The sequence below is a fragment of the Hippocampus bargibanti genome, linkage group LG06, assembly GCF_051943395.1.
Source record: "Hippocampus bargibanti isolate YZ-2025 linkage group LG06, ASM5194339v1, whole genome shotgun sequence".
In the NCBI taxonomy this organism is placed as follows: Eukaryota; Metazoa; Chordata; class Actinopteri; order Syngnathiformes; family Syngnathidae; genus Hippocampus; species Hippocampus bargibanti.
In genome coordinates, this window is record NC_142739.1 from 25887628 (window position 1) to 25959716 (window position 72089).

A 72089-nucleotide genomic window follows, 5' to 3' on the forward strand; every position below is an offset into this window, starting at 1 on the left:
TTTTTGCCATTACCTGAGTTCACTGATAACTGTCAGACTAGACAATCACACGTTGAAAATGTCAGCGTGAAAAAAACGCCCTCCTCCCATTCTGTGTGAAAGTGATACTTTCTTTCTTCTTACTTGATCCAGCTCTCACACTCATTTTAGTAACCTTAAAGGACAACCGACATCTCCGGACAAGTTGTGTCCATAATTTATAAAATGGCTTCAAATTACTTCTACTGAGCGTATTTTACAAGGATTCCCCCACATATAGCTATATTTTACGTTTTAAGACTCGCGCAGAATATTCCGTAAGTCTTGTTTTTGAGTTGGTGACGAGTCCGTACATGACGTCACTGAAGGAACGCCCCTGACCGAAAAAAAGACACATTGTAGCAATCCTTCCATCATCAATGTATTTTGCTGTACTTGTTTGGTCTGAAAACCTCGTGAGAGGACGACCAAGTTCCATGGAAGGAATTTATCAGCCTGTGGAAACCGGCTGATTAATTCCTCACAGAAGCTTGGTGGCCATTTTCAGCCTCTTTTTTGGTGATCCAATTTCCCCCAATGTTGCCTCAAAATGGCGCAAATAAATTCTTTAATCAATTGCAAACATGTATGCTTTCCTCTTCAGAACTATTTGAATCATATTCATAACTGGATGTGTGACAAGAAAGCATATTCTCCGAATCTGAAGCCATTGTTTTGATTCTCCAGCAATGCAAGACGTATTGGCGTGACGTCACGAACTGGGGGCGGGACGTTCTGAAAATGCCCAATTCGCAGCTCAATTTTTTTGCAGATTTTGGACACTAAGTCATTTTTATTGGTGTTTTGCATTTGAATAAAAATATCATACTGCGTGTTTTGGGTATTTTAGATGCTATAAAAGTTTTTCTGATGTCAGTTAGGAAACAAAAAAGTGACGTCGGTTGTCCTTTAATTTGTATTGCATCAGTTCATGACAACAATAATAATAATACATTTTATTTTTAAGCGCCTTTCAAAACTCTCAAGGTCACTATCCAGTCACAGGATATTTTTTCTGTGGCTGAGGAGCGCCAGCCACACACACGACAGCGTTCACTCAACCCGGAATAACTCAAATAGAAAGTTAGATAGCTAATAGCTAAATAGCTATCTTGATAGATAGTTGTGTATATATTTTTCCCGCAAAAGCTTTTCTGGTAAGTAACATTGAAAATGTCCCCATTGTGGGACTATTAAGTGCGTTCAATGTCACATCACCTCGTCATGCGATTGACCATGAGTACTTTGGAGATCGACTGGTCGATCTTGATCGACGTATTGAGCACCCCTGACCAAAACCAAATGCGTGGACAAATCTTTGTGTTAAGACCCTCCTGCTCCAAAATATGATGGCTCCCTCTAGCGGTATGGAGAAAAATCACAGTTGCAATATACACGATACGTTTGTCATGTAAAGTTCTTTTTTATGCAACGGTTAACAAATCGTCAAATGCATTCACAACTACTTTTATCGTCGATGAGTTGTTTTTACAGACCTCACTGAACCTAAAAGTGATCCAAATTCCTTGGATTTCATCATGAGTTTTGGCTGCGTTTTATTTGCGTCCCAATTTCATGGTTGAAAGGTTTTGTGGTTGCACCCCAATCGGTTAATCGGGCCTGATTGGCACTTTGAATGCAGCTCACGTGATGCGTGTGGCAGCTTGTGTGCCTGCAAACGTTTTGTTTAGCAATTGAGAAATCCGAGAACCTTATGTAATATTGAAGGGAGGGCGACAAATTCAAATCCTGACGTTCCTCTCCATGACCTCCTCGCACATGACAAAGAAAGCGAAAAAACAACTCACGCGTGCAACTAGCAAGACTGTGGAATTAATTCCACTTTTCCTTTCATGTCGCGGAATTATTTGGAAGTTTCTGGACATTTCTTCGCATGATTAAGTTGCCGAGAGCTCTCAAAAAAGGTAGATTTCGCACATTCCATCACTTTTTATTCTCCCACGTCACGTCACTGAAAGCATGAAAACAAAAAATTTAAAAGACAACCGACGTCTCTGGACAAGTTGTGTACATAATTTGTAAAATGTCTTGTACTGAGCGTATTTACAAAGATTCCACCGCATATAGCTATATTGTACGTTTTAAGACTCGCGCTGAATATTCCGGAAGTCTTGTTTTTGAGGTTGTGACGAGTCCGTCCGTTACGTCACTGAAGGAACGCCCCTGACCGAAAAAAGGACACATTGTAGCAGTCGTTCCATCACGTCAATGAATCTTGCTGTACTTTGGTCTGAAAATGTCGTGTAGGACCAAAAGGAGGCAGAAGAGGGCGACAAAGCTCCATGTAAGGAATTAATCAGCCTGTGGAAACGGGCTGATTAATTCCTTACACGGCTTTGTTGCCATTTTCTGCCTTTTTTGGGTGCGACATTTCCCACCCCTGATGCCTCAAAATGACACGGAATAAATTCTTTAATCCAATCCAAACATGTATGCTTTCTTCTTCAGAACTATTTGAATCATATTCATAACTGGATGAGTAACAAGAAAGCTTATTCTCCGAATCTGAAGCCATTGTTTTGATTCTCGAGCAAGGCAAGATGTCTTGCCGTGACACCACGAACATGGGGGCGGGACCTTCTGAAACTGGCCGCTTCCGGTTTCAAATTGAAGTACTTTTTCGACACTTTAAGTCATTTTTATTGGTGTTTTGCATTTGACTAAAAATATCAGCCTGTGTGTTTTGGGTATTTTAGATGCTATAAAACGTTTTTCTCATGTCAGGAAACCAAAAAGTGACGTCGGTTGTCCTTTAACAGTTGACTATGAGGCAAACATGCTAACCGCGACTTGTGTTCCCATTTGTGTTGATGTCGTTACACAATTTTTCCGGAGAACATAACCTTTTTTTTTTTTATAAATGTAAGGATTTATTACAGTCAATTGTTGAATTGCATATGTGATTTTATTTCTATGATGAAATAACCAAACTGGATGACGTTGACAATAGGTACTTGTCAAAAATCTTCTTTATAATAATAATAATAATAATACATTTAATTTATAAGCGCCTTTCAAAACTCTCAAGGATATTTTTTCAGCGGGTGAGCAGAGCTATCCATACCTGTCTGACCTTCTTCAAATTTCTATTCCCTCTCGTTCCCTCAGATCCCCTTCCTCCCTCCACCTCTGTGTGCCCCCTCAGCACGACGGGGACAGAGCTTTCAGCTGCTCTGCCCCCAAATTCTGGAACTCACTTCCTCCCAACATTCGTAACATTGATTCTCTTCCCACCTTCAAATCCCATGTCAAAACCCACGTATTTAAAATTGCATTTTCGGTGTCGCTCTTTCTCTTGTTTCTATTTATAACTGTATTTTATTTATTGTATTCTATTTTGTGATTGTATTTGATTTATTATAGTAAATATGCTTGTTTGTGACTGTAAAGTGTCCTTGAGAGATTTGAAAGACGCTTAAAATATAATTTATTATTATTATTATTATTATTATTATTATTAGTAGTAGTAGTAGTAGTAGTAGTAGTAGTAGTAGTAGTAGTAGTAGTAGTAGTGGTAGTAGTAGTAGTAGTAGTATTGTCACCAACATGCCACCAGTGGGCGCCAAAGTCCCTATGGTTGGGGAGACCGGGTTTTGGCCTGAGAACGAAAACAGCTTTTATGTGTTTTTCAGCCAATAAATAAATAAATAAATAAATACATAAATAAATAAATGAAATGTTCCAGAAAAATAATCTAGAAATTCGTAAATATTGGGCTCCACATTGTTTTCCGGGCTTCACTGTGACTTTTAATGTAAAATTGATCACATTCGAATGTGAAATTAAATCGTGTTTTAATACGACGTGCATCACTTTATGGTAATATAAATCGCATTTTTTTCTCGTGTTGTGGTATTTGGGAAATTAAATACATTTCCTGGCGAGTCGAACCATTGTCGCTCTAGTTTTGCCACTACTTCCGGGTGTATTGTACCTTTAAGTAGCTAGCTTGACATCTCTCATTTCGCTTTGGACTGCTTCTCTAAGAAGGCGTCAACAAACAACTAGACGTGCAGCGAGTCACTCTGTCCGCTGTATTCGTGTACGGATGGAGAAGTAGCAGCTGATAACGGGAGCGCCTTGCTTATTTTAGTGGCGTTTTTAAGCTTCCTCGGCGATGAGAAGCGGGTCAGACGTGGAGGTGCGTGGCATCCATTGCCGGTGGCAAAAACAACGCCGGGGGATGACCGCAGCACTTTCGTCATTTTGCAGACACGATTTCTTCATTTTCTTCGCTTTTTTTGGTCTCACTAGTTAACATGGAGCCAGGACACTTGTAGTGACAATTTTTCCCAACGCTTTTTTTTGCCTGCTGTTTAAATTTTGGGGGGAATAATTTTGGAGGGGGTGTTTTGGAAGAGTTATGGAACCATGTTGACTGGATCGAAAAGCACGTTTAAAGTCCGACAAATGGTACCGGATATCAAAGTAAGTGTAAGATCATCAAATGAACAATGATTCATAAATATTGTTTAAAAACAGCTTTAAATTCGTAAAATCGTCTGCCCTTAATATCATTGGAGTTGCTTAAATAGACCTTCAACTATTTTCACTTTGTTTCAATTCGTGTTCGTAAATGGAGTAAATCTTTAAAGGATAACCGACACCAGTTTTTTTTTTGTTTCCTAACAGACATCAGAAAAACGTTTTATAGCATAGAAAATACCCAAAACATGCAGGCTGATATTTTTAGTCAAATGTAAAACACCAATAAAAATGAGTTTAAGTGTCCCAAAACTACTTCAAAATGACCTCGGATATGCCGAGTTTCAGAAGGTCTCGCCCCCTTGTTCGTGACGTCATGCCAGGACGTCTTGCCTTACTCGAGAAGCGAAACAATTGCTTCAGATTCGGAGAAGATGCTTTCTTGTAACTCATCCAGTTATGAATATGATTCAAATATTTCTGAAGAAGAAAGCATAAATGTTTGCAATCGATTAAATAAGTCCTTCCTGTATCATTTTGAGGCGTCTGGACTCCAATGTAGCTCCCCGAAAATGCATAAAATGGTGCCCAAGCTCCGTTGGAAATGGGCTGACTTGTCTGCTGGGAATTTGTGTCAACTAGTATTAAATAGTCGTCGTCTTAGTGCAACATACAACGATTCACCATCGCGTCATTTATGTGTTTTCATTCTAATTTCGCTATCAACACGAAGTTTTCAGACCAAACAAAGTATCCAAAATGCATTGTGTGTCGCTTTCTCGGTCTGGGCCGTTCCTTCAGTGACGTAGGTTGAGGACTCGTCATCAACTCGAAAACAAGACTTCCTGAATATTCAGCGCGAGTCTTAAAACGTAAAATATAGCTATATGCCGTGGAATCTTTGTAAAATACGTTCAGTAGAAGTCAAGTCATTTTACAAATTATGGACACAACTTGTCCGGTGGCATCGGTTGTCCTTTAACTCGCTTCAATAATCAATTTTTCGGTGGTTCTGGTGATCAACACTCTTGATTTTAAAATCAATATTTTTATTCACAGTCTAACTTTTGTTCGCAAGTTAAAGAGATCGGAGTCCACCATTAAATGAAATACGAGGCTGTAAACAGAAAATAATAGTCACACATCAAACTGCAGCTCATCACAGGTGTCATCTTCCAAAGACAATAATAATAATAATAATAATAATAATAATAATAATAATAATAATAAGACATTTAATTTAAAAGTGCCTTTCAAAACCCTCAAGGACACTTTACAGTCACATGATAAGTTTTTCGAGTGAGCAGATGAAGCTATTTTGTGTGTGTCCATGTGTGTACTTTTTTGTTATTGTTATGAACCAATGATTGGGAAGTGCATGAGTTGCCTCCGGGAGCCTTTTTATAGCTTCAATCTGCACATTTCAGTTCTGTATTTGTGTTTATTTAAGAGCCAAAGCAGTAGGATGAGTCAGAGCCAAAAAGAAGGCAAGCCGTCCAAGTTCCTTCTTTTCGTCTTCCTCCCTGGTTATTTTCAGTAGCCGCAGGGGAAACGCTTGCAGATGCTTGTGGACGCAAAGCTTTCGGCGTCGCTTTTGTGCATGTGTGTGCTTGATGAAGGAAGAGGGGGACGGGCACATCTGTCTATCGTTGCCATGGAGACCGCAGTTGAGGAATTTTAGGCGGATATTGATTAACTCAAAAAATGGTGAATGGCACAGCAGTGCTGTTTGCTAGATTGTAGCATTCTTTAATTATATGGTGGAAAATTCGACCTCAACTGTATTTTGAATATTGTAATAATAATAATAATAATAATTATAATTATTATTATTATTATTATTATTGTAATAATAATAATAATAATAATAATAATAATAATAACAATACATTTCATTTTAAGCGCCTTTCAAAGCTCTCAAGGACACTTTACAGTCACAGACAAGCATAGGTACTATAATAAATAAAATACTATCACAAATAGAATACAATAAATAAAATAAAATTATAAATAGAAACAAGAGAAAGAGCTACACCGAAATTTTAAGGTTGATTCTATATTGTCGTGTGATAGCATCCCAAAAGAAGAATTCAAAAGTTTGTTTCTGCATTTCATTATGGGGTGCATATTATTATTATTATTATTATTATTATTATTATTATTATTATTATTATTATTTTTATTATTATTATTATAAATGTCCTAAAATGGAGGCCTTAGCTTCAGCTTTCATTTGCATTTGCTTTGAACCTCCCAGTCTGCAGAGGATCGTCATTATCATATGAGCTTTCCCTGATAAGACAGTCATCTCCACCCGCAAGACCCCTCCACCCCATGATACCCCCTCCCCCTTACCCCAGCATCATGCTCGGCAGTGCAACATTGAAAGCTTAGATTAATAATAATAATAATAATAATAATACATTTGATTTCTAAGCGCCTTTCAAAACTCTCAAGGTCACTTTCCAGTAACTCATTCACTGCCAGACGTTGTGCAAAAATGTGTCCACTCCAGTGCCAGGGTTGTTGTCATTGTCACTCAAATTCCTTGACCCACATAATATTGAGTTTTAGGACGACATAAACATTCATTTCAGCTTCGAAAAATTTTGACTCTGTTTTTTTTTCATCAGAAAAAAAGGTTAATTCCTAAGTTATATCGGTCTGGAGTTATATGAGCTTGAAATTGGGGCAGCTGTACAAAAACGAAGGCGGCTCACGAGTTGTACATGTCTCATTATGTTGTCCTATATACGGTAAATATTCCACCCTTGTTGGATTTTTAATGCCTATTCGCCAGAGGCGGTTTAAAAATAGCATCAAGCTAAAACAAAGAAAAGAAAACATCAGACGCACTTGCTTCCTCGTTTATTGTTCCTCGGCGAGCTCACGCGGCTATCCGAATTTTGTCATTCATGTGAGAGGGGTGTGTTTGGACTATGTTGCATTGTGTTTTTTTAGGGGGTGGTCAGCCTTGGTGGTGCTAATATTAGCTTGTAATATTTTAACCTAACAATTTTTAATTGCCTAAAAAAACTACATTTACAATAAAGTTTTGCAAAGCCTAAATGGATTTCTAGCCATCTCGTCGCTCTCTGTGAACGAGGAAGTATAAAAAAAAATAGTGCTTAGTCGTCAACATAAATACATGTTTGTTTTTTGTTGTGTCATTTCTGTCAAGGGTTGCCATCTTGGAGGTTTTAACTTCTCACAGTCGAAGCTGAAGTAATCTTAAAGGACAACCGACGTCTTCTGACAAGTTGTGTCCATAATTTGTAAAATGACTTCAAATGACTTCTACTGAGCGTATTTTACAAAGATTCCACCGCATATAGCTATATTTTGCGTTTTAAGACTCGCGCTGAATATTCCGGAAGTCTTGTTTTTGAGTTGGTGACGAGTCCGTACGTGACGTCACTGAAGGAACTTCCGCCCCTGACCGAAAAAAGGACACATCCTTCCATCACGTCAATGCATTTTGATGTACTTGTTTGGTCTGAAAACCTCGTGTTGCACCAAAAAGAGGCGGAAGAGGGCGACCAAGCTCCATGTCAGGAATTTATCAGCCTGTGGAACCGGGCTGATTAATTCCTCACAGGAGCTTGGTCGCCATTTTCTGCCTCTTTTTTGGTGATACATTTCCCCCCAATGGCACGGAATAAATTCTTTAATCGATTGCAAACATGTATGCTTTCATCTTCAGAACTATTTGAATCATATTCATAACTGGATGAGTAGCAAGAAAGCATCTTCTCCGAATCTGAAGCCATTGTTTTGATTCTCCAGCAATGCAAGACGACTTGGCGTGGCGTCACGAACTGGGGGCGGGACTTTCTGAAAATGCCCAATTCGCAGCTCAATATTTTGCAGATTTTGGACACTTTAAGTCATTTTCATTGGTGTTTTGCATTTGTACAAAAATATCATACCGCGTGTTTTGGGTATTTTATATGCTATAAAACGTTTTTCTGATGTCAGTTAAGAAACAAAAAAGTGATGTCGGTTGTCCTTTAAAACAACCTGAGTGTCGTTGTAAATTGCGTTTTAACGATTGCTACAAACTTCTCATTAGCGTAAGTCGTTAGTGTAGCATTAGCGACTGAATGGCCTCTTGTTAGCTTTCCTTTTTTTGCCCACGATAAACGCGGTGCCAAAAACGGTGCTTTTGTATTTTTAACCTTTCACCGTTGGACGAAAAGTGCTGGTGGGCTGCTTTCAGAAGCTTTCAAACCGATACAAGCTTAACTTTTCTCCGCCGGGTTTTCGTCTGACCACCTGAATAATCAAACCCATGGCGTGATGGGCCTTGCCGTCCGTAAGTGGGGCGTTCTCTCGCCCATAAATGTGAAAGTGCGTCCCAGAGGGGGTTTCTAGTAAACTTAACTGGGTCCATATGTTCCAGCGAGGAGGTTGGCGGCCAGGGAGCCTATAGCTTTGTACCTTTTATGTTTTACCATGAGAAGCAAAGTGAGAGAATATATCAGGATCGTTAGCAATTGGGCTAATTTTATTCTCCGTTCGTTCCGGCTACTACTACTACCACTACCACCATTACTACGACTAATATTAATACTACGACCACTATTAATACTACTACTACCACCACTACTACTACTACTACTATTACTACTACCACTACTTCCACTATTACTACTACGACCACTACACCACTACTACTACTAATAGTAGTAGTGCCGCTACTACTACTACTACCACTACTACTACTACTACTACGACTACTACTACTACTACGACTACTACTACTACTAATAATAATAATTAGAATTATAATGATAATTATAATTATAAAAATTGTTGGCGGTGGCTTGTTGGGATACAATTTTCAACGATCGACAAATAATAATTTTAGAGTCTCTTAATTAACTGATTAACTGCTTAGGAAGTCAATTTTTGCTTGTTCTGCGGTTGTTTAGTGATGAAATATCAGTTAATCCATACCACACGAGTGGGAATATTATTTTTAGTACAGATTCAAATTGCCATTCTACGGGCTCATTTTTTCCTCTTTTTTTATGTCTTCATTTATTTGTTTATTTATTTGTATATTTGCTGAACTGATTCAGTTCCTGGTTTTGTTTGTAACATGTCACAAAATGAACAATAAAGCTGTTTGTTACTACTAATTTACTTGAAAATAAAAGAGGTATTTTGTCAATGCTGAGTTTTGACGGAACTCAAGAGATTAATCTCCGCTCATGTTGGATGACAGAAGATTTACAGTCGAGAAAGTAAAATAGAGCACTATAGCTGAAATATATTAATTGATCTATTGTTGACTAATTGATCCATTTTTATCACCTCCTACCAAGATTGTCATCGATCGTTTTTGTCTCCGTAGGAGAGGATGCTGAATCAGGGTGGTATGACTGCGCGGGGTCGAGATGTCTTTGAACTACGTTGTCTTCCAGGTAATTAAAAAAACATTTTTTGTTTCGAAATAGATGAGCTAAGCGCCATTTCACTTTTTTTTGTTTTTGAAGGCAATAGCCGGTGTTATTTTTGATCTTCATTTTTACACATTGGCACGACCTTCGGTCAAATGCCTTTTCCAACCTTATCTCATGACAACACGCTTATCTTCTTTCATTCCTGCGCACTGATAAAGCGCCCAATTTGTCACCATGTCAATGCCAGAGTTTGTGACACTTTCCCAGGAGTTATCGAAACGGTAGCTGCCATCAACGGGATACTGGCTGGACACTTGCTGACTGAAACCAATTTTGAAACCACCATTTTGCAGGACAGACTCGGTTATGCAAATATTCTGCAAAAAAACAAGATTTGAGCTGCAGCATTTTTAGCCATGTTTGGTTGTTTAGCGTTAAGCTGGCAGACTTAACTCAGATATGGTTTGACTGAATATTTTCTAAAATACAACCCTTTGTTATCGCTGAAAAGGTTTCTTCATCCGCCATCTGTACTTCTTTGAAGGTGTCGGACGTTTCACTTCTTATCCAAGAGGCTTCGTCAGCGAACTAAAATTTTGCTGGTAGCTCTGGCCCTATATATATATATATGTGTGTGTGTGTGTGTGTGTGTGTGTGTGTGTGTATATATATATATATATCTCCCTGCTGTCCATGGGTGGCAGTGCCAGACCTCTGCTATGATAGGTCCCTGCACTAAGGTGGGGGGGGGAGCAGAAGACTATTCCCTGAGGCGACACTGATTACTTCTATTGTCCTGACTGATTATTGTCTACGACTGGCCTGATTGCCCCATTCACTCTGGTATCACCTCATCAGCACGACTAAGCCTATGTGGTAATGATGTAAGAAGTCTGTTGTTAGCACGATCCAAATTAAACCTGTGAAGGCTTTTACTGTTTTATAAAAATGGCTTCTTTTTCTCCCCTTTCAAACCATCTGTTTTCTTTCGCTAAGATTTTAACCTTACTGTCGTCAAATAAGTGGTTGCTAGCTTTTAGGTGCGTATGTACTGCAAATTGAGGCCCTTTTTTTCGGTCTTCATTTCCCGTACTGTCCCCACAGTGTGTTTGTTTGCACAGCAGATATATAACCGGCATAAAAGACATCTTTTCCACTTCCTCCTTTTCCCCCCGCAGCACAAACAAAAGTTCCGTAAGTGGTAAAAATGACTGTTTTCCTGTTTTGGGCTTTGGAATTCCCTGAAGTCTTCGTTGAGTGAGGTCCACTCGACTTGGCCGTTCTGGCATCTGTTGCGGTTTTAATTCTTGTTCCATATACGTTTACCGGAGAAGAATTTGATTCTCCCTCCAGCTCTACTTTTTTGCCAAACATTTTTCTTTCCGAAAGTTGCTGCCACGCAACGCCACATTTTTTCCTCCCTCGCTTCTTGGCAGCGCTCTTGTATAATTTTGCATCCTATTGCTCTCTAGCAGCAGGAGTAATAATCATATTATTTATCAGCTGCCCAATCAGTAGCACTTGGGCGCCCACACCTACTTTTTTTTATTTTTATTAACCCCCCCCCTCAGCCCTTCCTGTTATGCATCATAACCAGAAGTGCTCCAACTCTGACATAGTAGGCTTGCATTTAATTTGACGCTGATAAATGAGGGATGTTTTTCCAACACGTCCCTTAAAAAAAAGAAAATTCTAAACTGGACATCTGTTGTGCACATTAAAGCTGTTAGCAGCCATGTATGGATCACCTGGAAAATATTCCAAACAAATAATCAGCCACTTTATTATTTTATTTGTTATTTTTAGGACATGAATCGTGACTGTCGGTTAAAAAAAAAAAATTGTAATTGAGCTTGCTCATATCTTTAGGCTACGGCATTCCCCTTGCTGATTCAAGCCAAAATGGCCGATTTCCTGAACGATATCAGACATTTTCTTGAATTTTTTTTTTAACATGTTCCTTTGAGACGTAATTTTGTGTGTGTGGCGCAAACTGGTGTCAGTGCCAGTGATTTATTTATTTATTTAGTTGCTTACTTGCTTATTTGTTTGTTAATCAAACAGTTAACTAATTGTGTATTTATGTATTTTTTATGTATTTATTTTCATGTATTTATTCATATTTGTTTTATTTGTTTATTTATATATCTATTTATCTTATGTATTTATCTTATTTATGTATGTATTTATTTTTTTTGCTCTTTTTATATTTGTTTATGCCCCCTTGAGAAATCATTTTGTGTCAGTGCTAATTTGTTGTCAAAGCCAGTGATTTATTTATCTACAGTACTTTATGTACAGTAAAGTCTCGTTATATCGATATTCTCGGGAGTCGGAAAAAATATCGATATAACCGGACTATCGATATATCCGATCCTGTGGGCATGTAAATTTTCTCCTTGCGTTCATAGAAATAGTATCGTAATAAGCAGTACTATCGATATAACCGATATTGATATAACGAGACTTTACTGTATTTATATATTTAGTTGCTTACATACGTATTTATTTATGTATGCATTCGTTTATTTATTTAATCAGACAATTAACGAAGTGTGTATTTAGGCCTTTTATAATTAATTTATGTATTCACTAGTTTTTCTTTATTTTCATTTATTTATTTATGCATTTTATGTGTATTTATTTATCTATCTATTTGTTTTTTTGTTTCTCTTTACATTCTGATTCCCTTTCCCTGGAAGCATAATTTTACGTCGGTTGTACAAACTGGTGTCAGTGGCAATTTTTTTCAAGGCAGTCTATTTATTTGGTTTCTTGCTTACGCACTTATTTACAGATTTATTCATTTATGCATTTGTATATTTAGTTATTTAATCAAACAGTTAACTAATTGTGTATGATGGATTTTTTTAATTGATTTATTCACTCACTTTTATTAATCAAACTGTTAACTAATTGTTTGTGTATTTATGTATTTTTTAAATTTATTTATTTACTTTTTGCTTTTTTTTAATGTTGCTGTGCCGATGACCATTTTGTGTTTGGGAGCCTTTTTTTGCTCTCTATGCCGCAAAACCTACAGAGTAACCTTTGACCCTCACGTCCCATTTGCCTCCGCAGGCGAGTGCGTGCTGCAGAGGGCTGTCATGGTGAGGAAGAAGCTCACGGCACGGGAAGGCAGAGGCTGGCTGTCAGGAACACTCTTCTGCACGCACTTCCGAGTCGCCTTCGTCCCTCAGGATGCTCCCAAACCTGACGTCAGCACACCTCTTACACCGCACCAAAATATGAGTCCATTTACTTTTTGCGGGGGGAAAAAAAGAAATCACTTTTTTTTTTTTGTAGGACAATGCTGACCCGGTTCTTTTGGGGGATCACGACGTGGCTTTGGCATCTATCGAGAAGGTCGTAGTTGGTAAGTCAAGCTTCTTAAATAAGTAATAATAATAATACATTTCATTTATAAGCGCCTTTCAAAACTGTCAAGGTCACTTTACAGTTTTTCTGTGGTTGAGCAGCGGCAGCCACATGCGCCAGCGTTCACTCAACCCGGAAGTAACTCAAATATGTATTGTATATGTAAAAATGTATTATTATTATTATTATTATTATTATTATTATTATTATTATATATGGTCCTAACACAATATTTAATAAAAAATTTTTAAATAAATAGGCTGAAAAAAATCTGCATGTTTGTCTCTCATGTAATTTTACTACAATATAATTTATCAGAATTACAGTCTACCCTGCTGCCTCACCTATTTTGTTCCTTACCGTGTAGCCTGCGAATTGCGGAAAAACTCACCTACAGTGATACCTTGGTTCACGAACTTAATTGGTTCCCAGACAGTGTGGGTAAGGCGAAAAGTGTGTATCCCCAAAATTAATTTTCCAAAGGAAACCATTAAAATGAGAATAATCCGTTCCCAGGTGCCCATAAAACATAATTTTCTACTTTCTACTTTTCTGAGCCTTAAAACTACACAAAATATACCTTATTTTACGTATAATAACTGTGCTATGGTATTATAAGTAACGAAATAAACTACTGTATAATAAAGTGGTTTTATTTACCTTTGTGATGGTCGTTGATGGCTTGATGGAATGGAGTGGCCGCTTTCATTCATTAAACACTTTATGAGGAACGTAACCTTCTTCTTTCACTATCTTGAGGAATGATCCCTTATAGATGCTTTCTCTGCGATCATTTTACCTTGTTCCTCATCAATTGTGCTCTGTTTAGCTGGTTTGATAGCTTTTTGCATCAAGTGTACAGATGGCTTGTGCGGATTATTTATGGAACCTGATTGATGGGATATTTTAACCTTGCAGTCTACACTCTGCCTTTGAACTATCAAAGTTGAAACTCTCTCACTGTCCTCTGCCTGTCTCTTTAATAATGTTTAACCCCCCGCTCACCGCTGCGTTCTTGACCAATCACATGGCTTCAACTGAAGACTGGGGGCGGGGAATAGAGGACAAAACCAAGTTGGCTGCCATTTTATTATTCGGAGAACGAGCTTGTTCGCGAACGAACGACACATCACTCATTGTGGCAGTTCCGTGTGTATCCCGAAAAATAGTTCGTATGCCAAGGTAAAATTTTCATAAATTTAACCTTCGTAAACCGAAAAGTTCGTAAGCCAAGGGGCTCGTAAACCGAGGTATCACTGTATTTGCATTTTTAGGAGAAGCACCAGTTGTTCACTTTTTGCATTCACGCTGTCTTGTTTGGTCAGTGATAATCCGCCTTCCTCGCTTGATGTTTGCAGTGGGACCCAATCGGACCAAGCTGGTCACCCCAAACTCTTCGCTGAAATTCACCCCCGAGGAGTTGGTGCTTTACTGCCGCGACCTGCGAGTCATCTGCTTCCTGTTTGACCGCCTCACCCCCGATGCTCAAGTCATCGAGGTTTTTACGTCTTTCACACCCACGTGGACCGTGCGCGATTGCGTGTTTGCTTGTTTTCTTTCTTTTCAAGGCTAGCCGTCTTCTTTTTCAGCTAACGCACACCATCGCCAAAACCTACCAACCCCTCAAACCGGGCTCTGTGTTGTCCTTCCAGAACACCGCCCTTGGTAGCGTTGGTATGTTCCCTTCTTCTATTCATGCTTGACGGTCACGAGCAACACAAGGGCACACCCAAATTTCACAGCAATCTGTCATAAATGACATGGCTACCCACAGTACAAATGGGTCAAGACTCTTACAACCTCATTTTGACGTAAAGAGGCAGACATTTTAAAATAGCAGTCAAAGCTCCCCAAGCTAACACATTAGCGCTAGCCTTCGTCAGTTACAATTTGTCCCTCTGATTGGTTAAATTGACTCGTATGTGATGTTTTTCTTAAAAAAAACACACACAAAATATGTTTCAGCTATTTATAAATATGTTTTTGATTAACTCATTCACTGCCAGACGATGTGAAAGAATGTGTCCACTCCAGTGTCAGGGTTTATGTCATTTTCACTCAAACTCAAGGAGCCACAGAATATTGAGTTTAAGGACTACATAAACATTCACTACAGCGTTAGAAACATTAAATTATCTTCTTTTGTCTGAAAAATGGAGTTAATTCATATGTTATAGGGGTTATCTGAGCGTGAAATGGGGGCGGCTGTAGAAAATCCAATACATACATATTGATTTATATAGCGCTTTAACAGCAACTGAAACTGCAGCAAAGTGCTAACATGGACAAAAGGCAAATGCTGCCCCCTCGTGGAAGTGAAAAAACATTGCCAGAGGACTGACCAGTGCTTTATTGGCACTCCCTCAAGAAAACCCAAAACCGGACAAAATTCGGGAATGACGTTCCCCGTCACACTTTTCAATTCCCGGATAAATTCGGGAATGGCACCGAATGAGTTATAAAAACACACACAAAATATTCTTATCAGCTATATTGATATGTTTTTAATTAAATTAATTTGGAGGGGACTGCTATTGTGTCGCACCGTACTCCGCCACAACATGCCTGGCAACACTGAGGTCTCCGCAAATACAAATAAATATAATTAAGGGCAAAAAGAAGAGGCAGGTACGGCTAATAGATAATAGCTAACTTTCCCATGTCGCAGACAGAATTAATATTCGGCATTCTAAATATGCTTGATTTTGTGTGTTAATGCTTCATGTCTGTGTGTTAAAGTAGCTCGTGTTTGATGGTTAAAATTAGCATAATTTTGCTACTTAAATCTGACAGTCTGTCTTTTGTTTAATAGATGATCTTAGCATTAAGCTAGCAGACGTTTGTTGATGTTAGCATTAAGCTAGCAGACGTTGGTTGATGTGAGCATTAAAGGACAACCGACGTCTCCGGACAAGTTGTGTCCATAATTTCTAAAATAGCTTCAAATGACTTCTACTGAGTGTATTTTACAAAGATTCCACCGCATATAGCTATATTTTACGTTTTAAGACTCGCGCTGAATATTCAGGAAGTCTTGTTTTTGAGTTGGTGACGAGTCCGTACGTGACGTCACTAAAGGAATGTGCCCTGACCGAAAAAAAAGTAGCAGTCCTTTCATCACGTCAATGTATTTTGCTATATTGTTTGGTCTGAAAAGCTTGTGTTGCACCCAAAAGCCGCCAGAAGAGGGTGTCCAATCTCCATATAAGGAATTTATCAGCCTGTGGAAACGGAGGTAGCCACATGAGGTCGCCATTTTGTGCCTCTTTTCTGGTGATCATTTCTCCCCAATGTTACCTCAAAATGGCACAGAATAAATTCTTTAATCGATTGCAAACATGTATGCTTTCCTCTTCAGAACTATTTGAATCATATTCATAACTGGAGGTGTAACAAGAAAGCATATTCTCCGAATCTGAAGCCATTGTTTTGATTCTCCAGCAATGCAAGACGTCTTGGCGTGACGTCAAGAACTGGGGGCGGGACTTTCTGAAAATGCCCAATTTGCAGCTCAATTGTTTTTGCAGATTTTGGACATTTTAAGTCATTTTTATTGGTGTTTTCCATTTCAATAAAAATATCATACTGTGTGTTTTGGGTATTTTAGATGCTATAAAACGTTTTTCTGATGTCAGTTAAGAAACAAAAAAGTGACGTCGGTTGTCTTTTAAGCCGGCAAGCGTTTCATACATTGTTGAGTTTTGCGTTGTAAATGATTCAGTTTCTCAAATATTCTTTGTTTCTACAGTTTTGGTTTAACCATCGATGATAAGGTTTCTTCAGCCGTCATCTGTACTTCTTTGAAGGTGTCCGACGTTTCGCTTCTTATCCAAGAAACTTCGCCAGCAAACTAAAGTCTTACTGGTAGTTTAGGCCCTATACGTATCCCTACTGTCCAGACGTGGCGGTGCTGGACTCTGCTTTTGGTTTAACAATTAACGTCAACTGGGAGTGACAACAGCTTGAAACTAGCACACTAGCCTCTTATTTGGAGAAGTATACAAAAAATAGTCTCCCTTTTCTTGAGAGGGAGAATAAGTGACCAAGCATAAGGAAATGTTGGAAAATATCTTTTCATAAATCAGGGTTAAAAAAAGTTGTAAAAATGCCTTTTTATTTGGTTTCTCCGGATGGCATTTATTTTTTCACCTAATGCGGTTACATGACTAACGTGTCCCTTGAAACAACCGAGAGTCCATCGTACAATGTTTTCTCCCTTTTTCATCCGTGTAAGTGAGTGACTAATCCATATTTTCTCGACATAGAAATGAAACAGTTCCTAAGCAACCGGCGACGGGACACACACATGAACTGGCACGAGTCGGCCGCCGACTGGGAGCGAGAGGTGGAGCGCTGCCGCGCCACCGGCTGGAGAGTCAGCTCGGTCAATGACCGTTTCGAGATGTCCACCAGGTATGACGGCTTACAAAAGAATTTGCTCAACTTTGAACTTTTCAGGGCGTTCTGTTGTAGTTTTTTTTAACTCATTCACTGCCGGACGATGGGCAAAAATGTGTCCATTCCAGTGCCAGGATTTTTGTCATTTTCACTCAAATTGCAGGACCCACAGAATATTGAGTTTTAAGACTACATAAACATTCAATTCAGCGCAAGAAACCTTAGACCAGTGGTGGCAAAGCCATTTTTTGCCACGGGCCAAATTGAAGTTAGGGTTTCCTCTCGAGGGTCGTTATAAATTTGGGGAAACCATTAGAATGTTTCATTTCCTCCACACATTACAAACAGCTTGCACAACAAATGAACGAATAGCTAATTTTCAAATTTGAAGTAAAAAATAATGACTGTTAGTGACTGTAAAGTGACCTTGAGAGTTTGGAAAGGCGCTTAGAAATGAAATGTATGATGATGATGATGATTGTGGTTTAGATACGACAATTTGAAATTTTGGTTCAGACTAACAAGCATCTTGGCACTTGACATGCTTAATTAGATTTCGTGGGCCGAATAAAATGATGTGGCGGGCCATATTTGGCCCCCGGGCCTTGACTTTGACACGTATGCCTTAGATTCTCTTCTTTGATCAGAAAAAAAAGTTGATGTCGATTTATATTGAGTTTTAGGACTACATAAACATTCAATACAGCGTAAAAAAACAGACTCTCTTCTTTCATCAGAAAAAAAGAGTGAAATCATAAGTTATATGGGGCAGCCGTATAAAATACAAGACATACATCTTGATTTATAAAGCGCTTGTAACAACAGCTGAAGCTGTAACAAAGCGCTAACATGGACAAAAGGCAAATGCTACCCCCTCGTGGAAGGAAAAAACATTGCCAGAGGTATGACCGGCGCTTTATCGGCAGCCCCCGCAAGAAAAAACAAAACCGGACCAAGTTTGGTAATGGCGCTCTACGTCATGCTTTTCAATTCCAGAATAAAATATATATTATTTTGCTTGTAAATTCCATTCAATATCAGTTATTTAGCGAGCTACCGAGCTATCCATTTGCGATCTATTAGCTATCTATTAGCTATCTAGCTGGCTGGATGGCTATCTGGCTATCTATCTGGATAGCTATCTATTAGCTGAATGAGTTAATCTCCCTTTTTTGGATTGCTTGAATAATTTTGTGGGGTTCCACTTCTCTTGCATATACATTAGAATAACATTCATGGCCTTTTTATTTGTATTCATTTATTTTTTTTTAGTCTTCCAAGGTTCATCGTTGTTCCACAGAAGGTTCTTGACACCGAGCTGAAGAAAAGTTTCGCCCACTTCAATGACGGACGCATCCCCGTGAGTCTTTCGTTTCATTTTCACTTCATTGCTTCCTGGTTTTACGAGTGGAACAAATTCCAAGGTTATCCACTTATGACCTATTCATTTTTTTTATAATGTTGCTTTACCCAATCTTAAAATTGGGTAAAGCAACATTACGAAAAAAAACCTTAAAATTAGCATTTTTTTTTTTTTTTTTTAATTGTGCAATGAAGGTACAGTGATACCTCGGTTTACAAACCCCTTGGCTTTACGAACGTTACATTTATGAAAATTTTACCTTGGCATTCAAACTATTTTTCGGGATACAAACGGAGTTGCCACAATGAGTGATGTGTCGTTCGCGAACGAGCCCGTTCTCCCAACAAGAAAATGGCAACCAACTGTTTTTGTCCTCTATTCCCCGCCCCCAGTCTTCGGTTAAAGCCACGTCATTGGTCAAGAACGCAGCAGTGAGGGGGGGGGGGGTGTTAAGCATTAAATAGACAGGCAGATGACAGAGAGAGTGTGATAAAATGGATTGAAAACAGTGAAATTTGGACTCGTTTCAACTTTGATAGTTCAAAAGCAGAGTGTAGACTGCAAGGTTAAAATATCCCATCAATCAGGCTCCACAAATAACCCGCACAAGCCATCTGTACACTTGATGCAAAAAGCTATCAACCCAGCTAAACAGAACACAATTGATGAGGAACAAGGTAAAATTATTGCAGAGAAAGCACCTCCAAGGAATCATTCCTCAAGATGGTGAAAGAAGAAGGCTACGTTCCTCATCAAGTGTTTAATGCTGATGAAAGCGGCCACTCCATTCCATCAAGCCATCAACGACCATCACAAAGGTAAATAAAACGACTTTATTATACTGTAGTTTATTTATTTAATTATAATACCATAGCACATTTATTATACATAAAATAAGGTATATTTTGTGTAGTTTTAAGGCTTAGAAAATTTTAAAATAGAAAATTATGTTTTATGGGGACTTTGGGAATGGATTATTCTCATTTTAATGGTTTCCCATGGGTAATTATTTTTTGGTATACACACTTTTCGCCTTACACACTCTGTCTGGGAACCAATTAAGTTCGTAAGCCAAGGTATCACTGTACTGTCCATCAAATACAAAAGAACAACGCTAGCAAGGAAGGACTCCTAAACTGCTATGTCAGACTTGAAGCTCTCTGAATGGATATCAATTCATCTTTGAATTTATTTAATTTGTTTTTTCCAGCGTTGGTGCTGGCGACATCCACACGGCAGCGACCTCCTGCGCATGGCCAGCTTCCAGAATAACATCTACCACGAGAAGGACGACATCAGGTGTCGTGTTTGTCACGCCAGCCGTCTCAGAATTCCGAGCTCATTCGCATAATATCTTTGCATTTTTTTTGTATGTGTGTTGCTTAGGAACCTGGAGCTCATTCTGTTCGGCTGCCATTCGTCAGCGTGCGTGGTGGTGGAACTGGGCGAGGAGCTTCCCTCCCACGGCGAGATCCAGCTGGCACACGGACGCCTGCGAGCGCTCTGTCTTGGAGGTAAACAGCCGTATCTTGAATTGGTTCTTTCTCCAAAATAAGGAGACGAGTGAGCTTCGGATACGCTGAAGCTCAAGTCCAAAGTAAATAAAGAAGACCATCCATCCATCCATTTTTATGGATGGGTCGCAGGGTCGGTAGCTTTAGCACAAAAGCCCACACTTCCCTCTTCCGAGCCACTTCTTCCGCCTCTTCCTCTTTGGTCATAGAGGTGCAAAATAAGGACAACCAGATGATCTTTGTGTGTATGATAAAGAAAGTCATGAATGGCCCCGTGTGGTTTTTTCAGACATCTCCACATCTGTGACTGTGCCGGATGAAAAGTGGCTGTCCACGCTGGAAGGAACACACTGGCTGGACTACACCAGGTAACATCATCATCATTATCATTATCATCAGTCACATAAAAAAAAAAACTATGAATAAATAAATAACGTGATAAATAATTAAATAAAATAACAATTACTCAAAATAATTAAATAAACTAAATAAATACACTAATAAATACAACAATAAATAGATGTATAGATAAAATGACAATTACAAATAAATACATACACAAAATAAACAAATAAATACACCACACAAAATAAAATAAATATACAATATAAATAAGCAGATAAATAAATACACAAAATAAAAAAATGAATGCATAAAATAAAGAAATAAATACACAAAATACATACACTAAATCAATAAATACCTACACCAAATACATCCACAAAATAAATAAATAGATTAATTAATGCATACACTAGATAAATAAATATATTCATACACAAAATAAATATGTATGCAAAATAAATACACAAATAAATATGTGTGCAAAATTACATAAATACATACTCAAAATAAATACACAAAATAAATAGATTAATTAATGCATACACTAAATAAAAAAATATATTCATACACAAAATAATTATATGTGCAAAATAAATACACCTAAATAAATACGTATGCAAAATAAATACACAAATACGTGTGCAAAATAAATACATAAATACATACACAAAATAAATACACAAAATAAATAAATAGATTAATTAATTCATACACTAAATAAATAAATAATTATATTCATACACTAAATAAATACATGCGCAAAATAAATACACAAAATAAATACGTATGCAAAATAAATACACAAATAAATATGTGTGCAAAATAAATACATAAATACATACTCAAAATAAATAAATAGATTAATTAATGCATGCACTAAATAACTAAATAAGTATATTCATACACAAAGTTAATAAATGCGCAAAATAAATAAACAAAATAAATATATATGCAAAATAAATACACAAATAAATACATACTCAAAATAAATACACAAAATAAATGAATAGATTAATTAATGCATAGACTAAAGAATACATAATTATATTCATACACAAAATAAATACATGCGCAAAATAAACAAAATAAATACATACTCAATATAAATACATATGCAAAATAAATTAACACAATGAACCCCCCGATCCATACTTTACCTAGACGCACACAAGTACTCACAAATACTCACAAGCAAAATAAATTATTCTACTTAATGTTGGTTTGTTGTTCTGCAGTTTTGTGCCGTCCTTGAATGGTATTTTTTTTTTTTAGTCACTGAAGAATGTTTGGTCAAAATGCACATGGTGTTTGGCTCCTTACTAGCACTGATCAAAATTCGTGAGCCCCTCCGGCTTGTGATTTATTAGCTACATAAGGGGGAGTAACAAATAAATAAATAAAAAGATGTTGATGCATGTGCATTGTCTCCCATGTGTAGGTGTTGCCTAAAGAAAGCGTCAGAGGTGGCGTGCCTTTTGCGTGGAGGTCACATGACCGTAGCGCTTCAAGGTAAGTCACGTGAGCTATTCATTATTCAAAGCTCGATCACGCCTACATGGACATGCAATTGCTTTGTTTGGTCTCCCCCATCATTTCATATTTCTCTATATTTGTTTCTCTCTCCAGAGGCGGAAGACCGAGACATGAGCTGTGTGGTGTCCAGCCTGGTCCAGGTCATGTGCGACCCCCATTGTCGCACACGTCTTGGTTTCCAGAGTCTGGTGCAGAAGGAGTGGGTGACGGCGGGCCACCGCTTCTACAGCCGCGCCAACTATCACCGGGACAATGACAAAGAGGAGGTGACAGCATTTTGCCCCCCCTTTTTAAATTTCATTGAGAGGAGCCAGGTGAAGTGGCTCGGGCATCTGATTAGATCCACCCTGGATGCCTTCTCTTGGTGTTGTCTTCCGCACATGTCCCCGGGGTCCACTTTGGAAACACTGGAGCGACTGCGTCCTCCAGCTGGCATCGGAATCCCTTGGGATTCCCCGGGAAAAGCTGGAAGAAGTGGCTGGGGAGAAAGAAGTCTGGCTTCTCTGCTAAAACTGCTGCTGCTTATTACTACCTGAAAAAGAAAGATACCAAAGGTGGTTATGGTCGTGTGGTTATATTATGGTTATGTTATGGTCCACATCTCCCGCGTTGTGAGGAACCAGATGAAGTGGCTCGGGCTTCTGATTAAGATCATTGGATATGGCTTCTCTTGGTGAGGTGTTCCGGGCATGTCATCGGGGTCGACCAGGGAGACTGTGTCACCCAGCCGGCCTCGGAACAACTTGGAATTCCCTAGGAAGAGGTGGGAGAAGTGGCTGGGGGGAGAGAAGTCTGGGCTTCCCTACTAAAACTGCAGCTTGTTGACTACCCAAAGATGAAAGATACCAAAGGAACCAATGAACAAAGTGAAATAGAAGCTGCTATGGTCCACATCTCCTGCGTTGAGACGAGCCAGATGAGGTGGCTCAGGCATCTGATTAAGATCCATCCTTGATGATTCCTCTTGGTAAAGGGTTCTGGGCATATCCACGGGGATGACCTGGGAGACTGCGTCACCCGGCTGGCCTCGGAACACCTTGGGATTCCCCGGGAAGAGGTGGAAAGAAGTGGCTGGGGAGAGAGAAGTCTGGGCTTCCCTACTAAAACTGCAGCTTGTTGACTACCCGAAGACGAAAGGTACCAATGAACAAAGCGGCACAGAAGCTGCTATGGTCCATATCTCCCTCGTTGAAAGGACCCGGATGAGGTGGCTCGGGCATCTGATTAGGATCCATCCTTGATGCCTCCTCTTGATGCGGTGTTTCGGGCATGTCCCCGGGAACGACCTAGGGGACTGTGTCACCCAGCTAACGTGTTGTGATTCGCCGGGAAGAGGTGGAAGAAGTGGCTGGGGAAAGAGAAGTCTGGGCGTCACTGCTCAAACTGCTGTGCCAATGACTCACCTTATTTACTTTTTTAATTAATCCAATATGTGGAAAAGTAGAGGCACAGTCCCAATGCCTGTTCCAGCTACTTTTTGACTACCCGAAGAAGAAAAATACCAAATGAACGAAGTGGCACGGGATGCTACGGGCCAAATCTCCCACGTAGACGCTAACACGTGCTTGTGATCTGGTGTCTTCAGGCTCCCGTCTTCCTACTCTTCCTGGACTGCGTTTGGCAGCTGTGGTCGCAGTACCCGTCTCGCTTCCAGCTGACGGATGACTTCCTGCTGGCGCTTCACGACAGCACCCACCTGCCGCTTTTTTCCAGCTTCCTAGCCAATTCTCAACGGGAAAGATGCCGACGCACACAAGTACTCACGCATGACCGGAAAGTCAAGATCTGTATATCTTTGTCAAAATGGAACTCTTCGGTTTGCCACCAGAATCTGGGCCAGTGCTACACGCCCGTCAACGGCTGGCGAGACCCGTTGCACACGGATATTGGGCCGGACCCGCCTGACCCCCCACTGCCGCCCGTGTGGGACTGGTCGCTTCTGTACAGCGAGCGGCGACAGACTGCTTTCACTCAGCCTGTCCCTCAAACACCTCGACCGACTTCCATGGTGAATGGCAACCTCAACACCCACCTGGAGGCCCGCCGGGTAAATATTGCGCAATGCTTCCATCTGGTGGTCGTGCAGGAGTGTCGAGGATTTTGATGCAATACAATACAGTGATACTTCAGCTCACAAACTTATTTGGTTCCCAGAAACTGTGTGTAAGGCGAAAAGTTAGTCTGCCAAACATTTATTTCCCATAAGAAACCATTCAATATAATAATAATCCGTTCCCAGGTCCCCATAAAACATAATTTTCTACTAAATACAGAAAATTTCATCCCGTGACTGTAAAGTGACCTTGAGAGTTTTGAAAGGCACTTATAAATTAAATGTATTTTTATTATTATTATTAAAACTACACAAAATATACCTTATTTTATGTAAAATAAATGTGCTATTGTATTGTAATTAAAGATATAAACTGTACTGTATCATAAAGTCGTTTTATTTAACTTTGTGATGGTCGTTGATGTAGTTGCCTCTTGATGCTTTCTCGGTGATAATACCTTCACTCACACTGTCCCCTGCTAGCTGCTTTTCGTTAATCCAAATCAACAGAAGTCTTTCAACCTCTGCTTTTGCCCGAGACTGTTGTTTTTTGATGATCTCCTTCTTCGTTAGCTAAAGCGTTCGTAAGCTGAGGTATCACTATAATAATAATAATAATAATAATAATAATAACATATTTATCTGAACACCCAAGGACAATGTATATAGCGCTTTCACAGCAGCTGTAACAAAGTGCTTCACAGAATAGTCAACACAAAGCAAAATAATAAACAACAGGAACATAAAAATATGGACAGTTGTGCAAGGAAATTAATTTTTTTATGTACACTAAAGTCTCGTTATATCGATATTCAAGGGAGTCCGAAAAAATATCGATATAACCGGGACTATCGATATATCCGACCCTGTTTGCATGTAATTTTCTCCGTGCGTGCATAGAAATAGTATCGATATAACCGGGACTATCGATATATCCGATATCGATATCACGAGACTTTACTGTAATTCGAATTAAAATATTTAAAATCATCAACAAAAAATAGTAATTTGGATTTGACTGATTTTTTTTCTCTTCCACATCCAAAATGAAGCCCCGCCCCTCTGTAATTTTTATTACCCTCTCATCATGTCACCTTCCACCCCCTCACAGCCCAACGACGGGACCCCCGGCTCCGTCTTCCTCCTCTCCCGGGGCGTCTTCTCGTGTCCCGCCAACCTGCTCCCGTGGCGCGGAGGCGGCAGCATTTCGGGCGTCTACCGCAAGAGCCACAGGAGGGCGCCGTCCTCCGAGAACGTCCCCGGATTGGAGAGACTTCTGAAGGCCTTCTCTCTCATCGAGACCCCCTCCAAGCCCAAGGCGGACCCCTACGAACCGTTGCTGCCCCTCCTCATGGGGCCCTGCGTGGGACTGTGGAGGGAGTGTTACCACAGGGGGGCGCTGCATGCTCAGGTATGAAGTCAAGGGGAAATTGTGAGAGAAAGTAAAGCTTCGAACACGCTAGTTGGAATCCAAAATGGAAGGAATTACACAAAATGACAAATGAAATGCATAAAAGAGCAAAAATTAGAACCCACCATCACACAATATTTTTTTAATAAGAATAAACGACACGTGCAACGTTTATCAACAGCCATTTTAAGGGTCGTGTTGTTTTAAATAATAATAATAATGATAATATAATAATCATCATAACCATAATCATAATAATATTAATAATAATCAGAATCAGAAAACCTTTATTCGTCCCACAATGGGGACATTTGCAATAATAATAATTCATAAATAAAATTCATTTGACTCAAAGTGGCCCAAAAATGTTTGAAAATGAGGAAGCCCCCCCCCCCGTCCCCCCCGAGAAACAAATTTCCCGTGGCATGATGTGTTGGAATAGAATAACAGAAGCATCCACAGAACGCTGGCGCGTGTGGCTGCCGCTGCTCACCCGTGGAAAAAATATCCTGTGACTGTAAAGTGTCCTTGAGAGTTTTGAAAGGCGCTTAGAAATGAAATGTATTATTTATTATTATTAATTAATATTATTATTATTATTATGTAATTATTATTGGTATTATCATTATTATCATTATTATTATTATTATTATTATTATTATTATTATTATTCGTATTAATATTATTTATTATTATTATTATTATTATCGCTGTTTTTTTTTTTTTTTCAGCTGTCAATCATTGATCCATTTTTGGCCCGTGTCCCCGCCTCTGTGATGTTTTCGGACTGTTTGTCCTCCGCTGTCGCCATGGCAACGTGAGCCGCAAGTGGGCGCCTTTCTTTTTGAGGTGGGGGGAGGGGCTGACGGATGGAGAATAGAAACAAATGTGTTCCATTGCTGCTTATGACGGAACCTTCTAGAGGTTCCGCATTTATTTATTTATTTATTTATTTGACGACAAATTCCATATTTACGCAACGAGTCACCGTCCCTGTATGTCAAAATGTTTGTTTCTTTTTTTTGACAGAAACAGAAGCGATGGCAAAATTAAACGAAATATTTAGTTATGCTATTGTCACCAGAAAATTATTGAAAACCAAAATTAACTCATTGGCTGGCATGCCTGAATTTATTGAGGAATTGAAAAGTGTGACTTTGAGCGCCATTCCCGAATTTTTTTGGGTTTCGGTTTTTCTTGCGGGGGTCGGGGGTGCCGATAAAGCGCTGGTCAGACCTCTGGAAATGTTTTCTCTTCCACGAGGGGAATTGTCCATGTTAGTGCTTTGTTACAGCTTTAGTTGTATTTAAAGCGCTATATAAATCAATATGTGTGTATTATATTGTATTTTGTACAGCCGCCCCCATTTCAATCTCAAATAACTCCTGACCCATATAATTTAGGAATTAACTTGTTTTTCTGATTAAAGAAGAAAGTGTAACGTTTCTTACGCTGAATTGAATGTTTATGTAGTCCGAAAACTCAATATTCTGTGGATCCTGCAATTTGAATGGAAATGACAACAACCCTGGCACTGGAGTGGACACATTTTTGCTCAATGATCAGAAATAACACAGTTTCGTTATCTGCGAAACAACAAACAAAGCATGAGTGTTTGATATCCTGGTAACATGCCCACCCGGTCGCCCCCACAGGCCTTCTCGCACCCGCTCAGCACCAACCACTGTCACCCGCTGGAACTCCTGGCCAGGGAAGTGCGACACCTCCAGACGCGGCTAGCCCAGGAGCGTCCAACGTCCGCCGCCGAGCCGTCGCCGGCCCACGACGCCAACCACAACGCTAACAACGGCACCTTCCTCTTCCCAAAGTCTCACGGAGCCGCCGCTTCCGCCCCCAAAGCGCCCTCGGCTGCCCACGCTCAAGCACCCAGACCCGCGCCCAGAGAAAATGCAAACAAACACAGCTTTTTGTTCGGGCACGCCGCGGACGCCCGTCCGGGTCGGGCCAACTCCAAAGTGGCCAAAAGCAACCCAAGTTAATCAGCCCTGCAAGTTATTTTTTTTTTCAGGGCACCATCAAAATATCCGACAAGGAAAATGATGACCCATAATGCACTTGGTGATCCTCCTGACACATGTTCTGCAAGGGAGGAGGAGGAGCTGTCTATTTTTAAGATAGAAATGGAGAAAAAGTGTGCCAAGATAGCACACAAAAAGGTACTTGCCGCCGGGCGTTGCAAAACTTTTCAAAATTAAATGTGCAAAATTGAAATTTAAGTTTTTTTTTTTTTTTTTTTTTTTTAAAGCTGGTTGAAGAACTAAGAAATTAACCTTTAACAAAAAAATAAAAATAAATTACATAGGTAAATAAATAAATACGTTAAATAAAAAACAAATAAATAATCGGTAAAAATAAATAAAAATAAATCAGATAAATAAGCAAATAATCAGACAAATAAACGAAAATGAACAAATAAATAATCAGATAAATAGACAAACAAATAAACATAACACCGTTCCCTTACTAGCCACTTCATTAGGTACACCTGACCGCTCGCCGGACCAGGTGTGCCTAATAAAATGTCCTGTGCATTTGAGGTTTTATCTGTAGAAGAGCTGAGCCGCACCCACTGTGGAATTTGGGGCATGAGTTATTTTGGTGTTCGGAGGCAGCCCACCCACATGCCAGCTGCTCGTTTACTGCTTTTTGGACTTCTTACTAACAACAACGACACTCTAGTAATTTCTAATCTTGAACCAACTGTAGTGTACTGTAATATAGTTTTTATTTAGCGTTACTTAGTCAGTGTAGCCACAAAGGGACATAAGTCTTCTTGTGCCGGTCCCAAGCCCGGATAAATACAGAGGGTTTCAAACATGCGGATCAAACCTCTAAAGATGGAGGACACTGATTTGCTGTGTGATTCCCTTGTCGGGAAAAGCCGAAAGGAAAAGAAGTCAGTGTTGTCATGAAAGTTGACGTTAAAAAGCACAAAAGGGAAGAAGTAGCGCGGGCACAGCTGGACCAATATGTATTTCTCATCTCTGCTCATTTTTTTGTACAGATTTGTCCGGATGTAGTTGGTGAGTTGTAAGAAAGTTATTTCTACAATAATTATTACGAAAATCAGATTGAGCAGTATTTGTTGTTTACTAGTCGTAATGATAAATCAATTTTAATGGGGTCCAATTAGCCACAACGTTTGACCAATCGCGACATGTGAATTTGATTTGTATGATTAGGAACATCCTTTTCTCATTTTTTTTTTTTTTTTTTTTTTTTTTTTTTGGTACGAATTGACCGGATGAGCATTAGGGCCAAGTTGAAATCTATCCATATAGATAGATAGATAGATAGATAGATGGGGTATTATTCTGATTCAAACAAAGTACCCAAAATGCATTGTGTGTCGATTTCTCAGTCAGGGGCGTTCCTTCAGTGACGTCACGTCAGGCATCGTCACCAAATCGAAAACTTCCTGAATATTCAGCGCGAGTCTTAAAATGTAAAATACAGCTACATGCCATGGAATTTTTGTAAAATACGCTCAGTAGAAGTCATTTGAAATGATTTTGCAAATTATGGACACAACTTGTCGGAATGCGTCGGTTGTCCTTTAAATCTAGCAAATTTGTGACTTTCAACCTAGCAAATTTGCACGTTTGAAACGTGCAAATTTGCAACCTTTGTTCTCAGAATAATACCCCATCTCTAAAAATATATATCAACTTGTCCCTAATGCTCTTCTGTCACATTTTGTATGTGTTGGCCTATTTTTGTTATTTTATTGTCCTTTTCAAAAATAAAAAGCAGCACTTTGACTTGTGCAACACACAGCTGACAAACTTTATTCAGTTTTTTTTTCTTAAAGAAAATAAATATGATCTGAAACTGTTAAAAAGTAGCACGGCACTTACTGTACAATCAGTTTTTGGTCACAACCGGGGGGGACGTAAATGTGTGCAAACTTAAAATACAGGTAACATCCGACTTACGACCGAGTTCCATTCCGACCAAACGGTCGTAAGTCAAAATGGTCGTAAGTCAAAATCCATTCAAAATGTTGAATAGCGACTCTGAGGCTAAATGACTCGCAAAGTCCCCTTCTTAAAATGTTAAACATAAGGTCTGGAGGTTGTTGGTCGTAAGTATGGGTGGTCGTAAGTTGGATGTTACCTGTACTGTTAAAAATACTGAGACGTATACAACTCTTGCAAATAAAAAACACTTTTTACAGGTGAATTTTGACATTTCATAAACAACATCGGTACCAACTTCAACATGTTTCAATTTGTCGTTTACTAACAGGAAAATGTAGCACAAAATAGACAACATTTGTGTGACTCTTCGGGCACTTTGGACTAAAAAAAAAAAGTCACCAGTCATTCTGTAGAACTCTTGCAAGCGGATCCCAGGAAGTAGCGCTTTGGCTAATGATCCATTTCAGGTCCACCCCCACCCCCCGACGTCCTCCGCCCTCCCGACGTGTGGTCCGCAGAAGCATCCCGATGAGGCTCCCTGACCCCCGACCCGGTTGAGGGACTTACACATGGGGCACGGGTAGTCCGAGAGTCCCTCGATATCCCGGAAGGCTAAGTTGACGATGTGATGGCAGCAAGGGTCGCAGTAGAGGTGGCCGCACGACAGGCGCTTGAGGCGGGCCTCGTAGGTGATGCAACACTGGCAGTGAGGCGCGTCGGGACCTAGCGACAGGGAGCCCGTTAGCGAGCTGCTATCCAGGCTACCCGGCTGGCTGCTGCTCTGCTTGCCGGCGGACCTGGAGAATCGTCAGTTCGACAGGTAAGCGAACCAATCAAGCTACAGTGATACCTTGGCTTACGAACTTAATTGGCTCCCAGACAGAGTATGTAAGGCAAAAAGTGTGTTTCCCAAAAATTAATTCCCCATAGGAAACAATTAAAATGGGAATAATCCATTCCCAAGTCCCCATAAAACATAATTTTCTACTTTCTAATGTTCTAAGCCATCAAGGAAAACCGACGTCTCCGGACAAGTTGTGTCCATAATTTGTAAAATGGCTTCAAATGACTTCTACTGAGCGTATTTTAATAAGATTCCACCACATATATCTATATTTTACGTTTTAAGACTTGCGCTGAATATTCAGGAAGTCTTGTTTTTGAGTTGGTGACGAGTCCGTACGTGACGTCACTAAAGGAATGCCCCTGACCGAAATAAAGACACATTGTAGCAGTCCTTCCATCACGTCAATGTATTTTGCTGTACTAGTTTGGTCTGAAAACCGTATTGCACCCAAAAGCCGCCAGAAGACGTCTTGGCGTGACGTCACGAACTGGGGGCGGGACTTTCTGAAAATGCCCAATTCACAGCTCAATTTTTTGCAGATTTTGGACACTTCAAGTCATTTTTATTGGTGTTTTGCATTTCAATAAAAATATCATACTGCGTGTTTTGGGTATTTTAGATGCTATAAAGTGTTTTTTCTGATGTCAGTTAAGCAAAAAAGTGACGTCGGTTGTCCTTTAAAACTACACAAAATATGGTATATATAATGCTAATATAATATAATGCTATGGTATTATAATTAAATAAACTGATGCTTGTCTGTGACTGTAAAGTGTTCTTGAGAGCTTCAAAAGGTGTTTAAAATGAAATGTATTATTATTAATTATTATTATCATTACTATTATTGATTATTATGATGATTGTTATTACTGGCAAGAACAATATCATGAAAACAGTTTTTTATCCCATCAAAGACGAACAAAATGACACCAACGAGCACAACCTGTGCTCAATTAGCGCCATTTGTGACGTCAATTGAGATTTCGAAAATTACAAAGTGCAACAAATGGCTCAATGATGAAGACATTTTTTCCATATATATAAATGACAAGGTACAAGAGAACGGATAAAATCGTCTCATGATGACTAATTTCCCTTCAGCACTGGAAAAAAAAACAATTACGTCGTGGTTGAATGAAAAAGAAAATAATCACAACAATGGCAACTCCACGATGAGATGCCCCTCGACGTTTTACGCAAAGATCCTTCCGCGCGTGTGTGCCATCCATCCAAAATTGACTTTATTTTAAAAAAATGAAATGGCAATCATCACCTGCTGGACGACGACGATGATGACTTGAAACAATCAAAGCTGAGCGCAGCGAGAATCCGCCACAGAAGGTCCATGGTGGCCGCATCCACCACTACTCACGCTGCCACTGCCGCACATGCGCAAAGTAGTACCATCGCCATCATTTTCGTCTTCGGGTTTCTTCTGCCATAATATGAAGGTGAGCGTTCAAGAAGTCAGACAGACGGACAGACAGTCAGTCAGGCAGACAGCGTATGCGACTTTGAATTTAAGTGGTGTGTTTTCGTGTCCGTGTTTAGCCACCAGGGGGCGATGGAGGAAGACGTGCAGAAAAAAATATGGGAGGACCTGGTATGAGAGTGCTTCGCGAGGCGCCTGACGAAAATTGACTGATTTTTTTCACGAATCTTTTTCGCTGCATAGCAACACTATAGGTCACCTCAAACATTGCCTGTTTTTTAAAATAATAATAATAATAATAATAATAATAATAAAGCATTTCATTTATAAGCGCCTTTCAAAACTCTCAAGGTCACTTTACAGTCACAATTTTGCAGTGGGTGAGCAGCAGATCCCACACGCGCCAGGGTTCACTCAACCCGGAAGTAACTGAAATAGATAGAACGCTACATAGATAGCTAATAATAATAACAATACATTTCATTTATAAGCGCCTTTCAAAACTCTCACGGTCACTTTATAATAATAATAAGAATAATAATACATTTGATTTCTAAGCGCCTTTCAAAACTCTCAAGGTAACTTTACAGTCACAGGATTAAGTGTTTCTGTGGGTGAGCAGCGGCAGCCACACGCGCCAGCGTTTACTCAACCCAGAATAACTGTAACAGATAGAAAGCTAGCTAGCTGGCTAATATTTTTGTCCAAATCTAGATGTGTGTGTGTGTGTGTGTGTGTGTGTGTGTGTGTGTGTGTGTGTGTGTGTGTGTGTGTGTGTGTGCGTGTGTGTGTGCGTGCGTGCGTGTGTGCGCGTGCGTGTGCCTGTTTTTGCCTGTCACCACTGTTTGACAGTCTATTGCTCCCTCTATCGATCGAAAGTTGATACTGCAATCAAACAATGAAACAGCGATTATTATTGGTGGAGGTTATTTATAATAATAATAATAATAATAATAATACATTTGATTTATTTATTAAACTTTGTTTCTTTAATTAATCCTTCCTCCCACACTCACCCCCGCTTTGCCTTTTTTGCATTATTATTTAGTTTTTTTAGTTGTTTTTTTACTTCAAGATGGCGCCGCGATAATGGCTGCCTTTCTAGCAGCTCCTGTATTTTGTTTTTCGACTTATTTCTTTCCTTTCCTCTTCCTTTCATAACTTTGCTGTCGTGAAGTGTAAATTTCTCCACTGCGAGACGAATAAAGGTACATCCAATCCAATGAAATCCAATTCACTTTTCTTCTCGTACCATCTCCGTTCGTCCATTTTTCCTCCATTCCCGCCTTTTCACTCGCGATGCTCCTCCCTCCTTTCTACGTTTGCTTCCTTCTTCCCTCTTTTTTACTTTCATATTGTCATCCTTCCTTTCATATCATCTTTGCTTCCTTCCATCCATCTTTCCCAATTTCTTTTCTTTCATCCATGATTATTATCTTCGATTTAATTGGAATCACCGTATACGTCCCTGTATCCTGCCGCCCACCAGGGGGCGTCTTCCTTGAGGCTCAACGTGGCCAAGCGTAGGGCACGAGCTTGGCGCACGTGCGGGGTGCCCGCGCCACTGCACCAAGCCTGTCTTATGAGCATGCGCAGCACACAAACACACGCACACACACTTTTCCATTTTTTTATTTTGAAGGATGGAGGAGGCGTTGCCATTGTTGTGACGTCACCACCCATCAGGTCGTCGACCACTGAGGGATGAAGTCAAAAGGAGTCGCACTATATTGCCTGCACTAAAATCGACGTCGACTAATTACGATCAGGTAAGATAACTTCATTTTACGACAGTTATCATTAATGGTCATCAATGTACGTTATTTTGTATGTTAAAATAAAATGGAATGCTGGGTAATGCATGTAGCAGGAATGAGAGGAGGGGGGCTAATCAGCATCAATTGGCTCCGTTGGATTGAAGGGACGTTGTTGTGCGTGTGTGGTTACCACCGCCGAGGAGAAAAAGGGGAGGAAAAAAAAGGCTTGAAGGTGAACTTGACTCGCACGTGATTCAATCGTTTGGGCACATTTATTTTGAAAGTCTTCATTTTCTACCGAGTTTTTTTTTCCTATCAACGATTAATAACAACATTAGATGATTATTAGAATTTTTTTGACACGTTATGTGAAACGTATTCGCAGTAAAAGGGAGTTGAATGCATGAATACGGGTTTCATTAGGGGTAAGATGGGGTCTAAGGGGGGGCAACTGGGGCTCTGCGTCGTGCGTCAAAATGACCTTGTCATATGCACTTGTGCATTTTTGTTGGTGCCTTACAAATATATCGATCCATATTTGATGCGAGGGTCGTGGATATCAAATATATGGAAATATGGATGGTATTTTTAAAAAAGAGGGCGGTCGATATTTGGCAACTTTGACACCTCCCCCCACACCCCAGGCCGCTGTCGCTATTGCTCATTTGCATCCCAGTTTGTGTTCAATTTCACACTAGCAGCACCGTCGTCATCAACATTTATTATCACCACACACACACGCACACACACACACACACACACACACACACACACACACACACACACACACACACACACACACACACACACACACACACACACACACACACACATACACTCAGGGCATATTTGGCAGTAAATTAGTGGGACAAAATGGCTTTCCGTATATAATTACCAATTTAAAGTTGCCTTGGGCCAGAACTCAACCGGAATAGCCTCTTTCAGTGATAGGCAATTCTGGTCCCAGAGAGCTGCTGTTCTACACGTCTCGTATTTTTCTGTCCTCCGATCCGCTGAATTCGAATAATCGCGATTTTTCTCGGCTCTTGACAGAAGTTGTTGACGATCTGATCATCGTGTCGTGCGTTGGAAGCGGGAAAAATCGAAAAAATGCTGGTCTGTGACCCTCTAGGACCAGAGTCACCTACTCCTGGTCCTAGTCCATCCATTTGCAATGTCTCTGTTTTAAAGTCAATGTGTCTTGAGATGGGCATCTTGGATAAATCATTTTTTTCTGCTTGTCCCAGATGATGTTTACCTAAAATCGCAAGAAATATCCGAATTTGGCCTTTGTTTTTATGGCGACCGGTCCTGAGCTACGTGTACTTCGAAGCAAACTTTCATAGCATGCGTTGCTTCGTTCATCAACACTCACACAGTGAAGTGTGAGTCGCTTGGTTACGCTTGTCCGAATCAGCCACGGTGAATTTGGTCAACTCAAGGACAAAATGTTCTTTCTGAGAATTACCCGCAGTGGTTTAAAAACAGTATTGTCATTCATTTTGTGTTGGTGGAATAAGAATGAAGCAGAATCATCCGTTTCCTTTCATGCCCGGGACGTTTTGTCTTCTACCACCCCCTGCAGTCATGTAAGGTGTATTTTTACAAAAAAATGGGCGTGTCTAGAAGATATCCTTACTGCTAAAATAATAATAATAATAATACATTTCATTTATAAGCACCTCTCAAAACTCTCAAGGTCACTTTACAGTCAGGATAAGTCTTTCTGTGGGTGAGCAGCGGCAGCCACACGTGCCAGCGTTCACTCAATCCGGAAGTAACTCAAATAGATGGAAAGCTACCTAGCTAGATAATAAATAGCTAATAGCCAGCTATCTATCCATCCAGGCAGCTAAATAGCCACATAGCTAGATAGATCGATAGCTAAACAGCTAATAGATAGCAAATAGCTAGCTAGCTAGGTAGCAAGCCAAACAACTCTATCACTGCTATTCATGAAGTATAGAGGACACTCATAAAAACTAATCTATAAAAGAGAATTCGGCGTTTGTGACATGAACTCCGTCCCGTTGTTTGTTCAGGTCCGGACGCACAAGCAGGAGGGAGCGTATAAGGACTCGTTAGGTGTCGCCTCCAGGAGTCGCCATCACCCCCTCATGAGCTTGGACCGCTCCTGATCCCCAATTCAGTGAGTAGCCAGCACCTCCGCCAGCCAAGATGGATGACGACGGACGTTACCGGGACAACCGCTCTGACTTTATCCGCGGAGCCAAGGACATCGCCAAGGTGGCCAAGAAGCAGGTCGGCAAGAAAATGGGGCGCGGTGTGGACAAGATGGCCGACGAGTACACCCGCCGCTCCTACAAGCGTTTCGAGGAGGAAGACGATGACGACGACTACGCCGGGGTGCCGACCGGCGAAGACGGCGGCGGGAGAGGCTACTACCGCAACGACAGCCGGGCCAACGATGACGACGCCCACAGTGACTCTACCGAGGGCCACGACGAGGACGACGAGATCTACGAGGGCGAGTACCAGGGCATCCCGCGAGGAGACACGGGCAAGGCGGACGGCGCGGCGGTGCACGCGCAACCGCAGGTACAGGCGCAGCACTTCCGGGACCTGTCGGCGTATGAAGGCGAACGCAGGAAGGACCAGGAGGAGCTAGCCCAGCAGTACGAGAGCATCCTGCAAGAATGCGGCCACGGAAAGTTCCAGTGGACGCTCTACTTTGTGCTGGGTTTGGCACTCATGGCCGACGGCGTGGAGATCTTCGTCGTAGGATTTGTGCTGCCAAGCGCCGAGAAGGACATGTGCCTATCGGAACCAAACAAGGGAATGCTGGGTAAGAATCAGTCCCGTTTGCCTCCACCAAGGTATTTTCCATCTACAGAGGATTGCCTCCTGGGGATATTTCGACCCGGGTGTTCCTGATACACAGGCTAGCCTTTTCTAAGGATGTTCCAGATGGATCTAGGCAAGACTCCAGACCCTTAAACACAAACCCTGAGCCTAGTTCTACTCAAAACCCTTTACCAAATCCAACCTCTAACCATAATCCTTCCTGTATCATTCCAAATAAGATATGATCCACTCGTATAGACCTTCTAATGGGTTTGGAAGTGATCGTTCTTCCTTGGTTCATGGCTTCTACGGGTGTTGATGGTAGAGGATGGTTAAATCAGCAGGAAGCCAGGTGTTGGACAGAATAAATGAGTTTAATCTTGTAGACAGCAGCGTGCAACGGCATCGCGTTGTCGGCCGAGGAGGAGGCAGGAAGAGGGAGAGAGAGAGAGACGCGGACTGGGATAGCATTAGCAATAGGATGTGACGTAATGGGATGTGACATCATGTAAAGGCAGGCAGGATGACGAATCAGGAAGTCCAAACCAAAACAAAATGATGCAAAAAAGATGTTTAAAGATGTTCGTATAGCGAATTACCCCAACACCTTCATCCAAAGACATCCGCAATGCTAAATGCTAGCCCTTTCCAAAGATGTTCCCGATGAATGTAGGCAAGATCCCTAAACTCTAAACCAGTGGTTCTTAACGATCGAACCCTCAGGGTTCGGTGAGTCGGTCTCAGGGGTTCGGTGGATCCTCCACCGCAGAGGTTAGTGGGCACAGTCATTGAAAGAAGGGTTCGATGAATGAGCATATGAAACTGGTGGGATTCGTTGTCTTCAACAGGATTAAGAACCACTGCTCTAAACCCAAACTGAGCCTAGTTCTACCCCAAACCACTTCCCAAATCCAAACCTAAACCTTAATCCTTGTTCCATCATTCCAATATAAACTATGATTTATCTGTGTAGGCCTTCAATGAAGAACATTCACAATGCTAATGCTAACATATACCCTTTCCGACGACGTTTCCAATACATTGAGGCAAGATTCTCAACCCTAGACCAAACCGGAACCTGAACATCACCAGCTTATTGATCTCGCACCTTTAACCTAACCCTAACAAGTTCACCCAAATTTTATGACCTTTACCTAATACCCACATTTAAATTTGACCCCACCAATCCCAACCGTAACCTTTTAAACGCTTTTCAATGCAAACTCAAGCCCAATCACCTCGTCTTGAGTGTAAACCCTAACCCTAACCACTCCTGACTCTTAACCTCTAAAACCCGAAACCCGACAGTAACTCCTACCCTGACTGACGAATGTAGATAAAATTTGACATTGTTCTAGTACTAAACACCTACTGAAGAGTAAACCTCCACCAATAAAATAATGGCAGCATGGACGCTATAAAAGTCACGCTAATAGAAGCAAACGGCAGTCTTGATACGAGTCACATCCCACCTGCTTCATCCCGGCCACCATCTATCATCTCTCTCTCTCTCTCTCTCTCTCTCTCTCTCTCTCTCTCTCTCTCTCTCTCTCTCTCTCTCTCTCTCTCTCTCTCTCTCTCTCTCTCTATTGCTCGCCCCCCCACTCCCCCGCACACACACATTGGCGCACTTATTGACAAACTGTCAACAATCCTGTCGCTAATAGAGCCTTCCGTGGAGCTCAAGTGTTTGCTATTTTCGCGACTCTCAAGCGTCCAATGTCACTTCTCCACTCAGCTGACCAAATGTGTTTAATGGCTCTTTTGATTGCGAGGGCATACATCCAAATCATGGTCGTAATCAACGGTTTCCGTGACATCCGAGGAAAGGCGACCTGGAGTGTTTCTCAAAAAGAATTTATGGTTGATTGATAGCTCTTTCCACTCATCCCAAATACTATCCAAAATATTTGACACTACCCTAAATCCAACCTAAAACTTGAAACAAATCCAAAATCCAAGCCTTGAAACTAACTTTTAGCCATCCCACAAAGCAGGCATTTAAATTTATGAGCTTCAATGCAGGTTTGAGGGGTGGTGGAGCGAGGGTTATGGGCTACTTAGCAAAAAAAAAAAGCATTGTTAGCTCATCCGCCTGTCAGAGATGTTGGATCGGAAACTGTGGACTAAGGCTCGGACACAGAAAGATTGTCTTTTACTGCCGGCAGGGGACGCAGCCATTCAAGACAGACGGCCAACTTCTGAAGCCCTTTGCCAAGCTATTTATTGAGAGTATATGCAAATTATACTGTAGTTTATTTCTTGAATTATAATACCATAGCACATTTATTATAGATAAAATAAGGTATATTTTGTGTAGTTTTAAGGGTAAGAAAATTCGAAAGTAGAAAATTATGCTTTATGGGGACCTAGGAACGGATTATTTTCATTTTAATGGTTTCCTATGGGAAATTAATTTTTGGGATACACACTTTTCGCCTTACACACTCTGTCTGGGAATCAATTAAGTTCGTAAGCCAAGGTATCACTGTAGTCTATACATAATAGTCAGGATTGACATTTAGACCCCTTACCAACCTAAGTTTACTGGCACGCGAATTTCACCAAGACAAACCAAATAATTAAGAAAAGCAGCAATGACAGGAGCGGGATGATGAAGCGGGTGAAGCTGAGGGTGCTGAGCAGCTGAGCATCTCTGATGGCTCAGAAACGATGTAGGGGGAGGGGTGAAAAAAAGAGAAAAAGAGGACGACGATGGAGTCTGTGACAACGATGCTGAAAAGCTCTAGGCTGTGTGTGCGCATGTGTGTATTCGTGTAAAGATGTGTCTCACTGAAGGCTAGTGTGTCGTGCAGTGTAAGGGGGGTGGGGGGGGGGGTGGCTATAAATAGTCATGGAGTGTTCCCTCGCCTCAGCTGAGGATCTTTGGCTTCTGGATGTTGCTCAGCCGTCACGATCACGGCGGGCCTCGGCATAGGCGACCCAAACGGGAAAAAAACAGTTTTAATAAAATTGTACTTTAAACAATGGATGGCTGTGCATGTCACTCCTAGGCCTTCAGTTGTGCTATGTCTGACTCAATCAGCTGCGAGTGTGGTGTGATATTACTGGGCGTCCACTAGACTCTAGTATCAACCTCACAATGCAGAGGTACCGGGTTCGATTCCAGATCCGGCCTACCTATGTGGAGTTTGCATGTGATTGGCTGGCAACCAGTGTCGGGTGCCCTTTGCCAACTCTCCAAAAATACCTTGGCTATGCTCCAGAGCACCTTCTGTGACTCTGGTCAGGATAAAACCGTTCAGAAAATGAATGGATGTGGATTAATATCATATTCGAACTTTCTATAATCGAAATCTTTTCTCCCAACTTCAGGCCTGATCGTATATCTGGGAATGATGGTGGGTGCGTTCGTCTGGGGCGGCCTAGCCGACCGCATCGGACGGCGGCAGACGCTGCTCATCTCGCTGTCCATCAACAGCGTATTTGCCTTTTTCTCATCCTTCGTGCAAGGCTACAGCTCCTTCCTCTTCTGCCGCCTGGCCTCCGGAGTCGGGTGAGGGAACGTCGCTTGAAAAGACACTAGCGATCTTCACTTTGCTTGACATCTGAAGTTCTCATTTTCGCTCCCGTGGCAGCATCGGGGGCTCCATACCGATTGTGTTCTCCTACTACTCCGAGTTTCTGGCTCAGGAGAAGCGAGGGGAGCACCTCAGCTGGCTGTGCATGTTCTGGATGATTGGCGGTATCTATGCCTCTGCCATGGCCTGGGCCATCATCCCACACTATGGTGAGGTTTCTATTCCACCATCTTCTGTGAATGCACTTGTCAGTCAACTTTAATATCCCCAGTGCAGCGGTACCTCTACTTATTATATTAATTAGTTCTGGAAGAACGACAAAATGTGGTAGCAGAAATGGGCTTTCTATGTAAATGCCCCCATCCGTTTGAAGCTGCTCCAACAGAACCTGACAGAACCTTTTTTAAAGCCTAAACATGTGTAAAAAATACAACAAATACTCCAAAGTTTGACCTGTTGAGAAATCTCTTAACTCAGTGGTTCTTAAACTAGGTGTGATCGAATCCTAGGGGTTCGGTGAGTCGGTCTCAAGGGTTCGGTCCACCCCTCAGTCGAGTCTGCAGTTAGTGGACAGTCATTGAACCCTTGTCTAGTCAATGAGCATATGAAACTGGTGGGATTCGGTGCCTCCAACAAGATTAAGAACCATTGTCTTAACTGGAATAGATGTTCTTAAGTAGAGGTGCCATTGTCTTATTTTTAGTTTTGTAGTCATTTTTCAGAACAGTCAAATTTCTGGTGCGTACACGGCAAAGACACCTATGGATACTATAGCGCTGTACATGCTCTCGTCAACCCCAGGTTGGAGTTTCCAGATGGGCTCAGCCTATCAGTTCCACAGCTGGCGTGTCTTTGTACTGGTGTGCGCGTTCCCCTCAGTGGCGGCCATTTCGGCCCTCACCACCATGCCGGAGAGTCCTCGCTTCTATCTGGAGGTCAGTTCAACATTGTCGTACGACTAATTTATGAATTGTTATTGTCATTTTGGATATGTTATTCTCATTTTTGCTTCACTGTGACATGTTGATTTCATCTTGATGTTTTATGCACTTCCAGAATGGGAAACACGACGAAGCCTGGATGATTCTGAAGCAGGTCCACGACACCAACATGAGGGCCAAAGGATATCCAGAGAGGGTCTTCTCTGTAAGCCATATTTTCTATGCCCCTTGACCTTTTGGGAGTAGCGCATATCGCAATCAGAATTTAACTGAATTCAACTGACATGTCAGGTAACCACCATCAAAACAGTGAAGCAGATGGACGAGCTGGTCAACTTGGGAGATGGCGCCGCTTGGCACGAGAAATGGAGAATAAAGCTCACTTCGCTTTTCCATCAGGTACTGCAGCGTCGATTCAAGAATGTGTGTGTGTGTGTGTGTGTGTGTGTGTGTGTGTGTGTGTGTGTGTGTGTGTGTATGCACGCATCTTTTTGGGAGACAGAAAAAAAGCTGTTTGGTTTGAAGCAACTGTTCTGAGCCAATTCCAGTGTTTGATGGACTTCCACGAGGGTGTTAGTCAAATGATGTCCCAATTTAAAGCAGGCAACGTCAAAAGATCGTTGACGTTGATTTGGCAAGACATTGATGACCATCTATGACTCCTGTCGAGGACGTTGAAATAAAGTCACACCTGAAATCAATTACACTAACTGATACGAAATTGGATCTGTCGATCATGACAGAAAAAGTCCCAAGAACCCTGCTTCAAATTGCATGAGCTACATTGATCTGATTCCTGTCACACACCTCAAATTCTATTTTTTTCCCAAGGCTGACTCTGCACACCATTTTTAGGCAATATCCAAAAATAATCTGGACTGGTTCAAAATGTGCCACTTTACTAATCTCAATGGAAATTTTACTCTAATGACCCCAAATCAGAAGCAACCGTCCAAGACAGAATGGCTGGTAATTGATATTAATATGCTGTTTGTCCTTTCAGGTATGGAGTAATTTCCAGACAGTTTTCTCCCCTGAGTACCGCCGCACCACTTACATGATGATGGCCGTCTGGTTCTCCATGTCCTTTAGGTAGGGGGACTCACTTACCTCAGGATACAGTGCGGTGATTTGGCAATATACTGTGGGAATATACATTTTAACGGAGACTCCCTATTTTGCCACCACAGCTACTACGGTCTGACCGTGTGGTTCCCCGACATGATCAAGTACCTTCAGAAGCAGGAGTACGCCTCACGCACCAAAGTCTTTGTCAAGGAGAAGGTGGAGCATGTCACCTTCAATTTTACCCTGGAAAACCAGGTGCACCGCCAGGGGGAGTACTTCAACGACAAGTAAGTCAACAAGCGCCATCTTGAACTTTGTCTAAACTGCGCAAATGAACCTACTTGGCTACGCTTTTCAGATTCATGAACCTGAGAATGAGGTCCATGGTGTTTGAGGACTCATTGTTTGAGGAGTGCTACTTTGAGGACATCACCTCCAGTAACACTTTCTTCAAGAACTGCACTTTCATTGCCACTCTCTTCTACAACACAGGTGAGGGAAGCATGGCAACTGTACTCAGTTCCATATAAGGAAATGGTTGTTCCACTTCAGAATATGGATCATATGGATCTTGGGTCCATTTTCAAGTACTAAACAAGTACACAAGTACTAAACTGATAATTTAGTGTTTCTTGTCACTGCCGAACAAGTGGATTCTGGTCCATTGTCTGTTTAAACTCTGCCGGTCTCTAGGTGGGTCCCATCTGAAAGAGCACTATGCGGAAAAACTAAGCCAAACAATGTATGAGAGTCCAGAAAAATATCTCTTGCTGGTGTCTAGGCTTCTTCTCAAGTCATCACAGCTTGACCTCATGTCGATGACATCACGGGGCTACTCTCTGATGTCACAGCAGAGCTCTCGTGTCGCGACTAGGCAAAGCCACCAGAGGTGTCTGATGGTTACCAGAGTTGTTTTGTAATGGCTAGAGAGCATGCCAGTCTTGATATTCGGTACCTTCGTTGGGTCTGTGGTGACCAAAACTGCCCATCGGTACCTGGGCTATCCTGCTTCTAAGGACAGTGAATCACCTTTGGAAACACTTTTCCGTAACCCCTTCGAAAGAAATCTGATTCCAGAAGACGACTAGCAAGTGTCCCTCGACTGGTTGTGCTCTATGGCCAACCCGGCTAACTCGGACCCCGACTTGGGGAGGTTTCTTCGCCTGGTCTACCCAAGTGATCCACAAGACCCCACCTGGGATGAGGAGATATTTTGGGGTAAACGGGTATCACCTAAACCTCGAGCACCAGTGCCAGTTATCAGGAAGTCTTTAAAAGTTGCCAGAGCTGTACTTTCTCCTGTTGCCAAGGCCTCTTTGAGGAATGCCAACCTGTGTTACAAACAACTGAAGACCACACACTCCTACAAGCGTTTTGAAAAGTGGCTCACGAGGGTCTCGACACCTCCTCGGCTCATCTTCCTTTGCGCCGAAACCATCATCTCATTTTACCTACGCAGAGCCTTGCAGCTTATCCGCGGTTCCCAGCTGGAAATGTTTTTGGTGGAGCACAAACAGGAAGTGATTACTTTTTTGCTCTTGCCATCCTCCGTCCTCTTCCCTCTTGTCTACTGTTTACTTCCTTGATGGCACCCAATACTTTAGTTTTATGGTGGAGTTCATTCAATATCCCTTACCACTCACTATCATCAAACGGCTTGAAGATGATGTGCCACATGAAACCAGAATGCATGTGTAGATGCAGTTGTTTCCAAACTTACGATCCAATACTTCGGCTTGGATGTGGCAAATAGAAGTTCTCATTTACTGAAACGCAGCAGACAATTCCAAGCAAAGCTCCAGGATCATAATGTTACTGAGCGTCCCATTGATGGATCCTGGGACCACCTAGTTAGACTTTGCCACTTGTTCTCCAAAGTTTCCATCCTTTAATAGACCTTTAGGACACTGCTCCAAGTCAATGTTCTCTGGGATCAGAATCATCCAGAACCTCTGCGTTTGAGACACCAGAATTGCCATACTTGATTCTGCGCTGGGTTCTTCAGTCTCCAGAGTAGTTCCCCATTGAGAGTCACATGGACCACAATTCCAAGCCAACCTTCTCCAGAATCATGATTCTACAGAGCACAATTCACCCAACCTCAAGCCACAAATATGCCAGTATTGAAGCTCTTGTTGGTTCAGAAGTGTTGAAAACTACCGTCCATGACTTGAGCTCAGACGTGAGCTTCTTTTGCTCCCAGTGGTGTTTGAATTCTTCCTCATCTTCAAGACTTTGCTTCACTTTACATGATTTTGGTTTAAAAACCCAAACGACAGGACAATTTTTAGAAATATTTACACCTTTGCTGTGTCGCGTTAGTGTGAGTGACAATAAAGATGTGTTGCTTTTGTACCCTGTTTTTCATCAATCTGACCGCTGTCTGGTATCTCAACACCCAAATTTGGTGCCCACATGTGGTTGCCTGATCATCAAATATTCTTCCTGTCATACCGACACCCAAATGTAGGCCGCTTTTGCCACACTGATACTGAGATTTGGGCCATCTGTACTAACACTTTAGTTATATCCTTCCAGACTTTTGGGTAATATGTGTTCTGAAACAAATTTGAAAAATGTTACTGAAGCTCATGTCCCCCAAACGATCGGGTCTAACACCTGGCCTTTGTTCCTTCTACGCTCTCCAAAGACCTATTCAAGTACAGGCTGGTCAATAGCCGCCTGATCAACAGCACTTTCCTGCACAACAAGGAGGGCTGCCTGCTGAGCGACGTAAGCGATGAGAACAACGCCTACATGGTCTACTTTGTCAGCTTCCTGGGGACCTTGGCTGTGTTACCGGGCAACATTGTTTCCGCCTTGCTGATGGACAAGATCGGACGGCTCAGGATGCTCGGTAAACATAATTTTCTGCCATTGCTGCTTATCAATGGCACATTCTCTGAGAAAAAATGTGGTTGTAAACATAGGTCCTGGTTGTAAATATAGGTCTCGGTAATGCCAGCAGAGAAGACCTTGCTATCCCTGCCTCCAACGCTTGTCATTTTGCTCTCTCCAGCGGGTTCCAGCGTGATTTCCTGCGTCAGCTGCTTCTTCCTGTCATTCGGCAACAGCGAGTCTGCCATGATCGCGCTACTCTGCCTGTTTGGCGGTATCAGCATCGCCTCCTGGAACGCCTTGGATGTGCTGACCGTTGAGCTCTACCCTTCGGACAAGAGGTACAGAAATGTCGATTTTCAATGATTGACGTGACGTCAATTGCAATGTGATCGGACCACCGTGATGACGCTGATGTCACTAAACGTCTTGAATCTGTATAACGGCATCTAAAGTTGATCATATCGGTCGTGTTGGTTGTGTTACCAAAAGACATAAATGATGGATGATTGAAGGATGATAGACGGCTGGATGGATGTCTTCCAGATAGATCCACAGATTGATGGACTTAATATACAGAAAATAGTAGTATAGTGGTACCTGGACTTAGGAAAATTAACTCATTCACTGCCACACATGTGCAAAAATGTGTCCACTCCAGTGCCAGAGTTTTTGCCATTGTCACTTGAATTCCAGGACCCACAGAATACAGGTAACATCCGACTTACGACCGAGTTCCGTTCCGACCAAACGGTTGCAAGTCGAAATGGTCGTAAGTCGAAATCAATTCAAAATGTTGAATAGAGACTCGGAGGCTAAATGACCCGCAAACTCCCCCCTCTGGTGCCATCACACGGTCGATTGCTGTGCGAGAGTGAGATGCTAGCTGGCTGGCCAAAATTGTCCTACGCGTTGCTGGCCTGCTAGTGCGTTGCGGTGCCAGGCATAGAATTATTTTTTTTTTTTAATTGGATCTGGAGGTCATGGTTGTAAGTATGGGTGGTCGTAAGTCAAGTTGGTCGTAAGTCGGATGTTACCTGTATTGAGTTTTAGGACTACATAAACATTCAATGCAGCGTAAGAAACCTTAGATGCTCAGCTTTCATCAGAAATAAAGAGTTAATTCCTAAATGATATGGGTCTGAAGTTATATGAGCATGAAATAGGGCAGCTGTACAAAATACAATGCAATGCATACATATTGGTTGATATAGCGCATTAACAACAGCTGAAGCTGGAACAAAGCGCTAATATGGAAAAAAGGGAAATACTGCCCCCTTGTGGTAAAGAAAAACATTGCCAGATGCCCCGGCCAGCGCTTTATCGGCACCACCGCGCAAAAAAAAACCAACCCAAATTTGTTCCAAGCCACCCCAAAATCCTGACATAAATGTTTCCTAAAGTATACAAATGCATCAAAAGATGTAATAAATACATGTTACACTTGAAAAAAAAACTAATTAGAACTCCCTCTTAGCCAATGGGATGCCAGGAGCATCTTCCCATATTGTATTTTTACCTTTTGTAACTTGAAATGTATTCCAAACAAGAGTGTCAGAGATGTTCGATCGGACACTGTGGACAAAGGCTTAAACACAGAAAGATTGTCTTTTACTGCCGGCAGGAGACGCAGCCATTCATGACAGACGTCTGAATTCTGCAGCCCTCTGCCAAGCAATTTATTGAGAGTATATGCAAATTTAAGTGATACAGTAGTAAAACATAATTTTCTTGATTAGAATACTGCATCTCTTGAGTTCTAAGCACGAACAACTGTAAGCTATACAACATTGTCTTTTCCATGAACTGATAAATTTGTAACCTGGCTAATAAGCTCTTCCTGTGAAGGAGTTTCAAGTCTTAAATTACTCCTGTGATAAAGGAGTTTCCCAAGTCCTAAATTCTGTCCAAGGCCAGATCTCCGAGATGAAGATGACAGTTTAACAAGCTGTGTCTGTTGACCTCAGATTGACCCCAGGTTTCTCTGTGCTTCAATTGTATATTCGAGTCACACATGTTGACTAAGCATATAACAGCATGAAACTTTTAAATATGATAACTTCTTATTCTCCATCAAAGAGTCAATATTTTCCTGTTGAAGCGTTTCATAACATTTTGTATACAGGACCACGGCGTTCGGTTTCCTCAACGCGCTCTGCAAGCTGGCGGCAGTGCTGGGAATCAGCATCTTCACGTCCTTCGTGGGCATCACCAAGGCCGTGCCCATTCTCTTCGCATCGGGGGCGCTGGCGGCCGGCAGTTTCCTGGCCCTCAAACTACCCGAGACCAGGGGTCAGGTGCTTCAATAATAATCGGCCATAAGGGGGGGAACTTAACGAAGGTGAGATTGGAGCTTTAGTCACAATTGGTTTGAATAGAATCATGACTCAATTCGCGACACCCCCTCCAAAAAAAATGGCGGAAGTCGGGGGTCCGGGGAACTGGGAGGCTCCTGATGGTGAGCCATACGAAATCCGATAGCTCGTCCACTCACATCCACAAATCATTCCATTAGATGCCTTTGCTTGTAAAAAAAGAAAAAGGCATTTTCATTAATGGTTGTTTTGTTAAAACCCTTCAGCATTCCGGGTTTGTTTTTGTTGTGGTGGGCCCAAAACGAAGCCCCTCTTGCCCTTTAAAAACATGTTCATTAACGTCGACTTGAAAGTCATCAAGTGTCCATTTAAAAGCACAAGCGTAGTGCGGGTGTGCGTGCTTTCATATCGTAAATCCCCTTGTAAAGAAATGGCTTTTTAGGACTTCTCCTGGCACCGCCCACCTCCACTTCGTGTTATGCATGTCCAAGTGTATGTATGTATGTACATGTATGGATGTACATGTACTCAAAAAGCATCAAAACCATGTACAGTACAAATGTAAGACCAAGCTCTTTTCAAAATGGCGCTTTTCCACCGCAAGGTTTCCCACTTGCTTTGTCCGTTCTCAAGTCCAAATGGTGGAAAGTGTCGACACGTGTCGATGCCAAAAATAAGTTCCATTTTGTATCCGGTAAGCGAAAAGGATCATACAAAAAGCGACAATCGTCCGAGTCTGCCAGCGCCACAAAATGTGTTTTTCAACCTTCCAAGGGGAGACTATGGGCAGCAAGATCACAACATCAGGCGCCGTAGTCTCCATTTATCTCAAGATGAAGGTCAACCTAGCAAGCGATAGTCGATTACCTGCGGGTAAGAACGACCCCAATTTCATCCAAGAGGATCCAAAGGGCATCAAAATGGAGATTGTGGAGTACAGCTAAGGCTATGCTAACATTAGCATGTGCGTATTATCCTAACTCAGCCAAATAAATACTCCCTGGTAGGGCGATATCTTTGTGTTGCAGTGGAAAAGCGACAATATTCTGTGTTATGTGAGATGACAGATGCCTAATATATGAAATTATATTCATAACAATTATGATAACGACCTGTGTGAAGTGAATGTTAGCCTTATTTTCGTGCAATATGGAAAACCTTCCCGTGCAATATCACCACAACCATCATAATTTTATTCCCGTTGATTTTCTTTGGCCAAATCATTTCAGCGAACTTAACATAAACCTTCAGGGTTTGACCAATAGGTGTCGCTAATCACATTTAAAATGAGATTCACTGCCAAGGGCTGAGACTGTAACAGCACAGGGTCGATTCAACAAAAAATATAGCAACCGTCGCTCACCTACGTTCACATGATTTAATGTCGAAACTGCCATTTTATAGGATAGCAGCCATATTAGATGCAACTTTATAAAAAGGCGCAGTGGCAATTCCATTTTGATTTAAATCACTTCAACGTCCTATCTCGAAAAGGATTACATTTATTTGACTCAAATGACTACAGATTCTCGATAATAGCATTTTTGCTAACTTCTTTTAAATTCAATAAACAATCACACAACATATCTGATTGGTACTTGTTAAACCCAAGAACTGAAAAAATACTTGAACGTTCACTCTAAATTCTCTTTTATTATGTTCCCTATCATATTTGATTCAAATTATTTCTGGGAAATTGATTTTCATTATTTTTTTTCCTCCCCCCCCCCCCCCCCCCTCCAAATTCAAAACGCCATTGTGATTTACCACTTAGGGTCAAAACGAGACCCTTTTACAGTAGTACTTTCAAAAATATATAATTGTAACCGATTAGTTCCTGGAACTAGATGTACCACAGAATTATATATTGTTCAAATTGGGGGGGGGGGGGTGGGGGGGGGAACTCCAAGTACCACAAAATGATATATTGTTCAATTTAGGGGCGGGATATATAATTGTAACCGATTAGTTCCTGGAACTAGATGTACCACAGAATTATATATTGTTCAAATTGGGGGGGGGGGGGGGGGGAGTGCGAAAATATATAATTGGAACTGATTAGTTCCTGGAATTACATGTACCTCAAAATGATATATTGTTCAATTTGAGGGGGGCCAGGGGATGGTGAAAATATATACATGGAACTGGAAGCGATTAGTTACTGGGACAAAAGTACCCCAAAATGATATATTGGTTATTTTGAGGGGGAATATATAATTGGAAACGATTAATTCCTGGAACTAAAAGTACCCCAAAATGATACATTGTTCAATTTTGGGGGGTGGGGGTGTGTGAAATCAGAATCAGAATCATCTTTATTGCCAAGTATGTAGAACACACAAGGGATTTGTTTCCGGTAGAACACGCTGCACTAGTATCGTCAAAAAAAACCTGCTAAGTTGCACTATACAGTTCCATTTTGGCTACTGTTGAAAGAGTTCAAAGAGTTAATGGCTTGGGGGAAGAAGCTGTTTAAATGTCTGCTGGATTTGGTGCGCATGGATCGGTAGCGCCTGCCTGAGGGGAGTAGCTGGAAAAGGTGGTGGGCAGGGTGCGGAGGGTCCAGTAGTATATATCATTGGAACCAAATAGTTCCTGGAACTATGAGTACTCCAAAATGATATAATATTGTTCAATTGGGGGGTGGTGGAAAATATATAATTGGAACCGATTAGTTCCTGGAACTACAAGTACCACAAAATTATATATTGTTCAATTTGGGGGGTGGGTGGGGTTAGTTCAACTACTTGATTGAGTCTAAATTCTAAAAATGTACTCAAACAAATTTCCCCATTGCGGGACGAATAAAGGTATTCTGATTCTGATTCTGATTCTGAAACACTCCAGGAAGTTACTCTGAAGTCAAGGAGCCATAAGCTATGTTGGTGATTTTTGTAATTATCATCTTTTTGTATTGCAAATGTGTATCCCAACAACAACGTTGTACACATAGTTTAACTTCGGGACATTGAATGCAGAAAAAAAGTGTATTGGATCCATTTTCGAATAAGGCTTTGATAAATATGGAAGAAATGAAGGCACGTGAAATCGTGGCGGCTGCTTTTTACATAAAGTTTTGAATCGAGCCAACCAGATGGCCCGTTGCACTAAAACGCACATGCGTGCACGCACATACTGGGCAAAAAAATAATAATAAAAAGCACAAATTCTACCTAACCAGACAATTTAGCAAAGTGACAAAGCAGACCTTGACTCTACCCCCATTCATTTTTTTTGGTTCTTTTTTTTATCTTATTTTAATTTTTTTAAACAATTTCAGTCTGCCATTTTTTTCCCACGTTGTTAACTCTTGCCAAATATTTTTTTTTTACCTCCTGAGTTTTTACACATCAAGCGTGATGTGTACTCTATACAAATGAAAATATGTACATAGAACTGAAGATCATGTCGGTCATGTGACCTGGAGACACAGAAATTGGACTTCCAAAGCAACCAAGAAAAGACACAAAAGACATCATTTATTGTCCCAAGATCCAAAAGTTCCTGGTACTTCAGCTTCAGATGACTTCTTATCTATTTAAATTTAGTTGCAGGGTACTAAAAAAAAAGACCCTGCTCGTGCTCTCAAGCTGGAATTTACAAGCTCCAGGAAACTAAGGTACCAAGTGCTAAAAGTTACTGGAACCTCAGCTTCAGATTGCCTCTCATCTGTTTATATTTAAAGGATAACCGATGTTACTTTTTTGTTTCCTGACATCAGAAAAACGTTTTATAGCATCTAAAATACCCAAAACACGCACCCAAAACACGGAGACATTAAAGTGTCCAAAATCTGCCAAAAATCGAGCTGCAAATTGGGCATTTTCAGAAAGTCCCGCCCCCAGTTCGTGACGTCACGCCAAGACGTCTTGCATTGCTGGAGAATCAAAACAATGGTTTCACATTCGGAGAATATGCTTTCCTGGTACTGATCCAGTTATGAATATGATTCAAATAGTTCTGAAGAAGAAAGCATACATGTTTGCAATCGATTAAAGAATTTATTCAGTGTCATTTTGAGGCATCAGGGGTGGGAAATGTCACACCCAGGGGAGGCAGAAAATGGCGTCAAAGCCGTGTAGGGAATTAGTCAGCCCGTTTCCACAGGCTGATAAATTCCTTCCATGGAGCTTGGTCGCCCTCTTCTGGCTCTTTTTGGTGCAACACGAGGTTTTCAGACCAAACAAGTACAGCAAAATACATTGACGGGATGGAAGGACTGCTACAATGTGTCTTTTTTTTCGGTCAGGGGTGTTCCTTCAGTGACGTTACGTATGGACTCGTCACCAAGTCAAAAACAAGACTTCCTGAATAATCAGCGCGAGTCTTAAAACGTAAAATATAGCTATATGGGGTGGAATCTTTGTAAAATACGCCCAGTAGAAGTCATTTGAAGCTATTTTACACATTATGGACACAACTTGTCCAGAGACGTTGGTTGTCCTTTAAATTTAGTTCTGGGGTAAAAGGAAGACCCCAAACAACACTTGAGATTGGATCCATTTTATTTATGTAGCGGCGCTGAAAACTTAAAGTTCCTGGAACAAACTTTGGTTGGAACCCAACTTTGGTTCAGGGTTCATTTTGTGAAAAGACGATACGTGGCGCGCGAAAGAAGCTAACATAGCAATAAGTTGTCTTGATTTCTTTTGCCCTCTGCTAGTGTACAAAAAGAAAACACACACACACACACACACACAATCCCGAAACCACCCCATTTGTTCACTACTCCATTTGTTCAATGTAACAAAGAATTGCTCATTTTTGTCAGTGTGTACTGTGCTGTAGGATATGTAGTTTCATTGTAAACAAAACCAACTGTGTGTGCAATCATGGATATGAAAGTCTAAAATAAAATAACAAAAAAACAAACAAAAGATGTTAAAATTCTGTATGTTGTCTTTGATTTTGTGTTTTCTAAAAAGAGAATGGAATCTCAGTAAACATGTCAGTGTGATGGCTCATCGTAAACCCAAGTTAGAATTTGCTTTTGTTTCAAAGCTGTGTGATATTTTTCTGAAAATACATCATGGGGTTTGCAATCAACCCTTTAGAATTATGGAAGAACTATACGGAATAAAAGTTATGATGAAAAGAGCATCTTTGTCCTTGGTTCATATTTGTCACGTTTTATGTTATGTTATAAAATAAATCAATACATTTTATAGTTCAACTCAGTTTACATAATTAAAAGTAATTGGAAGAAGTACAATCTTGCTCTCCAATCAGATTATTAGACAAGTAGATTATACAACTACGGCAATTGCTCAAATCTCGGACATATTGGAGTTTCCAAGCAACAGGCAAAAACTACATAACGCCATTTCCACCCTGTCTCTCACGTCACGAAAGCGACGGACTCACGCCAGGACCAGCAAGGTGAAATTTCGATGTTTTTTTTTTCCAAATTCAAATTTCACTGTTCCTTGTTTACCAATAAAAGGATTAGACAAGTATGTTATTTAAAAACGTTGACACGCTAACCGTAAAAGCCTTGGAATTGCCGAGCAACAGGCGAAGACTACAAAACTTTATTTCAGACTTGCAATTACGTCACGAATGCGCCGGCCTCGCGTCAGGACCTGCAAGGTGAGATGGCGGTGTTTTGTTTTTAAACCTCAACTTTCACTTTAAGTGTTTTTAATTCGAATCCCTGGGTGGATATGTTGTTTTTTAATATACAGCGGGGATGTGTGTCATAAATAGGTTGAAAAACATCAACAAAAAGGGGACGGGAGCGATGTTTATGGGAATGTTAGCTGCTAATGCTAGCTCAACAAGCAATAGGTTTGTCGACAAGCTGACGCAAAAAAATGGTGGGTGTTTAATTGGCAACGTTAGGAGAATAACATTCCAAACGTTAACGAGTAAATAACATTTTCACAAGCGTCATTTTGAGACCACCGGCGTTGGACGCTTGTAACAGCGCTGTCATGTTGACATTTAGGGTCTCCGTGGTCTTCATAAACGAGAAAGGAAAATAATATTATAAAGCCTGAATGCTTTATTAATTAATTTCTTTCGATGGTTCATTTTAAGTGTTTTTTTTTCACTCCCTCAAAAAGAATTAGTTCAAAAAAATCGACAAAAATGACACTCAAATTTCATTGTTTCCCAGAATGGCAATGTCAATTTCTGGAGAAATATGAACATTCTTTTTGAGGGGGAATATTTAAGCTTTTTGTTCATTTTTTAAGATGATAAAATCAACTTCTTATTAAAAAACTGTTTTTTGGTATACTTCATATATTTCTTTATTTATTTTTTTCATCATATTTACCTTTTATTTAGTTAGTTTTTCTGTCAAATGTATTCTTGTGAAATTATTTTCTTGTAAAATGCCCCTTTATTGACACATTACAACAGTATTGTATATGTTTTAATTTACCCAAATACAAACCAATAATTTCTGCTTTACTGTTTTAACATTTCTAATGTATTAGTTTCATTTTTGCATTTGCACTTCATTAATTTCTAAATTAACAGCATTTCACTCAAACGATAAAAAAATATTTGATGCACAAATAACTATCCCAACAACACCTGAAACAAAGTGCTTTTACAGTTTAAAGGACAACCGACAACATTTTTTTGTTTCCTAACTGACATCACAAAAACGTTTCATAGCATCTAACATACCCAAAACACGGCGGCTGATATTTTTACTCAAATGCAGAATACCATTAAAAATGATTTAAAGTGTCCCAAAACTACTTGAAAATGACCTCGGAGATGGCGAGTTTCAGAAGGTCCCGTCCCCTTGTTCGTGACGTCACACCAAGACGTCTTGCCTTGCTCTAGAATCAAAATAATGGCTTCAGATTCAGAGAAGATGCTTGCTTGTTACTCATCCAGTTATGAATATGATTCAAATAGTTCTGAAGAGGAAAGCATACATGTTTGCAATCGATGAAAGAAGTCCTTCCGTATCAATTCGAACCGTCAGGACTTCAATGCAGCGTCCCAGAAAATGCACAAGATGGCGCACAAGCTCCGTTGGATATGGGCTGATTTGTATGCTGGAAATTTGTGTCAACTAGTATCAAATAGTAGTCATGGTGCCACACACGATTCACCATCGTGTGATTTATGTGTTTCCTTTCTAATTTCGCCATCAACACAGATTAACATGAAGTTTTCAGACCAAACAAAGTACCCAAAATGCATTGTGTGTCGCTTTCTCGGTCAGGGGCGTTCCTGACGTGACATCACCAACTCGAAAACAAGACTTCCTGAATATTCAGTGTGAGTCTTAAAATGTAAAACATAGCTATATGCGGTGGAATCTTTCTAAAATACGCTCAGTAGATGTCATTTGAAGTGATTTTACAAATTATGGACACAACTTGTCCGGAGTTGCCGGTTGTCCTTTAAATACAACCGAATAGTAATCCGTTTACCCACCACTCGAGGGCGACTTACTGAAATATATGTATGAACTACGTAGCCATCAGGTGGTGCACTCCATGCATGGTCCGATGTTGCCCGCCATCCTTCGCTACTCTCGCTCTGCCCATCGCATCTTCGCTACCCGCCAAGCCTCTCACATGGATACCTCCAAGCCCGTGGAGGGCGCCATCACCAGCAAACTGACGGACGCATTTCATCCGGACCACCTGGAGGTGCGCAATGAAAGCCACATGCATGCCGTACCCCCCGGTTCGGAATCGCACTTCCGCGTACTGGTCGTCAGCGGTCGCTTTCAAGGCCTGTCGCTGCTTCAGCGCCACCGTCTGGTCAACGAAGCGCTGAAAGTGGAGCTGAGCGCTCACGTCCACGCGCTGGCCATCCAAGCCAAGACGCCCGAGCAGTGGCGTGGAGATCCAAGCCTGGCTAAGAGCCCCCCTTGTTTGGGGGGCTCACGCGGGGATCAATCCGTGGAAGACAAACTGAAAGCGGGACATTAACGGGAGGTGCTTCCTGGTGTACGGGTGTATTTTATTTTATTTTCAATTTGATTTTCTCAGCCTTTATATCGCCTAATAAAATGTTGTGAATGAACAAAATATCGTCTGTTGTTATTTTATACACTGATTAAAAACAATCAAAAAAGGAATATACATACAAGTAACATCCGACTTACAACCGAGTTCCGTTCCGACCAAACGGTCGTAAGTCGAAATGGTCGTAAGTCGAAATCCATTCAAAATGTTGAAGAGAGACTCTGAGGCTTAATGACATGGGTATGTATGGGTCTGGAGGCCATGGTCGTAAGTACAGGTGGTCGTAAGTCGGATGTTACACACACACAAAAAAAAAAAAAAATATATATATATATATAATACCCAAAACACACAATATGATATTTTTAGTCAAATATATATATGTATATATATATATATATGTGTGTGTGTGTGTGTATACATACATATGTGTATATATATATATATGTGTGTGTGTGTATATATGTATACATGTGTGTATGTGTATATGTATATGTGTGTGTATGTGTATATATGTGTATGTGTGTATATATATGTGTATATATATATATATATATGTATATATATATATATGTATGTGTGTACATATATATATATATATATGTGTGTGTGTGTGTGTGTGTTTTTTTTAGTATACCTTCTACTAATTGGAATACTTTAATACTAATAAGTATATTTATAAGCGCCTTTGAAAACTCTCAAGGACACTTTACAGTCACAGGTTAAGTTTAACTTTAAATGCTAATTATTTTATCCTCACATATCTGATTTAAAAAAAAATCTATTTATTTGCACACATACCAAAAAATATTGAGTTTTGCCCGAAAAGAAAAGTAACTTTCATGCAATTTATTTATTCCATAACGTCAGTACCAGCACCTGACCGCTTGGGGGCAGTATTTGCACAAAAACAAAATATATAATCAAAACATTTAATTTACAAGTGCCTTTCAAAGCACCCAAAGACACTTTACTATTAAAAGAACACCACAACAATAAAACCATAAATAAAATTATAAAGAATAAAACATATATTAGGTATTTTATATATAATAATAATACATTTTATTTCTATGCGCCTTTCAAAACTCTCAAGGACACTTTACAGTCACGGGATAAGAACTTTGTTTTTCGTGCGGGTGAGCAGCGGCAGCCATTTGTGCCAGCCTTCACTCTACCCGGTAGTAACACAGCAGCAAAGTGAGGAAAGGAAAAAAAGAAGTAGAAAAACAAAATACAGTAGCTGCTGGAAAGTCAGCCACTCCTTCCTGTAGTTAAAAAAAAAACCCACAAAAAAACAAATAACCAATTTGACAGCACAAAGACACAAAGAGTCGTTCATTCTTCAGTACTTGCTGTACCCTCTTTGTGTCATGAACCAGTTCTATATGAAAGAAGAGAGGATCAAAGCATCCTTTTCAGCAGTGGATCAGTGACGTCATGGTGGAATATGCACGTCTACAACAACCTATATAAATATGTGTGTGTGTGTTTGTAATATATATATATATATATATATATATATATATATATGTGTGTATATATGCATGTGTGTGTATGTATATATATATATATATATATATATATATATATATATATATATATATATATGCGTGTGTGTGTATGTATATATATATATATATGCGTGTGTGTGTATATATATATATATATATATATATATATATATATATATATATATATATATATATATATATATATATATATGATAAAAACATAACATTATGTCTCTTCAGTAAAATAGAGGCAAAAACATAATTTTTCATCTGAATATTAAAGACGTGCAATATATTAATATTTTTAATTAATAATAGCGACGGCATGTTGCTTTGGACCAATATTCTGAACAGCGATACGAGATTTAAAAATTTGCTGTGTGTGTGTATATGTGTTTTTGTGTGTGTGTGTGTGTGTGTGTGTGTGTGTGTGTGTGTGTGTGTGTGTGTGTGTGTGTGTTTTTAGAGACACATTAAAAGTCACCAAGTGGTTCCCACATGACGAGCACTAGCGTCACACCGCGTGAGAACAGCCTGCGCCTGGAGTGTGTTTTATTCCCCATCTGAGTATATTTTTTAAAAAATGTTACGATGCCTCGACGGCGCTCCCGTCACACAAGTCAAACGGTCAGACCTCCCTCGCCTCAACCTCACATCAACCTCCCAGGCCAGGCTTGTGTTTGCGTTATGTGTCAAATACGTAAATGCAAAATGACAACACTCGCAAGGAGCTGCTGTAGGCCAAAACTTGTGCAGTCATGTTCACAAACAGACTAGCCGGACTGTAGGTCTGTACTACTCCTTAAAGGACAACCGACATCACTTTTTTGTTTCCGAACTGACATCAGAAAAACGTTTTATAGCATCTAAAATACCCAAAACACGCCGTATGATATTTTTAGTCAAATGCAAAACACCAATACAAATGACTTAGTGTCCAAAACACCAATAAAAATGAGTATACGTGTCCTAAAACTACTTCAAAATGAACCCGGAAGTGGCCAGTTTCAGAAGGTCCCACCCCCTTGTTCGTGACGTCACGCCCAGACGTCTTGCCTCGCTCGAGAATCAAAACAATGGCTTCAGATTCTGAGAATATGCTTTCTTGTTACTCATCCAGTTATGAATATGATTTAAATAGTTCTGAAGAGGAAAGCATACATGTTTGCAATCGATTAAAGAATTTATTCCGTGCCATTTTGAGGCAATAGGGGGGGGGGAAATGTGGCACCAAAAAAGAGGCAGAAAGTGGCGACAAAGCTCCGTGTAAGGAATTAATCAGCCCGTTTGCACAGGCTGATTAATTCCTTACACGGAGCTTTGTCGCCCTCTTCTGCCTGTTTTTGGTGCAACACGAAGTTTTCAGACCAAACAAGTACAGCAAAATGCTTTGACGTGATGGAAGGACTGCTACAATGTGTCCTTTTTTCGGTCAGGGGCGTTCCTTCAGTGACGTAGGGTGAGGACTCGTCACCAACTCAAAAACAAGACTTGCTGAATATTCAGCGCGAGTCTTAAAACGTAAAATATAGCTATATGCTGCGGAATATTTGTAAAATACGCTCAGTAGAAGTCATTTGAAGCCATTTTACAAATTATGGACACAACTTGTCCAGAGATGTCGGTTGTCCTTTAAATATATAGTGTACGTATTTTGGCACCTGTGGCAGGAGAAAGGGGCGGGGGTGCTTGTCTCCAGCCGTTTTACACGCACGCACATCAAGCTACTAAGCGGCACTTTGGGCGAAATAGCAAAGGTGTGACAGGTCAAGACCCCTTTTGCCTCAAGTGGAATGTAACAAATTACCAGTGATGCACTTTTACTTTTTTTCAGGGGAGGTTGACATTGTGAAAGTAGTAATTTAGTCCCGAGTGTCTTTTGTCTGAGGAATTTTCGTCAGTTAGCCCGCGGTGATACAATTTAGCGCTCATGAAAAGAAGACGATTGTTTGGGAAGGATGATTTGCTCTTTGAACTCTTCCTCGTTTGGTCGTCATTGGGACATCTTTTTGACAACCTTACAAGAAGTTGCTTGTTTTTTCCCTCGAACGCTAAGCAAAAATTACGTTCGATTCAAAATGGCGGATGGTGACGGAACCAAATACATGTATTGCAAACTTGAGCATAGCCTGTCAATAGTATTTCACTGTATATTTTAGCATCAAGCTAACATACTTTGTTCGATGATGTGGTATCGTTTGGTTGACTTTTGGTTGACTATGTGTTTGAATCAGATTTGCAATAAGCCACAAATAGAAGTGTGTATATATATATATATAATATATGTATATATATATATATATATATATAATGTGTGTATAATGTGTATATGTGTATATGTATGTATGATATAAATATGTAGATTAGATTAACTATGTAGATAGATATAGTGTATTTTATGTTCAAACATATATATATATATATATATATATATATATATATATATATATATATATATATATATATAGGTAATTGAACACCTAAAATACACTGTAAGAAAATAATCTGTTTTAAATTATGTATCAAGTAGACAGGATGAACTTAATACAATAGTTAATACAACTATATATTAGATATTAGGTATTATATAAATAAATGATATTACATATTATATTTTATATGTAATCTATGCAAATTTCCCCATTGTGGGACGAATAAAGGTATTCTGAATATAATATTTATATATTTTATATATAATATCTATATGAAAAATAATATATATAGGTATATATAATACAGTAAAGTCTCGTTATATCGATATTCAAGGGAGTCCGAAAAAATATCGATATAACCGGGACTATCGATATATCCGACCCTGTTTGCATGCAATTTTCTCTGTGCGTGCATAGAAATAGTATCGATATAACCGGGACTATCGATATATCCGATATCGATATAACGAGACTTTACTGTATTAAAATATCATAATAAATATACAGTAAAGTCTCGTTATATCGATATCGGTTATATCGATAGTAATGCTTATTACGATACTATTTCTATGAACTCAAGGAGAAAAATTACATGCCCGCAGGATCGGATATATCGATAGTCCGGTTATATCGATATTTTTTCCGACTCCCGAGAATATCGATATAACGAGACTTTACTTTATATGTAATATGTATCATTTAAATAAACTGCAAAAAATATAGCGGATATATAAGATAAAAATATCCTAATAAAGTGTAAATTAAAAAAATCCAAATTTATAATGTATTATTATCATATAATTTATTTTATCTTATTATTTATTTACAATAATTATACAATTATTTATAAGCGCCTTTTGAAACACATTTATTTATTTATTTATGTATTTATTTATCTATTCATCTATTCATTTATATATATATTTTTAGGATTGGATATATAACGTGGAAGTTACACCTTGGCACTAAACCATGTCAGCATATCCAAACCCGGTCTTGATTGATCCGTTTGCGGTCTCAGGTCGGACCCGCTCATCTTCTCTTGATCGCTGGGAAACCACTTTGCGCACGTCGTCCCTTGCGTCAGCACCTCAGCCGGGACGGGGCGGGGGGGGTAGACGGTGCCAGGCGGCGACTAAGGTTTCCCGCGATGGAGACGGCCTGCTGATTTATGCCCAAGGATGACTTCTTGGGGGCGGGGGGGGGGGGGTTGCATTTGAGGGTTATGTCCAACAAATGGGGACAGTCGGTGTGGTGGTCCCCGAGGAGGGATTGGGCAGCATGTGTGTGCATACCGAGCAGCCTGCTAAACGCATTTTAGTGCTTTTGCTTGACCAGAACCACACACGTTGTGTTAAAATGCTGCATGTGGTAAGTTTTAAAGTTAGAACCAGCTGAATTGCACATGGCGGATACGAATAGGCTATTACGGTGTTTTAATTGGACCCCCGCTGCCCCGCCCCCCCCAACTCTACGAATGGAATGAGTGAATAGTCGACTTGAAATAGAAGGACAACGGGAGAGATCAAGAGAAGACAATATCCTTGTGTGGAAGAATTAGTTACACTCGCTGCTCTAAGTATTCAAAGCTAAGAGAAAGGTGGTTTTATCTGGCTGGAAGGGGGGGTCAGAGCAGGGGTGGGGGTCCTAAAGAGGGATTAGGAGCAAAGTCCACACAGGTGGGTTGGGCGTTCGGGGTGGTTAAGGGACACTACATCGTTTGATGAACGTCAGTCGGGGAGCTCAAGAATGGAGGAAGGGGCTTTGGAAGCGCTTTGGACCCTCATCGGGTCTTCATTAGGCCTTATCTCATCTACATGCCCGGAAAGGCACAGAATGCCACCGGGGTGTGGGGTGGGGGGTGTCACAGTCTTGCTCAAGGGTACTTAGATGTGGTCACAAAAGACTCATCGAGATATATTCTGAGCGGTCGGTCGTAAGGTGAATGTGTTCGTAAGTTGCTTCAGGTCTTTATTTTCTATGGAATGTATGTTAGCAATATCAAAAAGTCAATAATAATGGTTTATTTAACTGTTACAGAAGCCCCCCCACGTTACGAACGAGATACGTTCTGTGCGGTCGGTCGTAAGGTGAATTTGTTCGTAAGTTGCTTCAGTGCTATATTTTGTTTGTAATGGACAGTATATTAACCATATCAAAAAGTCAATAACGGTTAATTTAACTGTTACAGAAGCCCCCCACGTTACGAACGAGATACGTTATGTGCGGTCGGTCGTAAGGTGAATTTGTTCGTAAGTTGCTTCAGTGCTGTATTTTGTATGGAATGTACAGTATATTAACCATATCAAAAAGTCAATAACGGTTAATTTAACTGTTACAGAAGCCCCCCACGTTACGAATGAGATATGTTTCGAGCGGTCGTTTGTAAGGTGAATTGTTCGTAAGTTGCTTCAGTGCTATATTTTGGATGGAATGTATGTTAACCATATGAAAGAGTCAATAATAGTGGTTTATTCAACTGTTACAGACGCTCCCCACGTTAAAAACGAGATGCGTTCTGAGTGGTCGGTCGTAAGATGAATTTGTTCGTAAGTTGCTTCAGTGCTATATTTTGGATGGAATGTATGTTAACCATATCAGAGTAAATAGTAGTGGTTTATTTAACTGTTACAGACGAGATATGTTCTGAGCGGTCGGTCGTAAGCTGAATTTGTTCGTAAGTTGCTTCAATGGTATATTTTGTATCGAATGTATGTTAACCATATCAAAAAGTCAATAACGGTTTGTTCAACTGTTACAGACCCTCCCCACGTTACAAACGAGATACGTTCTGAGCGGTCGGTCATAAGGTGAATTTGTTCGTAAGTTGCTTCAGCACTATATTTTGTATGGAAGTATAAAAACACAGATGCTCTAACAGTCATAAAATAAATTCACACCTACTGTAGTACGACGACACATATCCTTGGGTCTTCGGTAAGCCATTACTGAAGCTGCTGTCATTACCGAATGACGTGCCAGCAGCCATTATTTTTTGTTATGCATCACATCGTCCTTGTCCTGATTTGCAAGGTGGTGATGATGGTAGTCCCCAAAAAAGCAGGCAGGAGGGAGGAGCAGGCTGTATTTGACAAATTGTATTAAAATAAAGTCAGTAGGAACAAAATCTAAAACATCAAAGTCATCAGAACAGAAAGGTCCAAAATTGCAAACAAAACCAGGAGTAAAAATATGACAAGAAGAAACAAACAGTTGTCGCATCTTGATCGGGTGAATCATCGGCCAGTACAACACACAGCTTTTTAATGTGTTTTTTGTCACACTCCGGTTGGCGGCCAACGGGTAGCCCCGCTGGCATCTGCACAGGTGTTGGTTGTTTTAATCAATGGCATTTAAAAGGACTCCCGTCGCGACCAATCAATGTCGGGTCATTGTTTGTTTCACACTGTCAGGTTTGTTTAATCTTGTCATATTTCTACTCATGGTTTTGTTTGATACTTTGGACTTTTTCTGTTCTGATGACTGATGTTTTAGATTTTGTTCCTGATTACTTTATTTTAATACAATTTGTCAAATACACCCTGCCCATCCCTCCTGCCTGATTATTTGGCGTCCACAACCACCTCGCAAACCGTGACAGCTTTGTTCTCAAGTTAACAACTTTGAACTGTAAGCTGTCTCGCTGGCTTGCTGTTTTCTATGTGGCTATCTATTCGCAATTTATTTGCTATCTATCCATTAGCTAGCTAGCTATTAGCTATCTAGCTGTGAGCTGTCTAGCTGTTGGCTATCTGGTGATCTAGTCGCAACTTATTTACTATCCACTAGCTAGCTAGCTATTAGCTGTTTAGCTGACTGGTTGTTAGCTGTGTAGCTGTTGGCTATCTGGCTATCTATTAGCTATTTATTTGCTATCCATTAGCTAGCTAGCTAGATTTCTATCTATTTGAGTTACTTCCGGATTGAGTGAACGCTGGCGCCTGTGGATGACGCGGCTCACCCACAGAAAAACTTATCCCGTGACTGTAAAGTGACATTGAGAGTTTTGAAAGGCACTTAAAAATGAAATTTATTATTATTATTATTACCAACCCCCCCACCCCCAATATTGAGATGTGCCGATCCTTTGTCAAAAAACAGAATGCGCCACCTCTGACTTGTGTTCCTGACAAATCAGCTGACGTTTCAGGGTTAGCGTCCATCCCATGATGGCAAATAAAAAAAAAAAAAGTCAAGGGAGTCTTTTTCTTCTTGGACTGGGGGGGGGTAATGGGGGGGTTGGTTGTGGTCTGGTTCAGCTGGTTTGTGGGGGCCAAGGCTTTGGCTCTAAGCCTGCCTGACATGAGCCCTGAAGGACACAAACCAGATGAGGCCGCACGTCAAAGCAAGATGGCTTGCAGATAAGACTCCTTGCCAAACTCCCTCGCAAAGGTTTCGGACCGAGTGGCGTAATGTTGCACTTTGAAGCCATGCTGGCGTTCTTGGGGTCATTGGCAAAATCAGAATTAGATCAGAATCAGAATCATCTTTAATGCCAAGTATGTAAAAGACACAAGGAATTTGTCTCCGGTAGAACACGCTGCACTAGTATCATCAAAAAATGGAGGCACGATACAGTTCTATTTGGGTTACTGTTTAGAGAGTTAATAGCTTGGGGGAAGAAGCTGTTTAAACGTCTGCTGGTTTTGGTGCGCATGGATCGGGAGCACCTGCCTGAGGGGAGTAGCTGGAAAAGGTGGTGGGCAGGATGCGGAGGGTCCAGTAGGATTTTTTTCGCACCCTTGTTTGGATTCTTGCAGTGTGCAAGTCCTCGAGAGTGGGTAGGGTAATATTTGGTTGGCCTAATTTGAAATGGTACCCGGATTGGGGCACCTGAAATGTACCTTAGTTATCTTTTTGGGGCGCCAATGTCAATAAAGCTAAGGAGAAAAAAATGGGTCCACTCCAGTGCCAGGGTTTTTGTCATTTTCACTGAAATTGCAGGACGCGCCGAATATTGAATTTTCGGACTACATACTTACTTCTTCTTACTTACTTCGGTAAGCCATTACTGAAGCTGCTGGCATGTCATTACTGAAAGATGTGCCAGCAGCCATTACGTTTTGCTATGCATCACGTCCTCCTCTTCCCGATGAGAGTCTAAGGTTTCTAGCGCTGTATTGAATGTTTCTGTAGTCCTAAAACTAAATATTCTGTGTGTCCTGGAATTCAAGTGAAAATGACAAAAACCCTGGCACTTGAGTGGACACATTTTTGCACATCGTCCCATAAACACTTGGTACATATTTCTTACATACGTCGATGTAATGACACCCCCGTTCTGCTTTCGTTTTCCGAAAATAACGGCGTGTTATATAAGTGTGCGGCGGGGCAGATGCAAAAACACACGGGGCTCATCTCGGGAGATTTGGATTAAAACCAAATCAACAGAAGGATTGGCGAGCACCCTGACAAAACGGATGTCCCATAATTCAATAAAAAGCAACAATCATCGCAAGGGGAGGGGAGATTAAATCACAAGCTGTGTGTGTTTTTTGAATGTCGGGAGGGAAAGGAAAGGCGGGGCATGGGGGTCTCACGACAGATGTGCCAGACAGATGCGAATGCGCACAACAGAGTCGATGTGGAGGTTGGTATTATGGGAGCTATTTTTAAGTGGCTTGCTGCGAGATGACCAAGTAGGTCAAGAGACTCAAGGCGGGAGCGACGGCGCGCACAAAGCAAGCAAGGGGAAGGTCAAGCGTGAAATATACCCTCTGTGCCACACACACACACACACAGCCAATGGGCCCCCCCCCCCTAAAGCAAATGGGATGTGGACACGCAGTGAGGCGTGCGTGAGTGTCGGGGTGAAGTGAAGGATACTAATCCAGACAGTTGTTGGGCAAAACGCTGAGAAAAACAAAAATCACCCCCTCCGCCGAAACAAATACAGTGAGACCTCAACTTACGAATTTAATTGGTTCCCAGACAGAGTGTGTAAGGCGAAAAGCGTGCATCTCAAAAAAAAATTCCATAGAATCCCATTAAAATGGGAATAATCCCTTCCCGGGTTTCCATAAAATATACTTTTTAACTAAATAAGCTTTAAAACTACACACAACATACCTTATTCTATGTATAATAAATGTGTTATTGTATTGTAATGAAAGAAATACATTGCATTGTATCATAAAGTCACTTTATTTATATTTGTGATGGTCATTTATGGCTTGATGGAATGGCGTTGGAGGTTGAAGGTCAAAGGGAATTGCTGTTTGGAAAGAGAGGCGCATTACATGACGACTGTAATTAAAAAATTAAACTGTGCTGTAAAATAAAGTTTTATTTACCTTTTTGATGGTCGTTGATGGCTTATGGAAGGAGAGTCACCTTCCATAAGGACTGTTGGTAACTTAACCTCTGGCGCTGTTCGGTCGTGTGCTTCCGCCGAAGATCACTCCGCCAGCCGTGGTGGGTGTGTATTATGAAAATAGTGCTTATTATAAGGTTTAATGTTCATAAATTTGACATTTGAAAGACAAAAAGTATGTTAGTTGAGGTGTTTGTAAGTTGAGGCCTCACTGTATTACGGTGTCTAAATGGATTGGATTGAATTAGCATTTATTCGTCTCGCAGTGGAAAAATTGACATTTCGCAACAGCAAAATCGTGAAAGTAAGCGGAAAGGAAAGGAAGAAGTAGAAAAAAAAATACAGAAACTGCTGGAAAGGTAGCCAATCTCGCGGCGCCATCTTGAAGTCAAAACAACAACAACCAAAAATTAAATAACAAATAATGTGACACAGACAGTCCTTCAATCTTCAGCACTTTTCTGCACCCTTTTGTTGAATGAAGCAGTTCTGGATAAAAGAGGAGAGGTCCTTTTCACCAGTGGATCAGGGGCGTCTCGGTGAAATGTGCACGTCTGCTAAATGTTGAAAGTAAACACGAAGCTGCATTGACAAAAAGAGTCTGCCTCATATCTCCTGTCACACGTAAATCCGCTTCAATTCCGAGCCGCGACAGTTCCAACAGCACCGACTTTTTTGCTTAACAAAGCGGGCCTGTGAAAATGCTGCCCATTACAGGCACAAAAGGAAGAAAGAAAACACACACATGACAGTCAAATGTCACCAACATGCCTCCCAATCAAAAACTGTGCTGGCATATTCATGGCATAAAATGTGAATTTTAATTACTTTTTTCATCCAATGTGTCAATTTGATGGCAATTTTTTATTATTTATATTATTATTATTTTATACAATATAATACATATTCATTTATATAGCGCTTTAACAACAGCTGAAGCTGTAACAAAGCACTTAGCATGGACAATCATATACATATGATATAATAATCATAATACATTTAATTTCGAAGTGCCTTTCAAAACTCTCAAGGACACTTTACTGTCACAGGATTTTTTTTTGTGCCGTTGAGCAGCGGCAGCCATTCGCACCAGCGTTCACTCTACTTAGTCATTTGCTTGCATGTGCCACTTGTTAACTCATTCACTGCCATTTTTGAAAATATGACATGGAGCGCCATTCCCGAATTTGTTTTTTTTTTTATTAATGTGTGGGTTCCGATAAAGCTCTGGTCATGGCCTCTGGCAATGTTTTTTTTCCCTTCCACAAGAGGGCAGCATTTCCTTTTTTTTGGACAGCCACCCTCATTTCAAGATCATATAACTCCAGATCCATGCAATTTAGGAATAAATTTTTTTTCTGATCATATGCAGGAAATAAAGCAGTCTATTATTTTAATATCATATTTTTGTTTATGTTTTACAATCATCTCCCTTTTTTTTTTTGGGGGGGGGGGGTGACAAGAAACTAAGAGCAGATGCCAAAAGGCAAATTTACACCTTTGAACCTGTTGGATGTAAGTGTCAAAGGTCAGGTGGTTGCACCTGGGACGTATCACCCGCAATGAATTCCTAACTGAAAACAAATCAGTGACGTGAATCGCCCCCTCCCCAAACAAATAACCTTATCTGCACTAAAACGCCAACAAGAAAAAGAAGAAACAAAAATAGAAATAAATCCCGTGATGACCATGGCGGTTCATGAACTTTTTAACACACCACATGACGGTTCAAAACTCCAAAGGGGGGGAGGGGGGTCACGCGTAAACATTCCCTTTCCGCATCGAAAAAAAGAGGACGATGAGGGGGGGACCTGACAGCCATTTTGTTCCATCGATGAGCGCAAACAAAAGTGAGGGAGGAGGAAGAGAAAGAGGAGGAGATAGACGGACTGTTTGGTAAACAGTGAGAAAGCCACAAAAAAAGGGAAGAAGTCACTTGAGAGGAAATGGAGGTGCAACTCGAGGAGCTTGTGTCAAGGAGTTTGAGCGAGGAAGGAAGAGGCGACGTAATGTTGCCGCTTTTTAGCTTCGCGGCTAACATTTTCACATTTAACTCATTCACTGCCAGACGTTGTGAAAAAAAATGTGTCCACTCCAGTGCCAGGGTTTTTGTCATTGTCACTCAAATTGCAGGACCCCGCAGAATATTGAGTTTTAGGACTATATAAACATTCAATTCAGCGTTAGAAACCTTAAACTATCTTCTTTCATCAGATAAAAGAGTTAATTACTAAGTTATATGGGTCTGGAGTTATATGATCTTGAAATGAGGGTGGCTGTCCAAAAAAAAGGGAAATGCTGCCCTCTTGTGGAAAGGAAAAAAACATTGCCAGAGGCCATGACCAGGGCTTTATCGGAACCCACACATTAATAAAGTTATCTGAGCCTGAAATGGGGGCAGCTGTACAAAATACAATACAATATATTGATTTATTATTATATAGCGCTTTAGCAACAGCGAAAGCTATAACAAAGCGCTCCGCAATTGAAAACTATGACGTGGAGCTCCGTTCCCGCATTTGTTCGGATTTGGTTTTTCTTGTGAGGGGTGCCGATAAAGCTCTGGTCATACCTCTGGCTGTCACGGTTTGCAAGGTGATGATGGCGGTTGTGGTTCGCAAAAAGCACACGTCAGTGTGTGTATATAGACAGGCAATACAATACATTCTAATGTATTGTATTGTAACAAAGCGATTCACACAATAGTCAACACAAAGCATAATAAACACAACAGGAAAATAAAAAGATGGACAGGTGTGTAAAGCACCAGATTTACAACAGCGTCAAACACGGTGCAAAATAAAAAAATCAAGATGACAACGTGAAACTAATCATGTTATACTAATTTGGAACTTTTCACGATGTGAACCAAAATTGGAAACGCAACGTGGAATCAAGTGAAATTCTTCACAGTGTAAAAATGGTCCAAAAATAGTCCAAAAATGGTCCAAAAATGGCCCATAAATGGTCCAAAAATGCCGATTTGATCTAGCGTAAAATGTGAAAATTGTCACATGGTTTGATGATTGAACTCTGGGAAGTTTTAGTAGATCACTGAGAGATCTTCCAGATGTAATAATAATAATACATTTCATTTATAACCGCCTTTCAAAACTCTCAAGGTCACTTTACAGTCACAGGATATGTTTTTCTGTGGGTGAGCAGCGGAAGCCACACGCGCCAGCGTTCAGTCAGCCCGGAAATAACTCAAATAGAAAGAAAGCTAGCTAGCTAGCTAATAGATAGCTGTCGAGCTAGCTAGGTATATAATGTATATAATAGATCATGAATAGATAGCTAATAGATAGCTATCGAGATTGCTAGCTTGATAGATAGCTATAGAGCTAACAGATAACTAAAAGATGCTAAATTGAACAAAAACTTCACAAAAAGGATACTATAATGCAATTTTGGGGGAGATTGCGGAGGGGTTGAGGTACTTACTACTAGATAGCTAGCCAGCTAGATAGCTAGCAAGCCAGCTATATAGCTAGCTAGCCAGCTAATAAATAGCAAATAGCAGGCTCGCTTGAAATGAGGGACAGACAAGACCCGATACCGGCTGTCAATATCGTGCCGATATCAAGGCACGTTTTCTCGTTTTGAATTCGAAAAGTGTGACGTGGAGTGCCATTCCCAAATGTGTTCAAATGTGGGTTTTCCATGCTTGGGTGCCGAAAAAGCGCTGGTCAGACATCTGGCAATGTTTTTTTCCCTTCCGTGAAGGGCAGCATTTGCCTTTTGTCCATGTTTAGCGCTTTTCTACAGCTTCAGCTGTTGTTAAAGCAATATCTAAATCAATATGTATTGTAATTTGTACTGCTGCCCCCATTTCAAGCTCACATAACTCCGGACTCATCTCACTTAGGAATTAACTCTTTTTTTTTTTTTGTTGATGAAAGAAGAGAGTCGAAGGTTTCCTACGCTGCATTGAATGTTTACATAGTCCTAAAAAGGTTTCCTCGGCTAAATCTGGATTTAGCCAGACGTTAGATGTTTGGCCGGCTAACAGCTGTTGTGCTCACTCTCTTTGACAGATCGTTGTCGTCGTCGTCATCATCATCATCATCATCATCATCATCATCATCATCATCATCATCATCATCATCATCATCATCATCATCATCACGTGACTCCCTGTTGGTCTCGCCTTCCTCGTTTTCCTCCGAAGTGGCGTAAGTGACACTTTTTACGCGCTTTTAAAAGTCAATTATGCAAGAACACAAAGATCTTCGCCTGGCCATTCCGCTTTTATACGTACGCTAGAGGTGGGACGTTTTGTGATCCCGGCACGCTACTTGACACGGAACGTTGTTTCTAAAAAGGTTCTGTGGTTTTGGATCATCGTCATCCATCCAATCATCCATTTTTTTGGGACGCGTTAGCTTCATGTAAGAGCCGATCCTAGCCTACTAAAACAGCATGATAAAAAATAAACAAACGAATACACTGAAATTTAATATGTTTATAAAAATATATCAAAAATTAATAAAAAGGGTCAAAAAATGAAGTTGCTTCACAGCAACATCATTGTGAAATAAAATGTTTCTTTGATGGTAGTATAATACATAGCATAATATTTTATAATATAATATTATTATATTATCCAACATATATTATATTATATTATATTATATTATATTATATTATATTATATTATATTATATTATATTATATTATATTATATTCCGGGTAGAGTGAACGCTAGCGCGTGTGGCTGCCGCTGCTCACCCGCAGAAAAAAATATCCTGTGACTGTAAAGTGTCCTTGAGAGTTTTGAAAGGCGCTTATAAATGAAATTTATTATTATTATTATTATTATTATTATTATTATTATTATTATATCATATTGTATTGTATTGTATTCCGGGTTGAGTGAACGCTTGCGCGTGTGGCTGCCGCTGCTCACCCGCAGAAAAAAATATCCTGTGACTGTAAAGTGTCCTTGAGAGTTTTAAAAGGCGCTTATAAATGAAATGTAACATTATTATTATTATTATTATATCGTATTGTATTGTATTGTATTCCGGGTTGAGTGAACGCTTGCGCGTGTGGCTGCCGCTGCACATCTGCAGAAAAAAATATCCTGTGACTGTAAAGTGTCCTTGAGAGTTTTGAAAGGCGCTTATAAATGAAATTTATTATTATTATTATTATTATTATTATATCATATTGTATTGTATTGTATTATTATATTCTATGATATTAAGCTGAAAGGAAAATAAGATATTATATATTATATCTTCTTCTTTTCCTTTCCGCTTAATATAATTCAATGTGTAATTCAAACATTGACGTGATGTAAAGGCCTTGTTGTGGTAGCAGGTTAGCATGTAGCCCTGCAGTGGGCCTGTGCACCCCCAGCTCTGTGTTGTGTTGGTATGGGGGGGAGGGGGGTTGCGGTCAGTGTATGAAACCTGTCATTAGCGGAGGAGTGGGCTGGAGAGATCTCGGCGGGGGTGGGCTTTGTCTCGGGGGGGCGGGCGGCTCTTTAGTGCCTCAAATAACACGGCTCCCGGCGGCCATTGTGTGTCCAGTGAAAGGGCCCAATGGCGGCGGGTCACGGGGGTTGAGGGAGCAATTCTTGAGCAGTGCTCAACGGGAGAAAGGGGATTGGGGGGCACAATCAGGGGGGGGGGAGGGGGCTATACAGTTGTTTTCCTCCTCTCATCCAGAACAAGGAGGTGTCACTTTTTTTTTCCTGCTGCAAAAGTATCTTGCCTTTCAGCAAAGATAGCATGGGGGTCGACCTCCAACAATGCGCGGCATGTTCGGTCAGCACCTTTTGGACCTTTCGGAGCTGAGAGCATAAAAAAGAGAAAGCAAAAGTTTCCTATTTTTACACAAGGGTCACGAACGCACCGCCATGTGCCTCTCAATTGCTTCATCGGTTCACTGCAGCCTGATGATTGACAGCGCAAGTCCCTCCATTCACTTGGACCAAATGGACTTTCTTTTTAGTTGTCAGCGAGGTGACGCATTCCCGACACAACTGCAATACGGAAAAATCTGCATTGTCACTCTTGGATGGATTTCTGGCCTTTTCGCGAGGGAAAAAAAATGTTAAAAATGGTCAATCTTTTTTTATTTTTATATATATTTTTTAATATATTTTTTTGTAGTGCTCCTCAGCCCACCAAATAAAATTAGCCCAAAATAGATTTTTTGGGGAAAAAAATTAAAATAGTGCATAGTTCATTAATTTTTTTAATTACCGTATTTTCCGGTGTATAAGGCTGCCTTTCCAGCAGGTCCTATATGTTTTTCTACTTCTTCCTTTCCTCTTACTTTCATCACTTTGCTTCTGTAAAATGTAAATTTATCCACCGGGAGACTAATAAAGCCTAATCTAATCCAATCCAATCCAATTTGGATTCTAAGCCAGGGTTAGGGTATCAAGTTAGGGTTTCAAATCAGACACCTTATTAGGTACACCTGCCCCTTTCAAACAAATCATGGCATATAATAATAATAATAATAATAATAATAATAATAATTTTTCCTTGTTAGAACTTTGTTCCTGCTTCAGCTGTT

The 72089-nt window shown here is 40.6% G+C and overlaps 4 protein-coding genes across 5 annotated transcripts; 3 read left to right on the forward strand and 1 right to left on the reverse strand.

Moving 5' to 3' along the window:
• Positions 1-4000: 4000 nt before the first annotated feature.
• mtmr11 (myotubularin related protein 11) lies at positions 4001-29662 on the forward strand. 2 transcript variants are annotated; one of them, XM_088999335.1, is made up of 17 exons: positions 4001-4467; positions 9824-9893; positions 12954-13090; positions 13179-13248; positions 14609-14748; positions 14840-14924; positions 17516-17663; positions 18921-19008; positions 20222-20310; positions 20398-20525; positions 20815-20893; positions 22309-22379; positions 22497-22669; positions 23989-24159; positions 24232-24450; positions 25568-25867; positions 27523-29662. In XM_088999335.1, exons 1-17 carry the CDS (start codon positions 4411-4413, stop codon positions 27865-27867), a joined length of 2370 nt encoding a protein of 789 aa, XP_088855461.1. In that variant the 5' UTR covers positions 4001-4410; the 3' UTR covers positions 27868-29662. The 2 variants fall into 2 exon arrangements, with proteins under 2 accessions (XP_088855461.1, XP_088855459.1); XM_088999333.1 differs by having other exon boundaries at positions 23989-24450.
• Positions 29663-29799: 137 nt separating this feature from the next.
• On the reverse strand, positions 29800-32183 carry LOC148897010 (uncharacterized). Its single transcript, XM_088999336.1, has 2 exons — positions 31929-32183; positions 29800-30605 (listed from the first exon to the last, which is right to left on the reverse strand). Exons 1-2 carry the CDS (start codon positions 32000-32002, stop codon positions 30272-30274), a joined length of 408 nt encoding a protein of 135 aa, XP_088855462.1. The 5' UTR covers positions 32003-32183; the 3' UTR covers positions 29800-30271.
• Positions 32184-33730: 1547 nt separating this feature from the next.
• On the forward strand, positions 33731-49067 carry sv2a (synaptic vesicle glycoprotein 2A). Its single transcript, XM_088999225.1, has 13 exons — positions 33731-33856; positions 35887-36650; positions 39986-40166; positions 40249-40400; positions 40993-41126; positions 41248-41337; positions 41424-41531; positions 42136-42224; positions 42323-42487; positions 42559-42692; positions 44851-45057; positions 45220-45379; positions 47164-49067. The coding sequence occupies exons 2-13, from the start codon at positions 36023-36025 to the stop codon at positions 47345-47347; spliced, it is 2232 nt and encodes a 743-aa protein (XP_088855351.1). The 5' UTR covers positions 33731-33856; positions 35887-36022; the 3' UTR covers positions 47348-49067.
• A 3740-nt stretch (positions 49068-52807) lies between these two features.
• On the forward strand, positions 52808-55336 carry bola1 (bolA family member 1). The gene is made up of 2 exons (XM_088998749.1): positions 52808-52942; positions 54801-55336. Exons 1-2 carry the CDS (start codon positions 52809-52811, stop codon positions 55258-55260), a joined length of 594 nt encoding a protein of 197 aa, XP_088854875.1. The 5' UTR covers position 52808; the 3' UTR covers positions 55261-55336.
• Positions 55337-72089: the final 16753 nt, after the last annotated feature.

Excerpts from the sequence above, each read along its gene's own strand:
- mtmr11 (XM_088999333.1), top strand. The coding sequence starts at position 4,411 with ATGTTGACTGGATCGAAAAGCACGTTTAAAGTCCGACAAATGGTACCG. Across the intron at positions 20,311-20,397 it reads CACGAGAAGGACGACATCAG|GAACCTGGAGCTCATTCTGT; the intron begins GTGTCGTGTTTG and ends TGTGTTGCTTAG. Across the intron at positions 20,526-20,814 it reads GCGAGCGCTCTGTCTTGGAG|ACATCTCCACATCTGTGACT; the intron begins GTAAACAGCCGT and ends TGGTTTTTTCAG.
- sv2a (XM_088999225.1), top strand. The coding sequence starts at position 36,023 with ATGGATGACGACGGACGTTACCGGGACAACCGCTCTGACTTTATCCGC. Across the intron at positions 40,401-40,992 it reads GGCCATCATCCCACACTATG|GTTGGAGTTTCCAGATGGGC; the intron begins GTGAGGTTTCTA and ends CGTCAACCCCAG. Across the intron at positions 42,225-42,322 it reads TGGTTCTCCATGTCCTTTAG|CTACTACGGTCTGACCGTGT; the intron begins GTAGGGGGACTC and ends TTGCCACCACAG.
- LOC148897010 (XM_088999336.1), bottom strand. The coding sequence starts at position 32,002 with ATGGACCTTCTGTGGCGGATTCTCGCTGCGCTCAGCTTTGATTGTTTC. Across the intron at positions 30,606-31,928 it reads TCATCGTCGTCGTCCAGCAG|GTCCGCCGGCAAGCAGAGCA; the intron begins GTGATGATTGCC and ends ACGATTCTCCAG.
- bola1 (XM_088998749.1), top strand. The coding sequence starts at position 52,809 with ATGTTATTTAAAAACGTTGACACGCTAACCGTAAAAGCCTTGGAATTG. Across the intron at positions 52,943-54,800 it reads CTCGCGTCAGGACCTGCAAG|CCATCAGGTGGTGCACTCCA; the intron begins GTGAGATGGCGG and ends TGAACTACGTAG.